At 48.6% G+C, this 70,360-nt stretch overlaps 3 long non-coding RNA genes across 4 annotated transcripts in view; all 3 read left to right on the forward strand.

The window, feature by feature from the left end:
- The first annotated feature begins 29,257 nt into the window (after positions 1–29,257).
- On the forward strand, positions 29,258–49,014 carry LOC118171796. The gene is made up of 5 exons (XR_004753400.1): positions 29,258–29,393; positions 29,589–29,749; positions 30,058–30,282; positions 47,587–47,762; positions 48,316–49,014. It is a non-coding gene; the product is annotated as an uncharacterized LOC118171796 (long non-coding RNA).
- A 3,060-nt stretch (positions 49,015–52,074) lies between these two features.
- Positions 52,075–58,632, forward strand: LOC118171797. 2 transcript variants are annotated; one of them, XR_004753401.1, is made up of 3 exons: positions 52,075–54,047; positions 55,348–55,391; positions 58,526–58,632. It is a non-coding gene; the product is annotated as an uncharacterized LOC118171797 (long non-coding RNA). The 2 variants fall into 2 exon arrangements; XR_004753402.1 differs by lacking the exon at positions 58,526–58,632 and adding an exon at positions 57,129–57,204.
- A 10,882-nt stretch (positions 58,633–69,514) lies between these two features.
- Positions 69,515–70,360, forward strand: part of LOC118171661 — a 4,939-nt gene continuing 4,093 nt past the window's right edge. The window contains exon 1 of the long non-coding RNA XR_004753310.1: positions 69,515–69,674. This is a non-coding gene — a long non-coding RNA (uncharacterized LOC118171661). The remainder of the gene's footprint in view (positions 69,675–70,360) is intronic.

The following is a 70,360-nucleotide window of genomic DNA, read 5'->3' on the forward strand; positions in this document are numbered from 1 at the left end:
ATGGAGTTTGCTGAACTACCAGTAATGGGGCTCTGTAAACCTCGGTGTGGTCTCTGAATGCTGGTGACAGGTATCGAGGCTTAGTTTTCAGCCCCAGCACAGGTCTATAGCTGTGGGTTTTCTTGTGTGGTTGACTTTGGAGTTAAGGCCAGAGGTTTTGAGGAAAACCAGCAGAACTAAATGAATTCTGTGTTACTGTTCCAAGGGCTTCTAGTCCCAGCCTTCCTGGGAAAGACAAATCCTAGGAGTTACAGCAGGGAGTTGCAGTATTTCTACCATATGTTCTGTGGACTGACCTGTGGAGAACAGGAACTCACAGGTTGCTGCCTCCCTGCTGCCAGAGCTCACGCCTGAGGTTCCCAGCTGCCTCTGCCTGGCTCAACCCTCTCAGACCAGAGGGAGGGAAAGCAAGTCTGCCATCTGGAAAGTCTGCCTGGGACATGGCTACTCAGGAGCTTTGCTCTCCTACAAAGGTGGGAGAGTAATATAGCTCCCAAAAGAATCTCTTAGCTTTCTTGCATTTGCAAAGTCAGAGTTGGAAGTTGGGAGCTGGGCATGGGAAGTTTTTCCTCCTTTAAAGAAAGTAGAGTGTGAGAAAGTACATGACAAGGTAGCCTTTGTTCTGCTTTGTATTCTTGCCTTGGAGTGCTCCATTCTGCTCTGCATTAATCTCTGGTTTACTGTGCAACCCTGGTGCTTAGACAGAGAATCCTCAAAGGAAAGATGTGTGGAGATATTCATGGAGGTCACTTCACCCTAGATCTTTAGGGTGCAATTCTCTTTTTGTGAGCAATAATTCATTACTGCTGTGATACCTTGATTTCCCCATCATAGCGGGTGTGTGGTATTTGGACAGCAGGAAGGAAAGCTGGGAGCTGAACTGAGCAGTGACTCCTGAAACCAGAGCAGCAGCGATGAAACAGCTTCGGCAAGGAGCTGAGGAAACGACAGCCGTGAGGATTCTGGAGCCTCCTTTTGTGATGACCTTCGTGATCCTGAGCAAAAGGTCATGGGCTGTAGCAGCAAGCAGATCCCTTCAAAAATAAGATCCTCTCTGAATCTAGCAGCTGAGAATTAGGCTTGGGGCTGAGGGAGAGCTCACCACGGGCCTCAGGCTGAGGTATGTGATGGGCATTAGCAAGCTGCCTTGTTTCCTTGGCCGTTCTTCAGAATCGCTGCGTTTGGCAGGAATTAATGGATCTGGAAAAGGATGCGGTGCTTAAAGTGGCCAGGTCAGGTAACAGCAGGCCTGGAGGTGACCGGGTTTGCTCCACCAGCTGTTTGAGAGTCCTGCCTGCTGCTGCAGCATCGTGCAATTAGAGTTTCACAGAGCATATCCCTGTGCTCTGAGCTGTGAAGCTCCTAATTTTCAGGCCCTGCTATTTGGTCCTGGGGGCGTGTTCCGCCTTATGAAAATGGCCACCTCGTGTGCCCTGGGCAATTACGCTGAGCCTGGTGTGCTGGTGAGTACATGTTTCACCAAGGCTGTTCCATCTCCCCTGCCCTGGTGTCAGGTTTTTGTGGCTGCTTTCTTAGCTTCTCCAATTCCTGCAGGACTGGGGAGAGCAGGGAATTTTTATCGTATCCCATGCAGTTAATTAGGAAGCATTCCAGCTTGTACCGTTTGGTGGGGAATGTTTCCAGGCTGTTCAGTGATGCTAACAGAGAACAGACCTTGCAGACTAAGTAGGAATTCCTAATGCTAGTACCTAATTTGGGATGAGCTTAAATTCAGCAGCCCATATTCTATAACCTTTAAGTCTCGAGACTGCTGCCCTTGCTGCACTCACTGGCACTGCTGAATGAGAGGGTGAGGGAAATAACATACTCGTCTAAGAGTGGAGAGGTCAGTCTGTCCTGGGGCCGGCTGGCTGTGCTGGGCCAAGGAAGTGGTGCAGGACTTAGCTGATAGAGGATACTTTGGGGTGAAACAAATGGATTAGTGACTCTGAGGGGTCTTCATGCCCCAGACCACCAGCAGCCCTTGCTGGATACCTGGCAGCGGTTGGCTGAACAAATCAGTTTGGTAACCGAGACAGCAAACTGCATTAGAGGAACTTTGTGATTAGATGAGGTCTGTGATGGAATCAGGCCATGCCTGAACCTCCTCAAGAAACCCTCTCCCTAGGGAAGGCATCTCCAAGCCGAGCGTGCAGCGAGGGAGCAGGTGCAGCACCCGAGCGAGCTCCTTGTTCTGCATTTTCTCACCAGCAACTGCTGGGGCTTCATGAATGAGAAAGGGACTGCCCACACGACTCAGGCTGGGCAGGGTAATCTATTTATGTGTGATTGACACCAGGAAAACATTAGTGAACCCCTGCAGTAGGGTGGCAGCTCATTGAGATGCAGGGCCGTGCTGCGCTCAGTCGCTATTCATCCTTTGAAAAACGCACCACCTGGCAGGATCACGCACCTCGGCCACCAGCTCTCCGTCACTGCTGGGGCCATGTCACTGGAAAAGACAAACTGGGGGAGAGGAGTGTGGGGTGGGGAGAGAATTGCCTGGGGAGTGTATGAAAGCCACATCTGACTGAGACGAGCTCGGGGAAAGTTGAAAGAGCGGCTGCCTTTGTGTAAGCACCTTCTCCGCCCTCTTCTGCGTAGGCTGGCAAGACCTTCGTGCCTGCGTGGGCAAGGGGCCTGCAGGTGGGAAGAGGTGGCGTGGGGAGCTGCAGCCTGACAGCAGGACCCTTTGGGACATGAGAAGTGCACTGCAGAGCCAAGCTGATGTCTTCGCCTAGCCCAGCACCCTGCCCTGCAGGCATAGCAGGTGCCCTGCAAAGAGCGTGTGGGGACCTGGCCCCTCTTGCCATCCCTTCCCCAAGTGTCTGTAGGTCATGGGAAGGTATCTCACTGCCATGTCCCTGTAGCCTCTGGGTTTTGATCTATCATTCATGAATTTTTGATCTTGTTTTGCTTCCTGGTGGCTGACTTAGTTGTCGTGCTCACTGCTGTTGTAATGTCATGTCTGTACAAGGTTTGGGGAGCCTGGCCCCTCCAGCCTGCCCCAGTGAAGGAGGTGAGTCGCCAGCACTGCAGTGGGACCTGCAGCCTCCCCACCGTGACAAGGTGAAGCTATTTTGCCATGGCCCGACAGCTCGAGGGAGCTGCTTGGTGCTCTGCCTTAGCGCTGTGTGCGAGGTGGCTGTGGCAGCCGTGTTCTGCACTGCTCCATTCCTCCTCTTGGCATGCTTACGTTTTTTGGCTTAGCTGGAAGTCAGATGTTGTGCAGTAGGGGGTAAGCATTGTTTCAGACCCGACTTGTGATCTTTGCTTTACCCACCTGAGTCGTGGGTGTCCTGCTCCCACTCAGGACTCAGTGGCTGTGCCAGTACTGTGGCTCTGCTGAGCTGCAGCTCCAGGCTGAGGGATGAGAGACGGTGTCTGCAGCGGGCTGTTAATCTGTGTTGACTTGATATGTAAGCTCAGAGTGGATCGCTCTCCTCTGGGGTGGCACTTGTTCGCAGTCATTAACCTTTATTTGGTTTGGCTTATTTACTCACCTAGCGAATTAGGTCAAATTGAAGTGGCTTACATTACACTGAGCAATGGCCACTTGAATCTGGAGTGACCATGTCCACACAGAGGTTAATGCAGTTCAGCCCAATCACTTTAAATCTACCCTTGCTGCTAACAGGAAGGATTTCCGTCGAGGTCCCTGCAGAGGTATGCCCTGCTCCCTGCATGTTCCCAGCTTGAAGAGGGGGATCCCAGCCCTGCTGCTTCGGCATCTCAGCGCAGCCTCTCTCCTTCCTTGCCTTGATCAGCGAGCCCAGCTCTTGGCAGTGTGAGCGTCTGTTTGTGTGCTGATTTAAGATTCTAGCTGAAATAAAATGAGTAACGCTAATTGCTGTAATTAGACTCCTTTTAGTCTCCATATGAATTTTACCGCTCTTATTATACACAGGACAGGAGAACAAGGTTCCCAAGAGGGGCAGAGTTAACTGGTGAAGTAATAAATCTCTTGCTTATTGGCAGGTGCTGTAGGGTTGTACTGACACTGTAACTTTGTCAGTCTTTGGCTAAGTAATAATAAATGGGACCCAGTAAGAGAACTGGAACCCCCGAACATGCTTCTCGAGGACCTGGAGGCAGTCCAGCTGCCGCAGCTGTGACCCAGGCCCATCAGTTGCAGCGGGGTTTGTCTGGCCTGCAGGGTTCATTCTCCTGGCTGGGGACTGGGAAAGCTTCCCTCCAGTTGCTGGTTCTCTGCTCCACCATGAACTGTCTGTAAGACCTCTGCAGCTCTCCAGGGCTTGTACGGTCTCTTTGTGCTTGAGTCCAGTGGAAATCCCCCTCATCTCTGTCTCAGAAGGCATTGTGTGTGCAGAGGCTGCAAGGTGTTGGCACACTTTAGCAAGGCTGAATGAAGAACTACCTGAGGTATGTGTGGGAGACGGAGGCTTCCCACTTGAGAACCTTCTGAAACCTGCTGCAAACAGGAGGTCTGTATGAAAATATTGGTCAGAGGAAATAGTTTTAGGGCCCAAATGGCTCCCCAGGCAGCAGGACTTGCTATAACCTTTGTCAAGGAAGGGCAAGGTGCCATCCCTACAATGCTTCTCATTGAGCACCATTCAAAACCCCACTGCTCTCCGATGGGTGATGGGCAGCGGTGCTGTCATGGGATCATTTAGCTAGGATCACTGGGACGCCTGCCCACATCAGTGACCGCCCCAGCGCTCAGTGGCAGCCTTAGGACTCCAGTTTGGACCTGCCTTCAGGAGCGGCTGCCTTGCGGAGCCTCGCAGGGCTGTGGCTGGGAGGAGGAGGAGGAGGAGCTCACGTTTCCATTTCCCAGAAACGGAGATTGGTGCTGTGCCCTCAGCATGATTTGGCCACCAGGAGCCGAGCCCAGTGGGATGGATGTTGCATGGCTCTGGCCCTCGGGAGGGCTCTGGCTCGCAGGAGCCAGTCTGGGTGTCGGGGACCCCTTCTGCCCTTCAAGTTTATCCCTGTTCTCTGAGCAGCTCCCCAAGGAGGAAAGGTGGCTTTAATCCTGCCTGCGAGCAGGAAGAAAAGAAAAGGGGAAGGAACCAGTGTTGCAGAGCGGTGTTGGAGATCAGCGGGAAATCACAGCTATCCCCAGCTCTGCAAAACGCCAGCTTCCCTGAGAGCGAGCGCTTGATGCAGAAGGAAACAAGGAGACAGATAACTGATATTACCCTAATGAATAAACAAATGTTTTAAAGGATGGACTCCTCATGCAATGCGTTATTTTTAACTTAGTGGCAATTTGCATGCTAGTCAATTTGCATACATTAAATACATCTCCCCTTCTGCATTGAGTCCCCCTCCCCTCCGGTATAACATCTCATTATAGTGCTGCTGGGACCGAGGAGCCCATGGCTCTGGAGGGGATATTAATTTGCCCAACACATGCTGTGGAGGTTTTTATCACTCGGCGCACATTGGACCTGGTGTCTTTGAAGTCGCTAGTGCCTCGAAGGGCCTTCTGCTTGAGGTGGCTGGCATGGAAAAGAAGGAAGGGGGGTGGGAAGATGCCTGGAGGAGAGGTGTACAGGGGAAGAAAGGAAATTGTTTAGCTCGCGTTAATTCAAGAAGAAAGAAAATGAGCAGTGCAGAAACTCTCCCCTCTGCCAGAGAGGCTGGGCACTTTGGGTGGGTAGGTGGCTGTTTGCTTTGCTCGCTGTTTGAAGTGAAATATGCTGTCTTCCTGGGAGGCACAGAATAAGATGCTCAAGAGCTAAAATCAGCCCATGAGATCCCCAGCAGCCACCACAAAGCTGGTTTCCACTGGTTCCGCGGTGCTCGGTGGCTGTGGGGTAGGGGCTGGCTTTGGAGGTGGATGTGGGGCTGGTGGGCAGGTGCCCTGCTGTCGTTCAGCATGCGGGGCTCTGCCTGGGGGCCCGGGGGGCAGCAGGTCCCTGCTAGCCCCCACTGCTTTCGCCCCGTGCTCCAGCTTTCCCACGTGAAAGGTGGCATCAGCAGTGCCGTGACTGCTCTTAGCTCTGGGACCTGCTCACAGAACGTGCTGAGGGAGAGGTGAGGGAACGCTTCTCCGTGACCTGGGTGTCGGTGTGAGAGATGTCTTGCTGAAAACGTGAAGAGGCGTCGTGACATTCCTCTGTCTTTGATAGACACAAAAGTCATTTGCAGCCCTAAGATCAACGTGCAGGCTTTCAAAACGCTGCTGACTCTGTGGAAAAAGCTTTTGCTGTTGTATAGGGGAGCCTAGGGGTTTTTCACGGTTCCAAGTACTGACCAAAAACCCTGGAAATGTTTTGAGGAAGAAATGAAAAAGAGAATTTCTTTCAATTTGTTCAGCATTTTTCAACCAGTTCTGGTTGCAATCAAGAACATTGTACTGAGCTCGAGTGTTCCTTTCAAAGAGCCTTAAAAAAAATCAGCTGGGGAAATGAATAGGGGAAGTGACCCAAGTCTAATCTAGACAGATACACTGTAGAAGACATCTCTTTACCGAGTAACAAGGTCCCTTTGCTCTTCCTATGCAACAGTAGTCTTAGCCAAGGCTCCTGCAATGTGGCAATTCAGGAATAAATGTCAGCAGCTCCTTCATGCCAAGAATATTTGGATGTCAGCAGAAAGAAGAAATGTTTCTGATAAACTGATGCAAATGTGTTGCTGGGATCAGGGGTGAGATCGGTGCTGGGTAGCTCTGATCTCATGCAATTTCCGTGCTCTGAGCATAGCAAACCACCGGGAGCAAAGGGTCTTGTGCAGGTAGCTGACACCCTGCCCCATCCTTCTCGGGGAATGTTTGGTGTAGCTGCTTCTTTTGTTCCTCATAAATACCAACAAAGGGGCATGAAGAGCATGGCATGCATGTTTTTTTAATTAGGGAGCATGCAAAAATCTGCACCGCCATGGAGCAAGCCTTGTGCTGCGTGAGATTTGAGCGCTGCAGAAGAGAGCTCCTGCCCTCTGAGCTGATGGCAGGGCAGCAGGCAGGGAAGGAAGATGGAAAAGGTGTCTCAGGGTGAAACATCTCACCCCAGAGGTAGTGGGGGCTGAAGGAATGGTAAGCAAGGTTGGCCAGAAATAGAAAAATCATGATAGTTGCTGGAGGGGGGGGGGGGGGGGGTTCAAGTTTGTCATAGGTGCATGCCGGGAGTCCACTGCAGTTCATTTGTAGGTCTTTGAATCACAGGCTCCACAGAGAGCATCGAGCTGGAAGAGCCTGCAGGAAGGCTGAGCTTTGCCCCGAATTGTGCTGAGTGGCTGCTGCCGACCGCTGGCCCTTGCGGAGGATGCCCAGCTCCAGCCCCAAGAACTCGTTCCTCTCGGTGAGCGACGGCTCACCCTGCCCTCTTCCGAGCGCTGCTTTTCAAAGGGAGTATCATAAAACGTGGCCTTTGGAGGCCACCCCGTCATGCAGGATATCGTCAGAGCTGCTGAGTGAAGTATCCGGCCTCACTCAGTCCTGGCTGGCCCCACCGATGGGATTGTTTCCACGGCGAGAGAACAATACCTCCCCTTCCATCCAAGAAACATTTATTACATGATATGTTTCAGATGTCTCTTTGGGGAGGAGGGGAAAAGCAAAGGAGAAATAGATCTTTTTTTTTTTTTTTTTTTTTCATGGCGGAGCAGCGCATGTTCCATCCCATAATGGATTAATTATCCCCGCGCACAGGCGAGGCGGGGAGGGGACGTGTGGAGCAAGTGCCAGGGTTGTGTTCCAAGCTGAGCAGACATGCGTTTCTAGCCTCCTTTTCACAAAATAAAGGGGGTAATTAATTAATAGGGAAGGCTTCATGTTCATTATAATTCCTTCTCTCTCCCTCTTTTCCTTTTCCCCTTTGATTCTGCTAAATACAGAGAAAGGTAAGGAGTTTAGGAGCCTATTGTGCTCCTCCTTCCTCAGCCCTTGTCAATCTTGCTGTTTGCTTTCATACCTTTGTCTCATTTTCTCCCTCTTTAAAGCCCTCAGAGGTCAGAAGCATTTCCTGGTTTTCTTTTGCGTGCCCTGAAGGAAACGGCCTGGGCCAGATTATCTGCTGGTGCAAATCAGCACTGATGCACAGACCTTGCTAGCTGAGTATTTCGCCGCGCTTCTGGAAACTCCCTTCCATCCATCAGATGGTGTAGGGAGGAGAACCATCCCTCTGGGGCTCCTGCTCTTCAGCTGGGGAGGAAGACACGGGATTAATACTGACAACAGCAAACGCTACCCAGGTAGAATATAGAGGCTCCAAAGCCCACGAGGTAAATGCTGTTACGATGCCATTTCCTCATTCTTTCTCGTTTTTTATTTCCACCTAGCCAAGCTGCAACTCAAGCAAGAAATATAAATCCTGCTGTCCCTGGACTCCATCTGCTCATGGAGCTAAAGAGATATAAAGCATGTAGCTGGAGCGAGCCAGTCCATTAAGGAGTATTCTGTAAAGCAGGCTGAGTCAGAGATGGAGCCAGGGATTAAAGGACATGCAGGAGCAATTGCAGCCTCTTTGAACAAAGCATGGCTTCTCTGAAGCACCTTACAAAGCCCACCTTTCCCAGGGAGAGAGGGTTGGAAAAATCCCTGCTCAGAACTGTAAGTCCAGATACTTTTAACTCTCCGAGGCCCAAAGATGGGCTGGTGGGAGGTGTTTTCAAATAGACATCCCCCTGGAAGTGTGTTTGGATCAGGAGCCCCCAGCTGAAGAGCTGGGTGTGTGCTGGCAGCATGGTGCCAGTCTGTGCCTGGCTGCCAGTCCTGCCTTCTGGAGCAGGGCTTCCAGACAGCCCAGCCTGGAGGAGCTCGGTGGCTCCTGCAGCACGGCTGCTGCTGTTCTGCCTCCCCTTGAGGCAAGGGAGGGATGTGGACCTCCAGCCACCCTGGCCGTGGAGCCATGAGTTCAAGCCACTACCACTCTCGCTCCTGACCATGCCCTGTGAACATTTGACACAGTTGGGTTGAAGGTTAAAAACCAAAACAGAACATAAGTCCCCTGCCAGAGCTGCCACCTGGGCCTTATTTTCGTTTTCCTTTGGTGAAAAAAGGTGTGCTGGTGAGCAGGGAAAGAATTCACTGCGTCTCAGCCTTTTTTACTCTTTTTGTCTGCCTGCCTGGGGTGCTCATGTGTCGTTTGCTGATCTTGGCAGTGGGTGGGGGTTTGTGGAGTGAGAATATGAAGTTTCTCCCTCTCCTGTGTCGATACGCAGCTTAGAAGGGTGGGTTGTCCTGGCTGTGTCTCCCAGAGTTGCAAAATAAATAATGGGAATATGAAGAACTGCTGTCCAGCTCAATGTTGCATTCAAAGGCTCTTGCTCAACTAAAGAGCGAGGAAGGCCGTTTCCAGTAATGGGTTGTCTGTTGTTCTTATGCCTGAAAACAGGTTTAATGAAGCATTTGTTCTTTTACTGCCCTTTTCCTAACTGCTCAGCTTTTCTCCAGAGCTGGGTGACAAAAGCAAAATTGTGTCCTGATGTGTTTGTTTGAATTCTTAAGTGAATTTGCTTGGGCGATATTCCCAACCTTTCTCTGGTACCTTTCCAAGAACATTCAGGCAATGAGGTTTTTACTGGGGGAAAAAAGTCATGAAAAGCAAATTTCAAAGTCACATTTGCAGTCATTCCACCCCCCCCCCATTGATACCTGCAGTGCTAAAATATCCTGACATGGTCTTAAAAGAGATTGGAGAAGATTTTGATGAATAATGAATTGTGATTTCTTTTTATTTGCCTTCTGGTTCTGGTTGAACTCTTAAGCACCTAACTCTTGCATTTTGCTTTGCAAGCTGAGCTTGCTGAAATGTAGACTTTGGTACTCCAGCGTTTCTTCAAACGTTGGGTTTGGTCCCATTTGGACCAAAATATTTTTTTCCCCCCACATTTTGCTATGAGCAGGCAATTCTAGAGACAAACTTTTGCCAAGGTATGGTGTTATAACCCTCAATCTCTGTTGCCACTCTGCATAACCATCATTTTTGTTAGCTTCACCTGCCACTGGAAAAAGGTTTCCTAGAGTTATAGGTGGGAAGGTGCTCAGGGGGTCTCTAGTCCCACGTATTGCTCAAGGCAGGGTTAGGTTTGAGATCAGACCAGGGGGACTGTCCTTATGGCCAGTGTGCAAGCTTTTACCTGTTGTTTCCCACCTTCCTGCTGTGTACTTAGGTGAAAAGCCTGGGCTGATCTTCTTGGTAGCCTCTGTGCAGGTAACCTCCATCCTGCTGCCAGCCCCCAGAGCCTGGCTCCCTTGGCCTCTCGTGATGGGGCAACTGCTTCAGTCTTCAACCTTCTTGGTGGCCTCAGCCAAACTTCAGCTGTGTCGCTGTGAGGGTTTTCCCTTCCTGGGGCATGATTTTGTCCTGGCTGAATTTCGTAAGGTTTTTGTCAGCCCTTTCCTCCCAGCTATTTAGGACTCCCTGAATAGCAGCGTGTCCCCAAGCATATCTGTTCCCCCCCCCCCCCCCCCAAGGTTTGGTGTCACCTGCTGGTGTCACAGACTGGATGAGAGCGTGCTCTGCCTCTTGCAGTCACTGGTAAATCTGCCAGCCGGGACAGGTCCCAGTATAAGCGTGGCAGTTACCACCTGTAACTGGCCTCCAGGCTGAGCAGAACCTGGTAACCCCAGCCCTCTGAGCACGACCCTCCAACCAGTTTTTTACCCTTCCAGTTGTCCAAGCCTTCCAGGCTGTAACATCTCCAAATCAATAGCAGGATATTGTTGGGAAACCTGTCAAAAGCCTTGCTAAAGCGAATGTAAATAAAACCTCCTCTCCCTTCACCCACAGATCCAGTCATTCTCTCCTAGAGGGAGGTCTGGTTGGTCAGACATGTCTAGCCAAGGTCCTTGGAGCAACTGAGAAGTCTTCCTTGGTGCAGGGACAAAGGTAGCCCTGAAGTGTCAGCCTGTACTTCATCAGTTAAAATCGTGGGGCAAAATCACTAGTCCCCATCATTCATTGCCTTCTTATGGATATTGAAACCTCTGCTGCATGGAAACGTCTTCCTGAGCAGGCTGGGGGATGATAAGTAGTGGGAAAAATGCCTGGTATACTGTTATTCTGGATCCTGTTTGTTTTCCTGTGCTTCTCTGTCTTCCCTTGTAAACCTGTGCCTGGCATAGGATATCCCCAGTTCAAAGAACATCGACCAGACCAAAACTTCCCAGCTTTTGGCTGCAGATGCAGAGTTAACAGGTGACTGACACAAACGCATGCCCCTAACCTGGGAAAACAGCAGGCAGGGATTTCCGAGGGCAGAACTCATAGACGCCCTTCAGCTGCTGCAAGTCATTTGACTGTGAGGAGTTTCTGATGAAATGTCTGCTTCAATGGGTTATTGCTTTCCAGCAAAATTTGATTTCATCAGAAAGACAACTGACCAGCTCCTTTCCTAATAAGCACCACCAGATCATCTGGTGTTATCAGTGAAAGAACAAAGCTGGTAAAAGCTGCATTTGAAATTCAGTCATCGTTAATACTGGGGAAAAAACCTAACTTTTCTACTGCACTAGGGAATAGCAGAATGCCAGGGGATTAACTAAACAGTACAGTTCTTACTTTAAATATTTGCTAAGTGAATGTAGAGGCAATTGTTTGGGGAAGTATTTGTCAAATAAACTCAAACAACAAATGCATTTCAGGAAATTGGATTTGTCCACCTGATATTGCAGGAACAGGAGAAGAGGCTAAATTCATCAGATAAACAATACATCTGAACTGTTTGTTCTCCTCTATCCAGCCTCCAATCATTATTTTAGGGAGACTACAAGTGTTCTAGCCACTGCAGAAAATTTATAGGAAACAGATCTCTAGCTGCTGAAGCTTGCAGTCTGGATGATGGACATGGCAGATAGGGCAAGATTTAGCATTCAGCAGTTTGCAGAAGGAGGGGAGCCTGTCTCAGTCTACAGAGTTATGAATTTTAGCCCTGCATCCCTATTAGTGATTCCCTAGGTTTATTTCCTTCCAGTTGGCTGCAGCACGGTGGTGGTGACGTGCTCGAGGGTCTCACAGCTGTGGTGGTTTAAGTCTGGGGGGGCTATGCCATGGGCTGGTGCTGCCTGTCGCTGTCTGTTAGGTAAAGGAAGCCCTTGGCCAGGGACTTGGAGCAAGGTGGGTAAATGTCACCTACTCCATTTTGCAGTTGCAGAAATCAGTTTTACTTCAGCACCAGCCTCCCAGGGTGCCAGATGTGAGTACCCCAGGGTTAACTGGGGTCTGGGGGCATTGTGACTGCAGAGCAGGAGGGGTGGCCGTGGCCTCTAAACCGCTTGCAATAGTGGCTGAGAGAAGGAAGAACAGAGGAGGGGGGTCGGTAGGTTGGGATTTGATTCCCAGAAGTGCAGATCCAGGGAATGATCTCAGATTCAGGAAAGCAAATTATACGCAATTTCTGTCGTCAGAGCACAAATGAGTTCCCAAACGGCTTGGGAAGCTGAGATCGAGACAGGAGGTGACTGCAGTTTGGAAATGCAAGATGTAGGGTCAGGAGCCAAATCTTTGAGCTGCAGAAGGCAGAAAGTTGAAACTGCATCTTAGGCTTGAAAGGAAGAGTTGGAGAAATGATGGAAGAGCTCCTGACAGCAAGGTGGAGCAGACCTCAGCAGCAGCAGGTGCAGCAGAGCAGGTAGAAGGAGAAATTGGGTGTGCAGTGTTTGTCACATCTACTCCATAGGGATCCCAGCTGAGATCCTGAGGCCTGTCTGGGTACAAGTCCTTTTCTTCAGAGACCGGGATATCCTAAGTGGAGCCAAAATAACATGTGCTAGACAGGCAGTGGGCTTCCTCTGCTCTTCCTGTGCATGGAGGATTCGCCTCTAGGGCTGTCAAGCCAGTATTTTCCAGACTTGCTGCAGGGTTGCTGAGTTAAACATAGGGACCACTTGAAACCCCCTGAAGGGGGACGTTTTCTTTATATCAGCCAGGTAAGCGATAAGAAACACAAGTTTTTGCTTGAAATAGGAACTGAACACGAATTGTTGCGGGGTATGAGAAGAGGTTAAAGGAAGACTAGGAATTATTGAAAGGAAGCCTGCACTCTGCTACTTTTCCAATTTGGCCCCGATCGAGTAGCTGGATGGATGAACTGGTGTGACACCAGCTGCTTTCCTGCCATTCCCGGCCCAGCTGCAGCCTCCAAATGCACTGAGCTTACGTGGGGACAGAAAGGGCCATCTCCTCTGTCTGTAAGCTTTGTACACATAACCAAGCATTCATCTGCATCCCCTCAAAGTAAGGGCTTTATGTGATTGCCAGGAGGGGATTTGTGCTAGAGAGCAGCTTGCATTTGCTTGTCAGCTAGAAATGAGGTGCAAAGAAGGACCCCAGCAGTGTGGGAAGGTTTGCTGTTTGAACGGGGCTGGATGCCGACGTGTCCCTGCCTCCAGGCCTCCTTGTTGCTTGAGGCTTGGCCTCCCAAAGGACAGGGATGGTGGTGGGTGGGAATGGCTTTCCCCCGTGGCAGCAGGCAGACTGGCTCCTTGTCAGCGGCGGCCAAAGCAGTGGGGGCTGCGCTCCCCGGTTCTGTGGGATCAGCATGTGGCCCAGTTAGGGGTTTGGGAAGGATTTTCTTCCCCTAGTCTGAGAATTCAGGTTAGTGGCTTTGGCTGCTTTTGCTCTGTACAGAGGGATTCAATTTCCAAGAACTTTGAATCAGCTTCAGCAGCTGAGCTTTGGATTTGGTCAGAAAATCCTGACCAGAAACTCTGAGCATGGGCTTCTTGTGCTCCAAGATCCTGTCCTGCTGTCCCAGAATGTGCCCCAAGAGGTGCAGCCGCCCCGGACCCATCAGCTCCATAGCCTTGGATGTCTCTGGGGTGCAGAATGGGACTCCTTCGCATGAAATCCTCTCCCGGCTGTCATGGTGATCCAAACCAAATCCACCTGTCGGAGCTCTGTGCTGCCCTGATGCAGAGCAGATGTGTTTGGGCAGGTGCGGTGTGGGCAGGCTGCCAGGCTCAACCACACGCCCTTCCAGGACAGAGAGACCCTCCAAAGATAAGTCTGCAGTTCCGACGTGGGGGTATTAAGTGTTTTGCTTCAGGGCAAATGCTGCCCAGTTTATAACGCAGCTGCTGATGAAATCATGTCCGTATTCTGGGGAACTCTGGAAAGAGGCAGATCCATCCTTTTCTGGCCCAGTAACCCACTGCCTGACTTGTTTTCATTCTGGGGGTTACAACCTGGCTAAGAAACTTGTCTGGGTGATACGCTGCTTGATGGCAAATACCATCTGTGCTGTGGTAGGAAGATTTACTACTTCTCGATGCTGCAGTAGGTGAAGGTGTGCTGTGTGGCTTTGCAGCCGCTTCCTTGAACGGGCCTTGTTGGTTTCTTGCCCTGTGTGTTATGCTGCCATCCTAACTTTTTAGGGCTTACCCAAAGGAAAAAGAAAAAAAGGCTGTAACTACAGAATTCTGTGCATCCAGAGACCACTGGGTCTGGAACTCAAAAGGACTTGCTGGTTCCTGAGCAGGTGTGTATGAGCTGTGACTGTCCCTGACACGTGCAGCATGGGGAGACCACAGGGCCACCCCTCTCATAGCGTGGCTGCCCTCTGCGTATGAGGGTGACAGAGGGTCAGACCTGCGTGGCTGAGCAGGAGCTGCTCCGTTTTCTGGCCGTACGACTCGTCCTCGTGCAGAACCCTCTGAGCAGGGCCCTGTGCATCGAGCAGGGGAGGAGGCCAGGAGCTGAGCTCTGTCTCCTCCAGGGGCAGGAATCATTTGTCGCCTGGTCTGTTGATGGCTTGGGGTCAGAGCCAAGAGAAGAGGCAGGAGGACGGAGCCTTGCCTCTGCCTCTGTGCTAGCAGCAGCTCCTTTGACACCTGCACTTAAATTCTGGGCCAGATGCCTCGTGCCACTTTAGTCCCTGGCCTAGCTATATTAGAAGCAACACTAATCAGCCTTTAAATGCTGGAGACATTAGGAGAATTATCTCCATATTTTATAGCTCTCTTGAGAATATTCTGGTGCAACGCAGATGCTAGGCTGTGGGCATGACTCATGGAGTGGGGACTCTGCTTTATGGCGGGCTGTATCCTGAGGTCTTTCCCAGATCGCTGCGTAACGTTGCCTAGCTCCAGAGCAGGGATATTGAGTATTCTCTAAGCCCAGATTATTGTGTATAGCCCTTGTTGTATGTGCCGCAAATGAGCGTACAGGCTGCCCATCATAATAAAAGGGCAGAGAAATTAACTTGATGGAAGAGGCTGGTGGAAGCGGCTTGTTTGTGATCTCCCCTAGGAGACGGAGCCATTCAGCGCCATTATGGAGCAGGGTCTGTTGCTTGCTTTCACACAAATCCTGTACATTGCTGACTTATTTAGAACTCATTTTATACTGAACAAAGCAAGAACAAAAAAGGCCTCTCCAACACTGCAAAGCCAACCCTCTTGGACTTAAACCTCCTGTTACACTGAAGCTTCTGGAAACCTGTGCTTAACGATAATCCTTCTAGTTGCTCTGTCAGGTTCTTTTGGTGTTTGTTTTTCCTCATTTAACTGTGTGAATGAAGTCAGGATTTGCCTTCCTGACCAGCCCCCTTGCAGCTTGTTAATGAAGCAGATCCTGTGACCTGAGCCAGCAGCCAGCACCCTCTGCACTGTGGAGCCTCTGGCAGAGCAGGCAGCGAACGGGGGGCTGTAACTCCCCTCCTTGTCCTGGGGGGCTGTGCTAGGCCTTTCCTGGAGGAAAATGATCTCCCCCTCTGCTTTAGCTGATATGTTGAGGTTGGAAGCCGATCCAAGACATGGCCCAGTGCTGGCTGTCAGTCCTGGGGTGAGCGCAGGGAGCTCCAAGCTCCCCAGCCTGCCCGGTGAGCCTGTTTAAATGGACTGCATCTCCTCCTTGGCCCTGTCCCAGGGCAAGCAGGACGCTTGGGCATAGGAGGGGTTTCCGCATGGCACTTGTCTCGATGGCTGCAGCGGGGTTTGCTGTGTGCTCAGAGCTTGGAGTGTGTTTAAACAACTTCTCCCCCTGCCCCAGCTTCCCTGCCTGCAAGAGTGAGTAGTTTTTTCCTTATTGACCTCAGCTGTGAAGATGGATGAAAAGAAATTGCTCGGAGCTCTATTTGCACTTTCTTCTGGACCTGCTGAGCAGTTTCCCAGAGAGATTCATGACACAGGGAAGACAGAGCAGGGTAGAAACCTCCCACCTTCCCCCTTTCCAGCAGCTTCAGCATTGTTTGTTTTCAATTGCATCTTTCTGAGAAATGTTTTATTTAGGAAGAAAGAGGTTAGCATTTTCCTCATGGTCAAGAAGAAAATCATTTTCTTTAAAACAAAGCAAGAAACTGAGAATTAGAATTATTTTCCTAATGTTTAGGCTTTGTCAAAACCTCATTTTCTGATGAGAGAGGAGATGAGAAGAGAGGAAGCAAGGCCAAGGAAAAGCCTCTAACTTGTGTCAGGCGATAATGTGCATGAGCATAATTTGTACAGTGTTCCCTTTGCTTCTCCTCTTCCTCCTCCTCTCCCCACATTCCCTTTGACAGGGCCTCCCTTCCAGGGCCTTCTGCCTCCATGTTCTTAAAATTGATTTCTCTATAGTGCTGGTTATTTCTTCATCATACTCCAGGCTCTGTCTCACTCAGCCGTTGGCCTCTGAACTTCCAGATGGACTCTTGCCACTGTATTTTCTTTTTATATCCTTCTTACCGTAATCATTTCTGTTCCCCTCTCGCATTCCCTCTGACCAAGTCAGCAGGTCCATCTCTGTTTGCACCTCTCCATCACCTGCTCTGCACTGAAGCCTTGGGCACGGTGCTGCGCTGGGGCCAGCTGACAGGAGCTGGCATTGCCCCCGTGCCACCCCGCAGTGCTCCCCCCTGCAGAAATCTTCGTTTGCAGGTGGATTTTCTTGGCTTCTCTCTCTCTGTTCCAGGCTCCTCTGCTCAAATCTGAGGCAGTGATTTAGCAGAATTTGTTTTGACAATAGCAAAGGATATTCCCAGCCAATTAAAAATATGGTAATGGAAAGATGGGAAAGAAATGCGGTGCTTCCTCTGCTTGAGGGGTTTGTTGTTAGCTGTCACTGTGCTTAAAGGGATTAAAAGTGCATGCTATAGGTCCGTGTCAGATTGAATGTTAAGCTCCCAAGCTACAGCCATGCTCTCAGGAGCAGGGAAACAATAATTCATTACTGGTGGGGATGGAAGGATTACTTCAGTAATTTGCTTATTGACTGGTATTCTTTCTCATGCAGGCACGCACATGCATATGCACAAGCACACGCAATTACAACACTCATTTTATTAGCATCTCATGCTGCAGATGATTGAAATCTAGGATCATTTGTGGAGTTTGGCCTCAGATACCATGTGCAAGATGCCTTGTGGTGCCAAGGATGGGCCAGGTGACAAAGGCTGGAGGTCTCGGAGGACCTGAACTCACGTCCCTCCTCCCACATGAGGGTCTGTAGTTTTGTGCATGTTTGTGTTTTGGGCTGCCATGGGTAACAGGTGGCCTGGCCTGATCCTCTTCCTCAGAGATCCTACAGCAGGTTGTAGGATCACACCTGTAGGATCACAACCTGAAGCTGTGACAGGATCCTCAGCAGGCAGCATACAGCTCGTAGTTTCCTGGGTTTTCCACCTGTGGAAGAGCTCCACGAGCAGTTCCTCCCATGGCGGTGGCTTGCGATGCACAAGTTGTCAAAGGAGGTTAGTGTGGGCACAGGGACTGTGGTGGCTGAAGCCAAGAGAGTAAAAACGGCCTCATTACAAGCACCTTGCGAAGGTTACTCTCAGCTGTACGCAGGGTGTGCCACGGCTGCTGGAAGGCCATGTCCTGGGGTTCAGAGTGGGTCAGCAGGTGCAGGTAAGGAGCCATGGAGAGTCCAGAGGTAACAGCTCAGGCTGTTCAGGAATGAGACTCACAGCAGAAATCAAGTGTATGTAATAAAAGAGGTGGAAAGAACTTGGAGATATACTTCCCTTTTCTCTGGGAGAGACAGAGGTACTTGTCTTGACAGAGGCAGGATCTTTAATCTCTCTTTTTTTCTTTTTTTCCCCACTGCCTTGTGCTGTTAGCTGCATCTACTGCTATTTGGTCATTTTCTTCATTTTCTCTTGCCTTTCTTGATGGGTTACCTGCTCTCTGGAAAGGAATGTGTGAAAGGAGCTCGGCTCTCGGGCAGTGTGTTGTGGACCCACTCTTGGCTTCTGTGATAAGGAAAACACAAAAAGGGCAGGCTTAGCAAAACCTCTCCCTCCTGAAGTGCAGAGAAAATAAGAATGTGTGGGCACACCTGGAATCACCACCTCTTTGGGCTGCAGGGAGGACGGGGTGTCAGTGGCTCCTCGGGGTGTTTTATGCCTCCTAGCCCACCTCCTCCTTGCCCACGGGTGGCAGACTGAGGCCGAGCCTCCCACAGAGGCTCCTGGAGCAGCCCACATGTTCCTCCCTCCTCTCCTGCTCGCTTGTTGTGATAGTGGCGGCATAAGGTGAGGATTCACTCCACTTGTCATTTGAGGGCTCCTGGCAGAGGACAGCTGAGGTCCCGGTGTCTCCTCTAAGACAAGTTGTGTCCTTGCTGCCTGGCCCAAGGTCACTGCAGCAAAATCTTTGAGGGTTGATGTGCAGAGCCATATGGGGTTGAGTTGCTTTCTCGCAGGGAGCTGGAGAAGCATGTAAAGGGTTACATCAGACAGCAAGAAAAGACAGACTTTATAGCAGTGCTGTTTTTTAACAGGCAGCCCAGACTTGTAATATCAGCACTTACTGAATTAATTTGCTATGTAGCACCAGTAAAGCTCAAAGTTCTTTCAGTGAATTCTAGTTTTGAGAAAAATCAAGAAAGTAATTACTTGGTTTGGTCATTAATTACTCACTACTGGACATTTTCGAAAGTGTAGTATGAAAAGCCTGAGGCAGCTATTAAGAGTAGCTCTAATGCTATTGATCTATTTGTGTTTATTGTGAAATTTCTCTGCTTTTATGACATCTTATTGAACTGGAGGATACAGGTGCGTGGGGCCAGGGAGTATGAGCTCTTCTCTTCCACGCTTGTCCTCTTGGTGGGGCAGCAGTGACTTCTCAGAGGAGGGCCTGGCCGGATGGTGGGACAGTGGGGACTCTGGCGATTACCTGGCCCCACAACTGGGGCTGGAAGGCTCCAGCATGGCTCAGGGCTCTGCTGAAGCCTGATGATCCCCTGGCACCGGCCAGGCTGCTAGTGAGACAAACCCGCCTCAGGAGGGGAGGGAGAAGTGGAGCCAAGTGAAGTGGCTTGCCTGTGGTCTTGCAGAAGACGGAGCAGTGTCCAGATCTCCTGACATCCAGATCTCAGTTCTTGAGCAGACCAGCTGGCTCTTGACTCACTTTTGCTGGCACTTCCATTACTGTGTTTGGCTGGTGACTGTTCTCCAAATCTGTCCCCTGCTGCAGACAGCCCCCAGCACCTGCTTCCTCCATTTATGGCTCCCCTCTTGCATTTCACTCCTCTGTAGCCATTCATGGACATGAAGTATTGCTTGTAATCAGATGTTATCTGGAAAAAAGTTACCTACTAAGGAATCAGGTGGCAGGCAGGGTGTGCCTAGGCAGCGGTACTTGCTGCTTTGCTTCATTCCCCTGCAACCCCTAGGATAATCTTTCCTGTTCCCTAGGCACAGCCTAGCTGCCATCTCTGAGTGCTGTAACACAGACGAGGTTAATCCTGCTGGCAAGAAGGAAAGGTGTAAGCCAACAGCAGCATGACAGCTTTCTGGTGAGCTGGAAATGCAGCAGGGAACGGTGACAGCTTCTGGAAAAGGGTAGGATTGTCATTTGGTTTCCAGGGGGTTTCTCAAGGCAGGCTCATGAGGCTGGTGTTGGTTGAATCGGGGTTTGTTCTGGCTAAGCTCCCAGTAGTGAGAGGTGCAATCTTTCCCTGTCCAAGCTTGGACAGAAAATGCCACCAAGATATTATTATTTTTTTTTTTCCTGTACCCTGAAGAACTGGAAGAAGAAACACACATTTAACAGTGCCAAAGGGATGCGGCTGTTCAGCTAGTGCCTCCTGGCCTTTCTCCTTCTCCCATCATGTTTGGTATGCAAAATTGAATCACACCCTTCTCACCCGCTTCCCACTGGGGGAAAGGTGGCCTTTAAATCATAATATGATTGCAGACGATGTTGCAGAAGGGGAAAATGAGATGAACTTTAAACTCCCCTTTGCTTTACAAATTTGTTCATGTCTTCCCTCATAGCTGCTTAGTCATGCCTATTAGATTTACCATTTTCTAGGAAGGAGAAGTGGAAGGGAATTTTATTATCCTTCAGCATCTGACTTGGTGCTTTCCTCCCCTCCTTTGTCTGGTTTAATCAGAAATTTGCAGAGGTTTTGATTGGATTCTTTTGATCCTAGTGCAGAATGCCCCCAGGTACAGGATCATTAGTTCTCATTAGGAGAAGAAACATTTTTCCGTGATGGTGCACATCCTTGTACAGCTAATTGAAGAATCATCACAGGGACTTTATGGCTTTGTTACTTTTCATGGGTGCCTTAGATGCTTACAGTGACTGACCAGGTTGAAAATGAGTAGGATAGAAAACAAAGAAGGGAAAGGACCAGTTGTTGAATTAATTAGCATCTGCTAAAGGAAACATTTTGCCTTTTTCCATGCAGACTGTGCGATACAGTGCTACTGGATGAAATTAAGAAAATGAAATCAAGAACTTGGCAAGTTTTATATGGAGGATGGGTCTATATTTGCATATCAAAAGTAGCCAAAATTTTTGGAACAGTAGCACACATTTTGAAAGGGATTTTACACTTTGTTTGAAGAGTTAAATCAGTTTTGGGTTATTAGAGACTGCGGAAGGAGACCTGATTTGCATATGTGCTGTCGGTAGGAATCTTATGCTTCAGCCTGGCACATCCCCAAATTGGACACTAGACAAGATGGCCATGGGCCTGCTCCTGCCTGTCAGTTCTCCTGGTCTTGGATTTGTGGTGATGGGATGGAGGAAATGGAAATGAATGGGCAGGAGCGAGAATATTTAATAGCGAAGAACTTCTCTGCAGCGGGCAGAGAGCCAGCAGGTCTGCACCAGCCATGTAGGAGCCTATACTCAGAGCAGGTCACAGAGCTGGATCTCAGCCCTGGCACTTCTGTAGCCATTTCAATTAATGTCATCGTTCAAGGCAGAGCTCCTGGATGGAAAATGTGCACTACTGTGAAATGTGATAGTGTTGTGCCCTGGGGTTCTTCTTTGGAAAGTGCTGAAATGCACAGTGCCATCTGAGAGGAGCTGATACCTGAGGGCTCCTTGCCAGCTGGTGCCAGAATGGGACCCACTGACTCAAGTTGAAGATGACATAGACCTATGTGTGAGCAATATATATTTTCTTCTTCTTTGTGTATTCCTTCTCTTTCTTTTCCTTTGCAGAAAAAGTATTTGGGTATTGGAGCAGATCATGAGGAGAACTGCAATCAGTTCTCCCTCACTGGAAATCATTCTCAGGCAGTGTTGGATACCAGTGTAGAAGATATCTTGTAGTTCCACCAGGAGACACTGGTTTCTATGGAGGATATTTTTCAGGAATTGTTTAATAGCCAGACATCATAGTAACACCAGGCCTTCCTGGCCTTAAAATCTAGAGCTGGCCCCAGCAGTGTGATCCCACCTCATGTCTTTTCCCAGATCCTGTTTAGGTCAACACTTGTGACTGGATTTTCAAGCCCCTTATGCATGGTTGTGCCCCTGTGTTGGTGGACAGGTTGTATATAAACAGTCAACATATTGTGGCCCGTTCCAGCATAAAGGGTTTCAAGGAATCATTTATATTGGAAAAGACCTCTAAAATCATCTGGTCCCTAAGATCATCTTCACCCTTAACCTAGCATTGCCAATTCCACCATTAAACCATGTCACTAAGCACCACATCTACACATTTTTTGAAGACCTCCAGGGATTGGGAATCAGCTGCTTCCCTGGGAAGCCTGTTCCAATACTTTACAGCCCTTTGATGAAGAAATGTTTTCCTAATATCAACCTAAACCACCCCTGGTGCAACCTGAGGCCATTTTCTCTCATCTTATCACTTGGTGCTTGGGAGAAGAGATTGATCCCCACCTTGATATATAGTCTCCTTTAAGGTAATTGTAGAGCATGATAAGGTCTCCCCTGAGCCTCCTTTTCTCCAGGCTACACAACCCCAGCTGCTCCTCATAAGACTTGTTCTCTAGACCCTTCACCAGCTTTGTTGCCCTGCTTTGGACACGCTCCAGCACCTCGATGTCCTTGCAGTGAGGGGCCCACAGCTGAACACAGTATTTGATGTGTGGCTTCACCCGAGCTGAGTACAGGACGACAATCACTTCCCTGGACCTGCTGGCCACACAATTTCTGATACGAGCCAGGCTGCTCTTGACTCTCTTGGTCACCTGAGCACACTGCTTGCTTAGAGTAAAGTGGGGAAAGAAAATTCTTTGTAAAGCTGTTAAAGGAGGGAAGGTATTTCTTGCAGAGCATTAACCCATCACACCTTACTCTGTATGTCCGGACAGATGCTTGAGTACTTTGCCTGGGAGGTGCGGGGACCAGAATGGCACCACGGCCGTGTGCCCCTGCCTGGCCTGAAGGACAGAGGTTCACCCTGCAAGCTCCTGGGGGCAGGCCAGAGAGAAGGATGCTGCACTGATCGGTGGGACCTATGCTGCACAGCTGGTGGGAAGCGAACCCTGGGGATGCGTGGCAGGGATGAAGCTCTCGCTGTTTCAAACCTTCGTGCCTGGGAGAACTCCCCTGTGGAGTTCTGCTCTTCGGGAGCTGGTGCAGGAACATGTGGTGCAGGAACCTGTGGGATTGTCTGAGAGCGGTGACCTGGTCCAGCTCTATGGCACAGCCAGGGGATTACACCTGGTGGGAAGGGACTTATCCCTAAGGGACTGAGGACAAGGAGATAATTCTGGCACAGCTTCCTGTATGTGCTTGTTCACAGCCTGAAAAAAGCCATGGGAAGAGCTGTTTGTGCTTGCCTCATTCAGTATGTCTTTTCTCTGTGCAACTGGTGGGGGAAATGGGGCACAAGAGACCCCAGCCCAGCATGGCCTGGCCCTTCCTGTTGTGTTCTCCCATCCCCGGCCTGCGGGCGTGTGATCTGCCTGCAGCACCAAGCATAGGTGGCTTTTGAGAGCAGAAGGGTGCTGAGTACATACTCCCTGCTATTTATCATCCCATTTGCTATGTCTGAGGGGGGCATGTGGGCAGTGGGAGAGCAGGGTGTGAAGGAATGAAGGGCACTTCTGAGCTGTGGCTGTTTATCACCATTGCAGAGATCCTCCGGTACAGCAGCCAGACAGGCACGCACACTCCCCCAGCCTCCTGATCACGTTATTATATTACACCTGACATTCTTTTTTTTTTTTTTTTTCTTTTCACTAATATGTTATTTTTGGCCTGACAGCTTTATGAAGGAGAAAAGAGAAATAGAGAGTGAGCCACGCACCCGGACAGACACAGGCAGTATTCATTCCTTATCAGCGAGGAAGGGGTCTGACTCAGACACACAGGACTTGCTGATTGAAACATCTTGCTGTCTCCAGCAGCTCCCTCTGCCACCAAAGGGAGGTCCCCAGTCTGCAGAGGTGAGGGGAAGGGGTAGGGGAGGATCAGGTCTGCAGAACTGGTCCTCCAGCACTCTCACTTTCCTGGCCTGAGGAGTACCCTGAACTCTGCTGGGATATCTAGTTAGTCGGAGAAATCGTGCTGCTGTCTGTCTTGGGCTGTGGCTGACCTGGTGAGAGTACGGCGGTGTGGCTGACCACATCACCTTTAGTGCCTGGTTCTTGTGTTGGGTAGACCAGGCTCTACAGACAGTTACATCTTGTGGAGAGATGTCCTGCCTGGGTAAGAGTTCAAGGAAGAGCAGTGACCCCAATGTGTTCGGAATCTTAATGCGTGTTTCATTTTGCAGAGAGGAAGAAGAGAAATGAAAAAGTGTGTGTGTGGGAAATGCCATGTCAGATGCGGCCACTAGTTATTGTGTTGTATTCAAAGGCCACCGGGCAGAAGGAAGTGTGTGTGGGAAGTGGGAGAGGCAGGAACGAAACCTAAAAGGCTGAGCGTTGTGATTGTGAAAGTGGAAAAAAGGAGTGCAGAATGAGCAGGAGTTCATTTGAGCTGGATATTGGCTGGCAAAGTGTAAAAAGGAAAAGAAAAAAAAAAAAAAAAGAAAGCTGGGGATGAAACCACTGGGGACAGGGCTCCAATATGAAAATAATGCTGAGCTCTTCTGTCTTGTGTTCTGTGACTCATCAGGTCACACAGAAAATTCACTGAAGAGGAGGGTACAGGCCATGCACAGGCCACTGGCTGGTAAAAGAGCAAGCCTTGACAGCAGATCCCCTTGGCCATACTGATCCCAGGAGTGTTGGCTGGGCACAAGACCTTGCAGGATCATCTTTGGGCTCTTTGGCCAGGTTGTTCCTCTGCCCACCCTGCTGCAGCAGCGGCAAACACCCTCTCTCTGCTGTGCTTCCTTGCAATGAGAAAGAGCGAGCTGGCAAAATTTGTACATCTGTGTTGTTCCCCTTGGATCGTCTTATGGTATTTATTTAATTTTTTCTTGCTCTGATTTGGGGTCATCACATGGGCATTGACCTTTGGAACATGTGGGAAGGCAGATGAAAGGGTGCAGGGGCAGGACTGTTGCTCTGCTGTGTGACCAGTCACAGTCCTGTCCAGGTGCAGCAGGGGAGAGACTCCAGTCATGTTTGACTGCCAGGTTAATGATCACAGCCACAAATCGAGCCCAGTGGAGTTTTCTAAAATGCAGTTGTCAGCTGGAAAAAGAAGCAAAAGTCCAGATCAATATGCTACTTATGCATATGCTTCTCTGGCTTTGGCCCATTTGCTTTCCCAAGACGCCTAACTTCACTGAATACATTCTTTGCCATAATATTTGCATTGGGCAGCTCACGTGCTGTCCCCACCATAGCCCTTTTTGCTAACTGCATACCAGTCTGTGTTCATTTTCCAAGGAGAAACAAGCTTCAGCCTTCTCCATTCCCACATTTCAGCAAAAATGTCTCATTCCCAAGCATTATGGGAGAAAGACTGATCAAACAGAGCAATTAATTCAACAAACAATACAATTAAGCCATGATCCCAGTGTAGTTTCCACCCAGAAACAGAATAAACAGCCTTCCCAGCATGGATAAATAAACTCACAGATGGAGGCTTTTGTGAGTGGCGAAGTTTTCCCTCCACAGCTTTCTTGAGAGCACATAAAATTGTGGAGTACATAAATCTCTGGCTCTCCATCCTCATGGATCGCAAGGAAGGAACTGTGCGCCTGCTGTGGGGCAGATGTGTGTTGGCTTGAGACTCGGGGAAGGGACCTGGGGACTGCGCAGAGGCGTGCGCAGAGAGGCTGCATGCAAACAAAGGCTGCTACAGCTGGCTCCTCCAACCTCCCCTGAGGCCAGCTCTTGTCACGGTCTTGACACAAAACACATGGCGTGAAAAGCTGTGAAGGAGAGGAGTGACCTGCTTCACACTTGGCTGGACTCACTTGTTACTTCAGGAACTGATAGAAATCCCCTTTTTGAACTGGGTAGCAAAACCGCCTGAGCTGATGGTGGGGAAAAAATGCTTCTGCAGAGTCCTTGGGCAGTATAGGTATGTATATATACCATGGTATATAGGTATGTATGTGGTATACATGCAGAAAGCAGATCAGAGTGAGCCCTTTACCCAAAGAAATGGGAGGTAAATCTTTCCAAGGATGATGCTGGCTGTATGGAGGTGTAGGGATCGGGGCTGGCTGCTTTGACCCCCTCTAAAATCAGCTGGAGACCACTCTGGAAAATGCTTTTCTGTTACCAGTCAGCACTGGCCTCTGTCCTGAGCTGTTGGAGTCAGTAAAATGTTACCTCCCTTGAGGGCTAATAGACAGCAGGATCATCAGGGCAGCGTGGGGAAGGAGGTTATGAGAGCTTGGGCTGGAGACCTACAGGAAGAGCAGTCCCTCTGGGGAGCGCTGGAGCGGCGGTGCTCTGTGGGGTCAGGAGAGACAGCTGAATGGAAAGGAGCAAAGGGCAGGCTCAGGTTATGTTGCAGCTTGCATGGTATCTGGGGTAATTTCTTTCAGAAGCAGTCAAGTCGGAAGCAGGAGGGAATTGTGCCATTTCTAAGAGGTGTGAAAAGCCTGAGTGATGTAACCAAGCCTGCAGTGAGCAGTCGTGGCAGTCTTGGGTGCAGATGTTCTGAAAAGAGAAAGGAGAGCCTTGTTTTTCTGAGAAGAGCCTCCATGGTGCTGTACCCCATTATTCGGCTGGGAAAGGCTGGCTGGAGGCCACTGAGACTGGGGGAGAGATGGGTCCTGCAGGGAGCTTCAGCTTGTGGAGTGCCCCTTGCTCGGCAGCCAGGGATTTGGCAGCAGCAGGGCTGAGGGAAGCTGGTGGAAGTCACTTCCCAGCTAAACCCTTCCCCAGAAAGAGTTGAAGCGGAGTTCTCTCCTTTTTTCCTGCAGGATGTTTCTGTTGTTCTTTACCTCCTTTCCTGCACCCTGATTGCTGGACACGTTGCTCAGAATCCAGGAAATTGTTGTACACCCAAATGGCTCGATCTTAGTATCCAGGGTCTCTGAGCAGGGACTTGAGGCAGTGAACCTGGCACCGGCCCCTGCTGCTGCTGTTTGAACCTTGGCAGGCTGTTGTGCTAATGACGAAATTAGCTGGGGAAACAATTTGCAGCCTCAAACTGGGTAAATCTGTAGAGTAGGAAGAGCAGTGCCGAGGTGTTCTGGGCTGAGGAGCGTGCTGTACGTGATGCACGGAGCTCAGGGCCGGTGCAGGAGCACCCTGGGTCAGCAGGCAGCTCGTGAGCGCCGGGAGAGCTGCACGAGCCTCGTGCACGGGCCAGTGGGTGGGCAGGGACACGCTGTTCCAGCTCGAAGCCAGCCTCAAATACAGCTGGTGGTCTCTCAATGGAAAAACTTTCAGATACATGCATTAAACCCAAGTCCGTTGATACGGGCATGCATACCATGACCTAGCCGTGGTTTTCTCACACTGTGAGAGATGTTTGCTTGGGCTGATGTTATATTTTCTGGGACCTACCCTGCTGTGGCTTCATATTTGTTGTTGCCTGTTAAGCAGCGGTTTTGATCATGGCTGAGCAGAATTTCAGGGCTTACATCTACTGCTTGTCGCACCCGAGGTAGGGTTTTGACTTGAAAGAATGGGGAAAACATTCCTTTCATCCTGACTACTGACTCGCACAGGCTGAGATCAGAGCCCTTCTGCTTCCAGATAGGAAACAGCTGCCATTATGTTCATTCTCTAAAAGCTTCTAGAACTGGCCGTCCTCCAGCTTCCCTTAGCAAAACCCTTTGGTGAGCTGGGAGGCTACAGGTGGGCCAGCTGCTGCGACGCTGCCGTGCCTGAGCCCTGCCGTAGCTGCTGACACAGCCGGATCCTGGGGTGGAGGGAACAGTGAGGATGAGAAACTCGAGGCTTTCAAGCAAGGGTGTAAACCACTAGTGGCTTGAGAGACTTTGGAAGGGGAATACCTGGAGAAGATTTGGAAGGCAGATGCGTGCCTGTGCTCTGAGCTGACCAGAAAGAAATCACGCGGCTGCAGTTCTGTGGTGCTGAGCTAAGGAGTTTCACTGGAAGGTAAAATACTCGGCTTGGGCTTGGCACCATTCTTGTTTGACTGCGTGACTTTTGGCCATCTCCAAGTGAGCTCACACCTGCCAGTAAAATGTCATGTGGCTGTCCTGTGTCATGGGAAAGGCCGAGAGACTTGCTCTTCATCACCATAACGGCTGCTAAACTCTATCTAGCTCAGCACTTCTCAATGAGAAAGCTCCCTTACCCTAAACCACTTTTTTTTCAGAGCTAATGATTTCCAGGGCAAGGGTCTTGTTCAGTGGGAAGGCTCTCCAAGCGGAGGAGATCTCACCATCTACACACAAACAGGCTCAAAATCTCCTCTTCTTCCCAGAATTTGGTTCATTTCTTGCACTGTACAGAAACCCTGGGACACAACTGGTGATGCTGACCCACGTCTGTCCTGTTGGCAGTGGAACTGAGGTGGGAACCCGTCTTCCAGAGGTGGGCAGTGGTCTGGCTGAGAAATGACCTGCTACAGCCACTCTGGGCTTGGTTTGGCTGGTACTTCTGCAGCCTCTGCCCAGAGCAACAGGCTCTCCAGGAAGTCTTAAGGATTGTACTTGTGCTTTCCTAGCAGCATGTTAGCAATGAGTTGTTGGGTGCTGAGCTCTGTATCCTGGATGGTACCTGGTCAGAAGGTCATCACCATCCTGGGTGATGGAGCACGGTCTGCACAGGGGCATCAACTCCTTCCCCTGAGGAGGCTTCATCTGGGCAGATATTCTGTGTCTCCTCGATGTGTGCTTGAGCTGTACCGGATCAGAGACAGAGCACGGAGGGGATCATAAGAAGACAACGTACTTTCTCTTCCTCTCCCACAACCAGAAATTTTGGCTCTCTTTGCAGGTGCACTCTGCTCCCAGCCTGCTCTGGCGCAGTCTGCAGGCCAGTCTGCCACAGGGTTTGCCCAGCAGAAATCTGAGCGGCGTTGGTTTGTCCGTGTTTGACAGGTAAGCAGTGGTGGAGCTGTGTCACCCTGACCCTTAGCTCTTGCTGTTACCTTTCTGTTGTCATTTACAAATTTCAGGGCCCCTTTCAGCAAATACTGTCGCTACTCCATGACAAAGTGTGCTTCCCTTGTTGGCATCACTTTTCAGATACCTGTTGGACAGGCTGTTTGTACTCGTTGACATGAAACAAGCTCAACTGAAATGAAATCATTTATAAAAGTCAGGAGAGGCTTTGGATACTGTGGTTCATTTCCTGCCACATTCACCAAGTGGCAATTAACATGGACCTGAAAGATTACGCAGTGCTACTTGACTTCTCTCTCCTCTTTCATCCTCTCACTTCCTTTTGCCTTCCTCATTTCCTTCTCTTCTGAGCTGGCCATATCGTATGTCTCCATTTTTACTGTTCTTTTTTTTTCCTCTTCCTCTGCTCATTCTCCACTTCACCCTTTTCCGTTCTCTTTGTGCCTTTTTTTTTTTTTGCCTCTTTTCTTTCCTTATCTCTTGTATTCTTTTTTTTTTTTTTCCCTCTTGCTTTCTTTATTCTCCCTCTATATTTAAACCCAAGCAGAAACAAATTATTTATGAAGGGCTGTAATTTATGATGCGTTCTTAATGCCTTGGAAGACACAGATAATTTATTTAATGAGTAAAGACATGATAATTCACACATGCTGATTCCAGTCAGAAAATTAGTTTCATTAATTTGCTGTAAATTCTCTGCCTTGATTTAGTGCAGGAGGAGTTCCTGAAACCAATGCAAATCTTCACTATGGTATTTCACTTTTTCACTGTGCACATGGCTGGGAGGCTGGAGTGGAGCGGGAATCGAGGTGGTATGCCAGTTCAGTGTATTTTGTAAAACCACATGCTGTTCTGCAAGATTTTGCCCAATAAGCTCAGCTCTAAGAGAATAAAAAAGTGAGTTTCCCTTTTTAATAGAGTATAGAAGGTACTTTTTCAAATAAATTTCAAAGCAGACAATTTTACGGTAGAATGTTGCTGATAACTGCAGTATATATAAATATTATAGGAAACCTATAGAAGTGATTCATGGTGTACTATTGATCTAATCAGATTTAACTAAGTGTTTGCATCATTCCTTATTAATCACAGATAATAGGGCCCCAAGGACACCTTGCAGAATCAGGACTTTTCTTTTCACAAGTGAAAAATGTTCACTTTCATTATGGATGGACAGGGTCCACAAATTCTGGCCTTATCTTGATGGGATCGCTATAATGCATGGAGCTTCCCCAGGAGTGAACTTTCCTACAGTATGTTACTTTTTTTTTTTTTTTTTTTCCTTTCATAAAACAGATCTATTGATCATGCTCTAAACCACCTTACTGGGGGTACTGCTCTGCTATCTAATTGATGTCAGCTTACAAATGTTTTTTACTGGAAAAAAAGGATTACAACATGAACCAGTGTTCTGTGAATTGTAGAGTTGGATGGGGGAGATGTGTATTACCACCGGGACTCTTTCCTCTTGTTGCTCATGCCTGTCCTCCCCAGTCCTTCCTCTTTGGTTTATAAATTCTGTGCTGAGTTCCAGCTGTTAACTTCTACTTGTCTGTTCCAGGATGAGCTTTGTAATTCTGCTTTTCATGGGTTACCCTAATCCCTGGAGTCCCCTTTGTATCAACACTGCAAGAGAAGCCCCATCTCAATGGTCACATACAGAGGAGTTTGATAAAGAGCAGTGATAGGCTGGAGGATAACACTATTAGCAGATATTATCAGCACTGCTGTTCCTACGTGTGACAGAAAATTGAGCACAGGGTGGGATCCTCTTTGCTGCTTACAGGTTTGGATTTAGCTGGTTCTGGGACTGATGTTTTGAGTATCTAATCTCTGTTGCCTGTAATATGCAATTCCACAGACAAAGCTGCTTCACGAGTCTGTTGTTCACGCTCACTGGCTGCCTAGCTCTTGAAAGTCAGGTGCATTTCTCCTTGGTTTTGCCCTATGGATCGTGTATTTTGATTACCACAGTTGAGTTGATACAAGCAGTTCTTGAGGTGCTGCTCTAGAAACTTGTGCACATACATCAGACTGGGCAATCCAGCCCCCTGCTCACTACCTACGAAATCCCATACGAAGGGCTGTTCAGGGCCGTGGTGGGGCAGGGGGAGGTGAAGGATTACCCTTCTGCTGAGGTACCCTGAAGTGAAAGCCTCCAGGAATTTCAGAAAATGCTTGAAAAGGAGGGGTCAGACATCTGATTAAATGCCCAAACCCTTTTCAGAGGTAAGTGATGTTCGTGAGATTTGATTGTGCAACTCTCTCAGGGTCCTCTGGTCAGCTCAATCAGGAGGGGCAGTCACTAGGGGCTAATGATGAAGTGTGGAGAATGAGGCCTTTCAGTGCGAGGTCCTGGAGGTCTTTTATTTGGTGCTTTATAGAAGCTCCAGGAGTAGAAAACAGCCCATGGAACAGAGGCTGAATGGCTGTGTGGGTCTCTGGGTCTGTGTGGAGGCAGGCAGGTGGTCGACAGGGTTGCAGGGCTGGGGCTGAGCTTGTATGCAAATGGATCAGCCCTTTGGCACCTGGCTGCTGCCCCGGTGTCCCCATGCACTGCCTGTCCTAGTGCTTCTTGAGCTTGGGCTCACTTTCCTTTTGCTGATATTGCATGAGCCATGGGCACCTGTAGCTGCCCCCAGCTTGCTTCTGGAGATCTGAGAGACATCTTCATGTCCTCACCAAAACTGCTTCCTTTGGAAAGAGGGGATGGGGGCTTCCCTGTGCCAGAGTAGGGGTGTTCAAGGACCTTTGCATGGCTAGGCTGTGTGCTCTGGGACCTGTGTGCTGAACACCAGATGCGGGTGGGATGCAAGACACAGGTCTACATTCCTGTTGCCTAACTCTTGAACCCAACTCTTTCTTCTCTTTGTGTAAGGGGCCTGTGCACTGGGTTTGAGTTTTGCTTGAAATTCAGGTTGTGATGAGCTGGCACAGTGGGGGCTCAGCCCCTGAGTGAACTTTCTGGATAAAGGTTACCGTAGACTGCTGCAGGCTGAGGGTTCAAAGCCTACTCATAGCCTGGGATAGCATGATTTTACTGCACTTGGCTCTGCTGCTGGCCATAGCTCACTCCTCCTCCTTTACTAGCAGTTATCACAATGTGACTTGATTGCATTGTTCTTTACGAGGAGCCAGAGTTAGATCTTGGCAGAATTTGTCTTCCCTCCCCCACGTATGGGATGAGGCCTCCCCAGGTGCTGTCTCAAGTGTATACTCGAGCGTTTGAAACCCCTGCTTGAAGCTAGACAGATGAGGAATGAATATCCCACGTGAAAATGTCCCGCCTTGCCCCGTGGCGGCGGTTTCGCGGTGTGCTGGAGCCAGCTGCACAAACACAGGAGCGCGGCGCAGCCATCGGCGCCTGCCTTGCAGCCTCCTCCCTGCCACGCTGCCTCCAGCACTGGCCCTCTGGAGGCCGTGCCAGCTTTGGCCTCAGGTCCTCAGGTGGCCTCAGGTCCTCAGGTGGACATCGCCTCTGCCTCCAGCCTCCCTGGCGGGGGGTGAGCAGCTGGTGGGACTGTCCCTCCCAGGGGCAGCTGCGGCCCCATCCTGCTGCAGGACTGGGAGCAGCCAAACATAGTGGTTTGACTTCTCGGGCCTCTTCCCTCTAAATAGCTTTAGAAAGGATTTGATGTATGACTTGGGTACTTGGGTTTGGTAACAGGCCAGCTACTCTGCCTCAGACTCTTGCTCCTGAGCTCGCAGCACAGCCTGGCTTTGGCCTGCCAGGACGGAGATGGGAGAAGAGTGCTTGCCCTTCAGCGTATTTTGTGCTGCTCTTGGCCTCCTGTGGACTCTGAAATAACTCCCCATTTTCATAAAGCCAGCACAGAGCACCACCCTGCTGCTCCCCCGAGCAGGTCCTCAGGCGTCTGCCCTGAGCACCCCTTGTCCCCCACCCCGTGTGCCAGGCCGGTGTCTCAGCAGTTGTTCCTGCTGTGCGCGGGGCACAGGCTGCCATGGGCAGTCACTGGAGGGTAGCAATGAATCTGTTTTTCTCAGCTGTTTTGAAATCTCCTTTCTGAAGGTGATGTGAGGTAGGCTCTGGCTGTTGTGCTGGGGTGCTCGGCAGTTTCCTGGAGCTCTTACCTCCGTAGAGAGCTCCTCTCTGCCCCACGGAGCCTGCTGCACCTGCCTGCTGCCCCCAGGAATGTCCTGTGCCACCAGTCAGGTACAGTTTCTTGTTCCTTGTTTCTTCTGTGTGGCTAATGCTTTTCCAGCTGGTGTGGCAGAAACTGCCAAGAGGGCACAGAAGTTGCTTTCCCTGCCCTGTAACTGGAGATAAATAACCCCCTGGCACTCCTGCCCTGACGGATTCTCTTGGCTGAAAGTGGGGTTGGTGAGTTGTAGGAGGGTGAAGATGTCAGGCTGTGCTGGGAGGTTGAAACACAAAGCCCCCAGGCTGTCACGGCCCCAGATTGAGCAGATGATTAGAGAGGCTCCCTGGGAAGGACCGTGGCTTGCTGGGATCCCAGGTGAAGAAGAAATTAGGGGTCTTGCAGAGCGGCTCGGGCTGCCTGCTAAATGCAAGTTCATGTCCTGAGACCCTTTTCAAAGCACGTAGAGGAATATCTGCCTGGGGAAGTCTGTAAGTAGTGAGTCCACAAAGCAGTCTGTTTGTGCTAATCTCATATGGAACGTAATAATAGTGCTGAGCACTGGCTAAGTGCTGGGCAAATATTAGTGTATTATTTTACTTGTTGCAGAACCTGAAACTATCTCTCTCAGTAAGCTACACTGTCTGCTCCTGTAAGCTTGCTGCCCAGAGCCTGGCTTTCTTCTGTGACCACCTTTAAGGGTCTTGGGACAGGATGTTTCAGCAGGGTAGCTGGGAAAGCCCATTCTTATTTTTGTGTTGCACTTTTTTTTCCCCTCCCCTCCCCTCTTACTCAACTCCAGTTTTAAAGGCTGTCCTGTTTAGTTGCTTCCCACACCTACTACTCATAAAAATCCCCTGCTGAGACTCACCAGGAGGTAAGCTAGTGACAGCAGCTACACCAGGGTGCAGCATACTGTATTTGCGTCTGCTCTGGTGTTGGCTGCCCTCTTTCTGCAAGTGACAGGCTCTGGCAAATACAGGGCTGTTCATTACCATTGCACTGCTCTATACATAATGAGGTAAAATGAAAACAACTCCTCTCACTACAGCTATGTGATCTGGGAACTCATAAAGGCTAAAGTGCTTTTAATTATGAGCTTGTTCCGATTATGCCCAGGCTTTCTGTTTCCTCCCATAGAGCAGGCCAGCCCTCTGAGGTCAAGATGAACTTCAGTTAGAGAATTTCTGGCACACAGAGTTAGGAAAACTGGAGAGCTCCTTCCGGCGCGGCCCCCCCCCCCCCTTAAATCTAGACACCTGCAATGTGTGATCTATTGTTCCCCAGAGGCCCATTCTCTTGGCTATAATCTTGCTGAAAGCAGAACAAACATTTATTTCTGGACACGAAAGAGCCTCTCCTTTTTCTCTGGCTCTGCGGTATACCAGGAGCCCCGTGTTATTCTCCCAGCTGGGAGGCTGCAGGCCTGGTGAAGCAAGGGGCCTGAGCCAGTCAGCTCAAGCTTCCCACTCCTGGGCTCGGAACTGAGATTTCTTAAGCTGGACCTGCTCCCTTCATCCTGAACTTCAGCTGATGTGAAAATGAAATACCACCCCTCTCCAAGGGACTGGACAATCTGTAAGCAGAGTCAGGCTGGAAGGGCCCCCTTTCAGTTCCCTGCTCATGCTGACTTGGGTTGAATCCCTGCCTGTACCCCTGGGGGTAAAAGGATGGCTCAGGTGCTAGCAGCCTCGTAAAGGATGTGACTGGGTGAGGAAGGGAGGCTGGCTGTGCCCCTTGTCTTGGGAACTGAGGCCAGGTACAAGGCTTTGGGGCTGGAAGCCCAAATCTCTGCCACACGGCAGGGAGCCCTATGGCTCGCAGCACTGGCTAGTCGTGTAGCAGCAGAAGGAACGAAGAAGGTGCTCCTGTGCCAGAGTCCCTAATAAATTTTGGTACATGTGCATTCAGCTTCTTAAGAAGCTGTGGGAACTAGTAGCAGTGATTTCCTATGAATTTTTCTTGAAGTTCATCTGTAGGACCTTTTCTCCAGTCTAACTATATTGAAAGCATCATATGAGCTAAAACATTCCAGCTCAAATCAGGACAGATACCTTAGGCCTTTCTTTAGGAAAGAAGGATACATGAGGGGATAACGCATGGAAGTTAATGTGCTTGTGACTACTTCTCTACCAGCACTGAGGGCAAAAGGTTCATTTTTGTCAGGGAAACTCAGTGGTGTTGCATCTCTGTCTAAGAACTGTTGCCTTATCTTTTGCTGGATGCCAGTACAGCTGTAATGGTTATGGCCAATTAATTAGAACCGCTTCCCCTCGTTTTCCCCTTATAAATCACTTCCTCTTTAGCCAGTCCACAGAGAAAACAAGGGAAGAGTGAAATAAGTCTGAAGTAAAATATGAACCTCCCTTTTATTCCATATTTCAGACAATAGCAGTCTGCAGGACACCCAGGGAATAGGTTTTCTGAGCCAACGCTCTGTGAATTCACACTCTCTTTATGAGCCTCTTCAGTGTATAAAGTGAAGTTTTTAATGGCTGTTGCTGTTCCTTTTGAATGGCTGTGAAGTCTGGGTCATCGCAGATCAGAGTAAATTCCCCTCCTCTCCACTGCCATCAGAATTAGCTTTTCCAAACTACAAAGCCTGATGAGGGCGGGTCAGCCCGGAGCTCTTCCATGATGAGGATCTTAATCAGGGTTCCAGCCAGTGTGCTTGCCCTGATTGGGAAGGAAGAGCAGGGTGATTTTTTTCTTGTGTGTTTTGCGTTGTGTAAAGATTTTTCACTAAATGACCTTTGTTCAGCTCTACAAGTAGAGAACTCTGCCACTGCGCGGAGGTGGGCCACCTCCGTTTGCCGGAAGGGAGGGAGCCTGCAGTGGATCTGAGATTTGCATGAAGCCTTGGCTTTACACGGGCCCAATTTCCATGTATTTCAGCATTATGGCCCAAACACATTTCTCTGTCGCTCCCTGGTCAGAGGCAATGCTGGCTGGACCTTGCTTCACGCTGCGCTGTGACCTGGTATGTCCCAGGAGCAGTCCCGTGCCCTGGAGGGATGCTGGCGGGGTCTCTGGCATTGTGGTGAGGGAGAACATGAACAAAAATGGACCAGACTTGCTGTGTGTAGCTGAACTCAGGCAAGATGAATTTGGGCTTCCGTACTTACAGGTTAGAAGGCTTCATGATCTTGGCTTGGTCTTATCCCAGCTGAGGACTCTGACACCTCCCTGTACAAGGTCACAGCTATGGATGTGATTTGCCCAGAAAGCAGCAAGTGTGCGATGGGTGCTGGCATCCTGCATGGGCCATGTGATGGATGGGCCTGATGTGCGGTGCTCTTTGAACAAGTGGGTGACAGGGAAAGAAATAACCCAGCTCTGCTTTCCAAATGTCTTTGGTGAGGTCCCTCCCCAGAGGGAGATTTATGGTGGCAAGGTGAGGATGAGCAGTACGTTACTGTTAGCTATAGATCAAAAACTGGCTGAGAGAAGCGAGCAGTAATGGTGAATGACTGCAAAGCTCCTGCCAAGCTGAACTCTGCCAGTGTCTGTCTGCTCCCCGTGTTGTTCCCATGTGGGCTCATCCTTAACAAGTTCTGTGGCACCGGACACAGGTGATGTTTATTGGGTCTAGAAGGAGGATAAGAGCTGCAGGATTGTGAGTATACCCGAAGAACAGGTACCTCCTGGGTGCTGCACCCAGCCCGGGGACACTCAGTGGCACGTCTGGGGTCTTTCTGTACAAGCCTCCATCATTTTGCAGACTGCAGCCAAATAAACCCCATCTAGCTGACCTGGGTGGCTGTGCTAGCGACAGATTCCTGCATCAGGCTGGAGCAGGTTGTTAGGAAGGATATTCAGGATCAGACTTGGTCCCTGGGAGGTGGATGATGTATTGGTATGTATGGGAGAGCATCCGTCTGCGTGATGGGCAGGTCGGGGAGCATGGTCATCAGCACCACTGTCCTCGCGTCCGAGATGCTCGTGCAGTCCCCTGATCACAACCCCTCACTGCTGATACATAGGTCTTGGTTGCTTATGCTAAGCCAAATGGGGTGACTTACCCTCCCCTGCTCTGTTATTCAGCAGCTATGCTGCCTTTTGTTTTCTGTGAGCTATTGTTTCCAGCTCTCTGGTGCCTTCCCAGAAGCCTATGCATGCCACCTCCAGCTAATGACGATCCGTGAAGCCACACATCCTTCCTAAAGTTTCCATGAAAGGAGAAGTCCAGGCACTATGTGAACTATGCTAAGGTTTCTCTCTTATCCAAAAATGAGAAAGCTTAAACAAAATAGCCCCTTGGCATTGTTCCTAGGAAACCACTCACCAGGCAGTCTGAAATAATCATACAGATAATTTACTTGAACGCTGCCGATATGCACATTTTAGACTTCTCTTTCCATTTCAAAAGAAATTGGAAAGAGGGGCAGTGTTACTCTCTTTTGAGAAATAATGGAGGCAGAGGGTTACACAGGCAGCAATTCTTCAATTTCTTTTGTGGTATTAAGGAAAAATTGCGGAAACTGCAAGTAGCAGTAAGCAAGTAAATTTTGTTTCTTTTTTTTTTTTTTTTTTAAATACATAAGAACAAAGTTAATTGATGTTGTTTTCTCTGTGAAAGTGTCCAAAGGGTATTTGGAGTTGAAATGAGAAATCCTGTTAGGCTCTTGTTCTGTAGAGGGATTAACGGAGAAGTTTAGGTGAGAAGCAGATTTTGGCTGACATGGTTGCATTGTTGCAGTCTTTGCCCCCCTACAATTCCAAAGTTTTCATCTTCCAAAACTACAGATTTTAATTAAAAAAAAAAAAAAAAAAAAGTTTTTTGGGGGGGGGAATTCTCGGCCTTTCAGCTCGGCAGCACATACAGACAAATAAATTAAAAAGTGGGAGAAGTGGAACTAACCCAATAATCTGTGAAAACCTAATTTCCCTCACAAGCGTCGCTGACGCAAGCATCTCCCCTCTCCCTTCCCATTCTCCAGTTCAGGGGCAGTGATTGGAGAAATTGGCTAACAAGATCAGAAAATTTAATTACCGTTCTGCCTCCCCTTCCCAAGAAATTGGATGTCACACTTCCTTGTCGCCTGTTTTTAAGATCCGCTATAGCTGATTTTCATGGCTTGAACCTGACTCCCTACCCTTTATCCTCACCTTCCTCCCCCTGTTCCCCAGGGGAATGTCCATCCCGTAGCACAGCTAATCCTCGGTCCTGAAGCGGAGTTAGAGCCCATGGCCCTAAAAGCCGTGCTAATGCTCTACCTGCTCTAACCGAGCCAGCCTTCGTTCCTGGTGCTGGAAGGAGCATCGAGGGGAAAGGGGAGGCTTTAGGTCGCTTCGCACCACAGAGCACCAGCCTCAGGTTCTCCTGGTCCCTCTGCTTCTTGCCGCTATGCAGCAGTGTTGTGTTATCGTTGTTATTCTGTCTGTCTGGTCTGGGGGTCTCTCTCAAGCCTGAGGCTCAGTTGTGCTCCAGCCTGTGAAAGGAGAAGGGACTGCTGCCTGCAATGGCTTAAAGTTGTATCTGACTGATGCTGCCTGCTGAAAGGAGTTCAGGAGTCCCAGACCCAGCTTATGTGGACTTTGCTCGGCAGATCTTGGCGCTAACAGAGAGAGGGAAGAGAGACTGGAAGGTCCCCAGCAGTGCCATGTCCCCAAACCTGGTCTGAGCGTGCCAGCTGGCAGTCGTGGAGTGTCTGTGCTGCCCTGAATGCTCCTTCTCAGCTGCCGTGCACCTCCCGGGGGTCTGTCCCCCATGCCCGGCCTCGGGTGCTCTGCTCGTTTGCTCTTCCTTTGGCTCTTTGATTGGTACAGCTGTATCAAGGCAAAAGGAGATGACAGGGCCAGGGAGGGCTTTGGATTAGCATTATTCTTGCTCCTCTGGTTTTATGCCTGGGCCACAGACTTGCACATGGAAGAGTTTTCCTGCCTATTCAAAATGCAGGTCTCAGACCTAAGCTCCTTCTTTTTCCTCCTCGCTCCCAGGCTTTTGTAGGAGCCCTGTGGATACAGAAGAGCTGAGGCTGTTACTGCTTGGCTGTTGCAAGGGTCCGGGCAGGGCAGAGATGAATGGAGCGCAGAGGAGAAGAAACATGGCTTGCTTTGTAATGTCACTTCTATCATCGGAAGGGATCTCAGACACGTAATTAACTAAAAAGGAGGCTGTTCTGCATAACACAAGCCCGTTGTATCCAGCTCAGCAGGCCTGGTGACCCAGGCTTTGGTCTCATGGCTGGCGATGTCACCAGAATCCCCTGGTAGCAGAGCAGCCTCACTGGAGACAGCTGCTCTATTTATTTTTCGATTTGTATTCCCAGCATGTCCTGTTCTGTGCGAACTGTAAGCTGGCTTAGAAATTCAGTGCAAGCGCCTTATCAGATAATGAATAATGATTTATTGAACATATGGGTAAACAGCATAGATAAGGTATAAATACACTTCAGAAATGCAGTTGCATTTGTAAGAACGTATACCGAACCAGCCCCGTGGCTCTTGGTGCTCGTTGCAGCTGCCACAAAGGTGTCTCCTGCATGGGCTGCCATGCGTCACTGCGGGGCCCCGTCTGTGCTGGCGTCTGCACCAGGAGGCACCTCGGGATGCTGCGTGAGGGCAAAGTCACCTGCAGTGAGCCCAGGCACGAGGTTGGATGGGATGTGAATAAAACTGAAGATGTTCATGCTCTGTAAATGAGCCAACGCTGTGGAAGCAGTGGGGTTTATGTTGGCTGGGTCCAGGCTAAGCTATGGAGCACGGTGCAGGGACCCCAAAGTTAGCATCTGGGGACAGTGTAAGGGCTGGTGCTGCCTTGTGACCAACAGCCTCATGTCACACAGCCCGTTCACGTGCACCAACCAGCTCGCTGGGGTACGTGGCCACGCTGTTCCTCAGGTGCCATTGCATGGCACAGCCCCCAGCAGCAAGCTTAGCTCTCCGAGCATGATGCGTGGGTACCCAATTTTTGCTGGTAGCGCTGCAACTGCCTCTGGAGAAGGACAGAAGGCAGGATTCAGTTGTTAAACACAGGGTTATGTTTATGAACGTGGTGACTAGTTCTTGTTTGCGATGCCCTGTGTGTGCAATGGCTAACTTTCCCTTTGAAGTACTCCTCAGCAAATAGCAGCTTGCAGGCCCTGTTCCCTCTAAGCTAACAGCTGTCTGTGCTGCCTGTAGTCTGCTGCATGCTTGCTGCTGAACTGGCAGCACCTGTTGGTGAAAAAACCTGCTGGAGATCCAGCAAGCTCCTAGTGCTTCAGGAATGGTCTGAGAGTTGTTGTGATGCTCTGGCACCGCTCCTCTGCCATCCTCAGGTACGTGCCATCCTCCCCTGTGTGCCTTCTCCTGCGTCTTAGCGGCAACCCCTGCCTGTGGCCGAAAGCCCAGTCATGCTGAGACACCTCCAGCCCCAGGAGGCGGTCAGGCTGCCCCCCTTAGTTATTCTCACTGCAGCCCTTCAGAGCTGCTCTGCCACTTTCTGGCCAGGCGCTCTGCTGTAAACGAGCCCGCATTATTTGCAGGCCCCTGCCATGAGGTCCTGGATAAGCGATAGCCATGCCTTCCCCCTCTGCTCTAATCAGCGGTCACCAAAGGCCGTGTCACTGGAATACGTTGAGAGGAAAGTCAAACCTCACGGAGCTGGTTGTTAGGTGTCTGAACCACAAGCAGCAGGGGTGTAAAAGACATGGCTAACCTGGGGGTATTGCAGAGCAGGGCCCGGCGTTTTGATAGTTGTGATACCAGCTTTCAGAGTTGGGGGAGATAGAGGTGACACAGGTATTTTGAAGTTAATACATGATAATCCTTTAAGACATAGAGGGGACACAGTTCAAGGCTCCTCTGAGATCATCTTTTGCATGCAGGAGGGCTGTGTGGTGAACGGGTCTGAGCACACAGCTGGGGTGGGTTCTCCAGCTTCGGTGGAAAAATGTTTTGCATGTGCTGCGTAGTGGTGACTGTGGTGTTGCTTTCCCTGAGGCTCTTGTGGAGAATTGGGGAATTGCTTCTTTTTTAACCTTAAGATTTTTCAGCGTCTTACAGCGTGAATGTGCTCCTCTCACTTTCCCTGCTTTGTGCTCATCATCCCCTTGTTTTTCCCCAGCAGGCCTGGTTCACTGTCGTGTGACTTCTGGGCTAAAAAGTAAATTTCAAAAGCACAGGGACTGAGAGCTTGATAAAGCTTTGTGATCCAATCTGTTGGTGAATATAGCCACAGAGAGAATTCGATTTGCATACATTTACTACCCTGAATTCCTCCGGTGCTATTAGGAGTCACCATAGCTAACACAATCTCTGAACTGTGGGGCTTATGTGCGTGCCGAAGTACACCTATTTGCCTTCTTGGAAAGAGATTTACTGAAGCGTTTTTCATGTTATTGTCCACCCCTCCACCCCCCTTTCTTCCCATCAGAGGATTTTATGCCGCTGTAGAGATTCTTTGATCTGGGTTAATTCTTTGATGAAACTCCACAAGACAATGGAGGAGCTGAGCACGCTCTGGGGAGGATGCTTCCCTCTCAGAAGGAGTGGGACTGATAGCTGGGCAAGGTGGTGTGGCCCCAGGGCAAAGAGCCTCTCTGCTGCTATTTCACGGCCAGACACCAAGCTGTGAGTACTGCTCTGGGCAGGGGGAAGACGGGGAAAGAGCCCTTGTCTGAGGGCTGGTGGCGTCAGCGTGGCAGGGAAGTGGGGCGTGTGGTTATCTAAGTGATGGTGGGGAGCTGCCGGGGCTGAGAGATGGGGGCCGTGTGTGCCGTCCTTGCTGGAAAGGCTTGAGAGCTCCTGGTGGTCTGAGGGCCGGGAGGACAGCCCTGATGTCTCTGGTAGGTTTGGGGGAGACCCCTTCTATTTCAGCTGACCCAGGCACGTCTGGAAGTTTCCAAGCCGAGCTCTTCTTTTCCCAGGTCTGTGTGTGAGAGCAGGGCGCAGGGTGAGAGGGAGAGCTCTAGGCTTTCACATACAAATCAGAGTGGATGCAGTCATGGATTCGGGTCCTGCCACATCAGACTCCTCCTAGCTGATCTTTGCCTTGGTGAAGCTTCCACAAAATAAAGCTATGTGTCGGCGCGTGAGTCGTGTGCACTGTGGGATCAGCTCCCGTGGGAAAGTTACCAAGCTGTGTCTTGTTGGCCGTGGTCGTTCCTCCTTCCCCTGCTTGTCTGGCTGCCCTGTTAATTGATTACTCCACTGTTCTGCTGTTGCTTCTGGAGCTGAATGTGTTGAGTTAAACTGCGAGAGCAGAGAAAGGGAACAGTGATTGTGAGTGCCAGGCTTGCATCTGAAAGATTACGGCACAATCTAATGAGCTCATTAATTTCATTTCATTAACCAAACAGTGCTTGTGGAGAATGGCAAATATTTAAAGAAGCCCAGCAGGGTCAGAAACACATTTAATTAATGTTGTCACATGATACTGAGAACAGGAGGGGGGAATAAATCCTGATGCTATATATTAACATCCATGGTGACTTCTCTTTTACGTTTTATGTGCTTCTTAGGTGAAAGTCCTCCCTCTCTTGTCTGGCTCTTATTATGGCAGTGCCTGAGCACCTCCCAGACTTGAATGCATTTCCCCTTTCTCCAGGCTCCCCGTGGGAGTGAGGCAGTGCTGTTATCCCCTGTTTATAGGTAAACACTCGAGGCGAGAGCAGGAGAGACGACTCCTTCACAGTTGTGCCAAGGGTCAGTAGCAGACAATTCTGTTTTCCCCGTACTTCCTCTCTTTGGTGGGCCCTGCTCCTCCCTTGGGACTGAGACTCAGATGTTGAACGAGCTCACCACAGAGATGACCTCCTGTGCTGGGCAGGTATTGGTACCTTCTGAAATGCACCCTTTGCCTTGCAGAAGAAGAACACCCCTAGCTCCAAGTACCATGGCAGCACTTGAAGCCCCCGTCTAGACAAGGGCTTGGTAATGCTGGGTGACTACACTGTGCGATTATCCCAGTAAATTAGTCTGAGCTCATCAGCTTCTTGTTTGTCCAGCTGGGTGCCCTAGATGCCTCAGCATAAGCGAAATCTGAAATGCACACAAACAGGGAAGAGAGGGTCAACCTCTTTTTCAAACCCTTCCAAGTCTGGTGGGTTTGGTTTGGCTATTTGTAGAGGCTGGTGTGTGTCACAGCAACGTGGGATCTCATCTGATTCTCCCCCATGTCGGAGGCGATTTGGACTGGGGATTTTGTAATGAATGAGCTGTGAAATTATTAATCTCTATTGTTGAGGTGGGCTTTACTAACAGTTTGTTTTGATTTGGGGGAGGCTATATTCCTTTGTAGTTCAGGAGCCGGATCTGCTGTGAGGCATGTTGCTTTCAGGTTGTCCTGGTACACTCTGCTTTGTGAAAATTGAGTCCTGATGGGTACCTGTAACACACCTGAAGGTCTGGCTTTCTCATGGGCAAATCATTTCTGTGGTTTCTGGATCAAGAAAAATAATACCAGGGGAGTGGAACTGTTTTTTTTTTTTTTTTTTTTCTTTTTTCTTTTTTACCCCAAGGTCTCCTGGTGCTCCTGTGTTTGTGTATGTATGACTCTGTGGCATATTAGTATATTTGTAGCTGTGGTGAGGCACCCTGCTGTTGAGAGGACGAGAAGGCAGCTCAGATTTAGGGTAAATGGTCACCTGAGTCTGCCCGGAACATTGCTAGGGCCAAGCCTGCAGTACCATGCAAACGAGCTTGTCCAAGGCACTGCAAAACCAAGTCAGCTTTTCTGCTAATGGCAGGTTTGCAGCATGCTAGGAAGAAGTCCCGGCCTCCTGGGGCAAAGCTGGCAGACGGGGGGCTGTGCCTGCACAAATGGGGAACGCTTTTTCCATCAGCATTTGCTTCTTATGGCAAATGTGCTGTACGTGGCAATATTCCTGAGCGGTGATTATAGCAGTGTTAAAGAAGTGTCCGCTGTTAATGCGGTATTGATAGTGTGAGGGGTTCAGAGGAGCCGTGCCTGCTGGCTGAGCAGGTAGAGAGGTGGGGGGGGGTGAGGGGGCTGCTGTCATTAATTGCCGCAGCTCGAGGAAGCAACCGGCTGGAAGGCCGAGCGTAAATCGTGAAGTGCCTATGAATTAGTCCTCTGGTGACAGCTCTCGGTGTGGTCTGGCACTTCCGCAGGCGCTGCAAGCGGCTGGGGAGTGGCGGAGGGCACCGGGCAGGAGGAGAGGCTCTTCCTTCACCCTGCTCTGTGGCACTTTGCCCATTACCCTGTCACTCACCCCTCAGTTTCTCACGGTGCTTTACTTTATTGCAATAAAATGAAGCTGCACTCGGGGCTGGTGAGTTCGTCCTCCATCACGGAGCTCTAGCTCTGTGCTCTCAGCCAGAGGGAGCCTTGCAGGGCAAAGCCTGCTGCTACTGCAGGGGATGCCCCTGGGGAGAGGGGCCGGGCGCTGAGGGGTCTCGGCACTGCTCTGGAAGCACTCAGCACACCCCAGCAGGGGGCTGTGCTGGCAGCAGGAGGGATTTGTCCCCTGCACCAGGGGCTTAGAGGTGCTGATGGCCTGGGTGAAGTCCCTCGGGATGCCAAGGGACCTAGCAGAGAGGAGGGCGCAGTGCTCACAGTCGCATTGAGACTGGATTGTAGGAGAAACATCTGATGTCAGTACTTGCTGGTTGTCTGGTGGTGACCTGAGTGTCCCTTTTGGTTGGCCTAGATGGAAAGTCACTGAAACGAAGCAGTGGGGCCTGTGTCCTTGGCAGGCAGGCATTGTCCACAGGGAGCCCTGGGGCTTGTGCCGGATGTGTTGGATTAGTGTCCGAGAGGCAGATCGCAATGATTTCCACGGTGAGTTGGTTGGCTTGTCCTTCACGTTTCTGCCATATGGGCCTTGGGCAGGTCCATCTCCTGCCTTGTGCTTGGGTGGATGGTCCTGGTATCGGCACAGCGTGGGAGGAGGCAAAATCCCTCCCTGCTGTGATGACCTGACCGTGCATCGGGACGAGCAATAGCGCAGCGGGACCTGGGGAGAGGCCCTGCAGGTCCGGCCCAGCCATGGGGCAGGAGAGGTCCTTGTCGGGGCTGAAGCTGTGTCCCAGAGCAGGAGGTGTGAGCAGCAGGAGATCTGGCAGGGCTGAGCCTGGCCTGGGGGCTCTTGCCAAGCACTTGCGGTGCTGAGAGGCTGGTAGCATTTCTGTTGTCTCGGTGACATACGCTGCCCTTTCTCAGGAGGCTCCGTTTTTGTCCTCTTGTTCGCCAGCTCCAAAGTCTATGCGTGGGCTTTCTCTCCCACCCTGCGGAGCGGCCGCCCACAGCATCCTGTTGAACCACTTCTTGTGCATGGGAAAAAGAAAACCACGTCCTTGTGCATGAAATCACAGGGACAAAATCTCTGGTGGCTGAGGAAACAGCTGCGCCTCTAGTCGCTTCTTTGCAGCCCCGCTGCCTCCAGGATCGCAGTTTGCTTTATTGCAGTCGCACGTATTAAAGCAGCGCTTCCCTGTCACTTCCCCGCTCCCTGAGAGCCAGGTCACACCAGGGATGTGACAGATTGGCTGGTGACCTGGAAGGACATCAAATGGAAGGATTTAGCTTCTGGAGGGGGCTTGTCCAGGGAACTCGTGGGTGGAAAAACTAAAAGCTTTCCAATTCCAATGCTGTCTGTTCTGCTGTTTCTCAGAGGAAGAAACTGAAGTGAAAGGAGCACCTGACAACAAAATGCTCCCTGAACTGCAGCCATTTCACACAATTCCCGTTCCCGGCCTCTTTGAGTAAGTGTTTGGCCATCTTTGAAGTTGTTTTCTAGTTCACTGGTGTCATCCTTGAATAGATTTTCTGGCCCTACTCTCTGAAATTTGGACCATGACCGGAAAATTGCTTATCCCTTTTACACTCAAGGTGTTTGAATCCCTGTCAATCGACCAGCTTGTGAAAGTGGAACAAACTTTTCTTCTAAACCTTTCCAGCTATACTGCAAAAACAGAATATTATAGGATCAGGAAAACCCAGTGTTGCCAGTAGAAATCTGAAAGGTAGAACATAAAAACAAAATTGTGGGTTTCAACAGAACTTAAAACAGTACTGTTACATTTTTATTATTGTTGTTTTTTTTTTTTTTAGAGAGATGGAGATTCCCTTCTCACGAGCTGAAAGGCAAAGATTTTTTTTTCCCAGCTCTAGTAGTGGCACCTTCTGCTGTCAGAATTGATAGCTTAGATTCTCAAGATACTTCAGGCTTCAATAGTTATGCTCCCTTAACTGAGGTATTACAGATACTATGGATTTTTTGAGCACATCCTTTACTATTTGTTGCTTTCTACGTTTCAATGGTTGCCTCTGTGGGTGAACTTGGAGCACGATCCAGAAGGTAAACAGAAATCCTTAAAATAAATTAATAAATAGGAGAAAGTGAGTCTAAATATAAGTCTGTCAAAATCAGGCTCTTCTCTGCAGCAGCATTAAAGGAGACCAATTGATTGCTGGTGTCTGTGTCCGAAGCGCTGAGTGAGCGAGCCAGGGGAATATCCTCCTGGTGGCTGTCAGCATCGCACTTGGCAGCCGTGGTGCCGGGTATCCGTCGTGGGCCAGGAGACAGATCAATGAGCTGCACGTAGGATCTGCGCGAGTGAGGTCCTGGCTCTGCTGAACTCTGGGGCAAAAAATCCCACAGGCTTCCACAGTTTTCCTGCTTGGGGGAAGAAAAAAAAAAAACAGGCATATACTTTATCTCAAAGTTTGACCTAAGCATTTATCTTCCAGCTCAAGCCATTGGTTGTCAGCAGTTTTCACTTCTAGAAGATGCTCTGTACCTTCCTCCAGGAAACCCAGCTGCTTTACTCCTTGGAGATGTGCACCCAAAGGCACTAACAGCTCAGGTTTTGAAAGTGTTGACCTTGCAGGAACCCACAGGAACAGGTAACTTTTGTTAACCTGACTCTGCTTCGCTGCTTTGACTCTCCCATTGCAGTTGTGCTTAGGCACTCCGGCAGTCATCTGAATTCACGGTATGTTGGGTTGTGGCTGAAATATTTTAGTTTCCACTTTTTTTTTTTTTTTTTTTTTCTCTGGGGAAGAAAATCTTTCTTATGGAAAAGTTTAGACAAAAAGGTGTTTTCTGTTAGAAATACTCAAGGGAAAGGACTAGGAGACAAATCCTGTTTTCTGAATAACTCTTCTTTCAAATACGAAGGCAAAATCTTTTATAAGCCCTTTTAGAGGAGTGATTGTAAACAGAATTGTCCATGAAAATGGAATATGTCTTGCACATCCTGAAAAGCACTGGGACATTGTTGTATAGGGGCTGCTACTGCTCCATCTCCTTCTGGTTAAGGTGGAGGCAGCAACACGCTGCATTTAAGCACAGCCTTCAGGCAAGCTTTCCATATTCATAAGACAATGGCTTTATCAGAAAGGGAGGCATTTTGGGGAAATGTCAATATAAGTATTACAGTCTCTTTATATTGTCCCCTAAATTGTCAAAGTGAGGTTGTAGGAGAGAATGTGCAATTATGCTGTCACTAGAGTTTGTGGATCCATACAGGAGCTTTTGAGAGAAATCCTTCCAGGCATGGAGGGGCTGCGTGCTCCAGTCTTCGTCTTCTCTCTGCTGTGTTTCAAAATGGGCTGAAAACTGTGTTTGAATGCATGTGGGAGACTAGCTGGTATTTGAGAGTGAGGTGTTCCCACTGTCCTCTTCAGTGATGACAGTGCGAGTGGCACTGGGATTAGGGGATTCCAGAGGACCAGTGGTGGCTGCAGATGAGGAGATGCTGATATCTCATGTGCCCACCTTCAGGAATGTCCTCGAGTCTTGGGTGTCCTAGCAGTCCCAGCCTCCCATGCCATCTGAAGGCCATAGTAACAAAGCTCTTGCTCCCTTAGCTGGTGTGTGCTGTCTTTATGTGGACAGAAATCTGGGCATCCCAACTTGCCAGCTCCTCCTTGTACAGGCACCAGATCTGGGAGAGCTTGGAGGGGACAAGCTTGGGGAAAGGAGCTTCAGAACTCAGGAAGGAGGGATAAAATCACCCTGGAAGACAAATTTTGGGCACCTTGATGCATTTCTGATGGAAGTCTTTCTCTCATCACATTCTGTGTTCCTTGTTTTAAGTTTCCGACAGGTTCTGTGGAGCATTACCCCTGCTGGGTGGAGGAACTGAAGGCACGAGGCAGAATTTTGGCTGCAGTGACTCACCAGCTCCCAGAGGCAATTCTCTGAGTGGTGAGATGGGGCCATGCCTGCCAGCACCTCGCAGCAGGACGGCACTGCATGCTCGGGGACAGGAGGTAAGGCCGGTACCTTGTGCTGTGGAGTGTTACAGCCCTGGGGACAGGCTCCTCTCACCTCTCCTTTCTGCAAGTGATGTCTCCAGTTAGTGATATATTTTATTTTTCATTGTATATATTATTCATTTCCCCCTTTTAATATTTAAACACGCACAATCTGTAAATCACGTATCCTGTAATGATAGGAGCTAGGAAAGCTGGAGAGCTTGAGGTGGCGTTGATACAACACAAACATAGCCAGAGGGTGTGGGAGAGCACTTGAGGGATTGGGTTTAACTGCCCTGTTGCTGATGGGATGGGCTGACCTCTTCTTTCTTACTTGGATAAGCCAGAGTCTGTCCTGACGAGTATTCCCTGGGCCTGGTTCCAGCAGAGGCCTGTGAGGTGCTGAGGGCATGGTGCAGCCAGCAGGGCAGCGTTTGGTTTGTGTCCATGTGGAATTGCACAAGGCATTGCTTGTTGCAGCAAGGACCTGATTTTGCTGACCCAGGAGGTCTCTCCCACCTCTTCATTTACCCCCTCTGAGAAGGCAAAATCCATTTATGCTTGACAGGCCCATTTGTACAGCAGCATGGAGCCCAGCTAATGCGTAGTGGGGATCGTTCAGGTCTGAGATGAAGTGTCTCCAGGGCTGTGCAGTCCCCCAGGGCCTGGGAGACTTTGCATCAAGGAGCTTGTCTACCTTGTGTGGGGCTTGAAAGCTCCTGGCTGGCGTGCTGGGGCTGTGTTGAAGTGTCCAAGGTGATCTGCTCATGAACCTGGTGCATGGGACAGGGGCTGCAGGTACTGCCTCCTGGTAGCCAAGATGAAGCTGCTGTGCCTGAGCGAGAGAAAGTAAAGGAGCTCAGAGGAGCAGTGGGTAAGAAAAGCCTTCTGCTGCCAAGTGGAGGAGTTTTATTGCACGTCTTAATGGTATTTACTGTGTTTTCCTAGAGCCCCAGAGCCAGATTTCATGCAGTTCAGCTGTCACTAAAAAGCAAATGTACATTTCTAGCCCTCCTGGCCTTGTTGACATGCTGGAAAATACGATTCCTGCATGTGGAAAAGCCAGCAGGCAAATACCTGCTCCCTGAAGCATACTGTCCTCAGATCCCATAGCAAAGCCTCGCAGGTTGGGAGGCACGCTGCAATACGCTTGGGTTCATCAATACTGAACATCTGTCCAAATTCTCCCTGGCTTGTTCAGGCTGTCTCCAAGACCCACAAGGCCTGGCCTGAAAATGTATTATTCAATAAAATTGATCTGGGTGGTAGTGAGCTGTTTTATTTAATTGCTCTCTCTTTGTTTCCTTGGGCGTTTTCGTTCATTCTTTGAAATGCAAGTCTGTCCTTGCCGGTTTAACCTTACAGCGAGGAACCCAGGGGGATTCTCCTTGCTGGGACGTGGCCAGAGAGCGTGGCTGGGGCTGTGTGATGGGGACAGTTTGTGCCCCGCAGCCCTCCCAGCATCCCAGGACTGGGGGGCTGCTGCTGGCTTGCAGGGCCTGGAGGAGGTTGGGGAGCAGGGGCTGGCCAGGGCGGGCAGCGTGGGTGCAGGCAGGCAGCTCAGCTGAGAAAAGCATCTGCTCTCCCTGCTGCCTCTTCTGTTGTTTCCCCCAGCTCCCCCCCCCATTCCCATTAAGATAATTAAATCAGAGGTTATGATTGCGGGTGGGGGAAGTAGTGTGAGACCACCCTCCCTGGGTGGGGTCCCTGTACCTTCCTTCCTCCCACAGTGCCACCTTTGAACAGGCGTCCGGTCTTTTTTCCTTTTTTTTTTTTTTTCTTTATTTATGAATAAATAACTGCCTCGGCGCAGAATAAATCAAACGTCTCTCACTGCGCTGTGCTTTCCGCGAGCTGGTTCCTCTCCCTTTATCCAGCTCCGGGTGATGTCTGGCAGAGCCCGCAGCCGCCGCGCGCTCCCCGCCGCTCGCCCTTGTCCTCCCGGCCCCATGCCCCCTGGGGCAGGTGCTGCCCCCGGCCACACAAGTGGCAAGGTTTCCGAGGCTGAGCAGCAATTCCCGAGGCGAGGCGGGTGGTAGAAGCAGCACAGAGGAGCCATTTGTTGTTCCTTACGGAGCTGGTCACTTGGCGCCGTTTGGGGAATTTGCTCCGGGATGGTTTTGTAGTGTTTTTTTTTTTTTTGTGTGTGTGTATTTTCCTTGCGGTGCGTGGAGCAGGTTGAAATGTGTGGGGTGCACAAAGTGGGACCATGGTGGGGGGGGAGCTTTGTAACATGTGGTGGGGCTTCAGGAAAAGCAGGTGTAGATGGGTTGTGAAGAGGTCAACATGCTCCGTACTTGTTCCCCAAAAGCTAGCAGGTATTTGCAGGAAAAGATTCCCTGCTATTTTTTATCAGTTAAAAATAAAACTAGATAAAATAAGAGCTGTTGTGCTGGGCACATGCTAGTCTGAGGAAGCTTTTGTCGATGTAAACGTGCCTTCTGACAGCACTTGTGCAAACAGCGAGGAGCAAAACTTCTTTCTGACCTGTGTCTGCACGGAGGTGAACAGATAGGTATGGGGATGGCAGGACGGACCAGCACAGCGGAGACCCGGCTGGGGACTTTCTGTGTCTCTCAGCCTGCCTGTTTGTCTGGATCTTGCTTTGGGCAGAGCTTTTTGGTGCCCTGTGTCCACAGCACCACCTGCCCTGCAAATCGCTGAGCAGGCTTCTCCCAAGGCCCAGCACCAACACCTCTCCTTTGTATATTTGCTTTTTTCACCACAGGGGACTGGTGGCAGGGTGTCCCTTAGGCAGCAGAGGTTTTACGGTGGAAGGATTTTGTGTCTTGTAGCCTTCCTTCGGGCCACCTCTCCCTTCAGCCCATGGTATTGCGTAGGACCAACAAGCAATGCTGTGAGACCCAGGAGCTGAGAGGGGCCTGCTCGGCTCCAGCATGCTGCATGAGGGCCACCTCGTGCCAATCCAGGCACATGCTGCTGGCTGCCCTTCCCGGGGCAGCATCCCAAATGGGCTAGCCATCAGCCATCAGCTGCTAAATGAAGTGTAGGTGCATAAACCTCCATGTTCGTGGGTACTCAGCAGCCGACCCCAACAAGGAACAGGTCTCTCTGAAACCTGGGCAAGCTCCTACAGTTGCCACACAGCCACCTGCCAGGCTGGAGCATCCGGCTGTGGATTATGTGGAGCTTGAGTCATCAGTGGCTTGTGGGTCAAGCCAAATCTGGGCCCTAGCATTCTACCCTGTTGCATGTTTCCACGGGGTGGTGGTGGTGGTGTGAGATTCTTGTCTCAAATCTCTATTTTGCTCAAGGGCTTTGCATCTAATTTTGCAGTTCTGTGTAAACTTTGATATCACATGATGGGTTCTCAGGGAGTTGCATCTAAATCTAGAAACAATCTGTTTTTTGTTTTAAACACTGCTCCAATCATTTTTGGGTTAAGTTCTTTGCTGTGTTAGTCTTCAGCTTCAGGAAGCATGACAAACATATGATGTCATCAGTTGTGTACTATCACATGCTTCTAAAATGCCGTCAGACTTGCTAAATATTCAGTGTATATTTTCTGTCTCAGCAGACTGTGTTGGCTGAAACTGCTTATGCAAATGAAAAGCTGTACCTCTTCAATAGGTTATTATGAGCTGATCCTGAATAATTGGTGTTGAACTGAGCAGTAGGTGGGAGAAGTCAGCAGAGGCAATAATTAATCAAGTGGCTTCATGTCTAGCCTGGATGCGGATCCTAGAAAACCTTCTCTGAAGACAGGACGGGCTCCTTGGAGCCTTGTGTTTGTGCCTAACCATTGCAAACTCCTTGCAATAACATCTCTCCCATGTGCAGCTCGAGTTCTGTGAAAAATTCGTTTAGGTTTTGCCCAGCGACTCCCAAGGGAAGCCTGTCAAAAAGTCTTTCTGCTCTGAGCCTCTTAGCATGTATTTCTAAATTCCAGCTTATATTAATTCACAGCTGCTTTGTTCCCATTTGTTCTTTGACTGAAATGGCTTTTTTTCCACCCTTGTTTCCTCTCTCCCTTTTCTCCCTCCAGTTCTCCATATATTTCTAGACCACAGCCATGTTTCTTCTTGGCTTTTGTTTTGCTACACTAAGTGAGCGGAGCTCTTTTCATCTCCTCTCAAAAGGCAAAGCTTTCTGTTTCCTGTATTACCCTTTATTTTGCAGCTTTTTCCAATCTGAATTGGACCCAGCCGCCTAAATCACAGCTCTGAAAGACAACAGGGCCCTTTCCATTGAGCCTGAGCAAGTGAGAGCTAGGAGCCCACTTTCTGGCCATGAAGAGCAAGCCCCAGAGGGAGGTAGTAGCACTAGCAAAAAAAAAAAAAAAAAAAAAAAAGGAAAGAAAGAAAAACCCAAAAGCAAGGAGTTCATACGCAGGCAAGTTCACTGCTAAAGGAAGATTTTTTCCTGTTGTAAAACAAGATCTATGCAAAAAAACGTGGAATTGATTTATCTTGGTGGCCTGTTAAGAGTTAATCGATAAAATAACAGTTGCTACCTTATTACGAGAAACTAGCTGATTAGAAACTTGATTAATGGGATGATTTTTCATCACTATAATTAAAGCACTGCATGGCTTCTCTTATAATTGATATTTAATGTTTACAGGGAAGGCTGGTTGCCTATAAGACACAGATTTTTTTTTTTTTTTTCTCCAATTGTTCACCTGTGGGTCAGGCAGAGGAAGCCAAGCAGCTCTTCTAGCAGTGGGGAAGAAGGGAGAAGAAGATGGGATGCAGCTGGTCAGGATCAAAAAGCAGCCTTTCCATTGCGAGAGAAATGGAAGATCAGTGTTTCATAGGCTAAGATACAGCTGGATTACAGTCTATGAGTAGGAGAGAGTTGTTGGTTTGTTTATTTGTTTGTTTTTCTGACAGCAGAGGTCTTGGTAGTCCAAGTTGCAAAGACCCAATAGAAAATCCAAACCAGAAATAAGATCCCACCTTCTGTGGTGCTTCTCTTCATGTCCTGTTCCAGCTCTGGCATCAACATCAGAGAGGCTTCCTCAGCCAGAGGTGGTACCTCTGCATTTAATTGTCCTGGAGGAAATTTCTTCATTGACTTTGTCCACAAAATTTTGGGCCACTTCCCAAGAGAGGCAGTGGACCCTGCCACATTGGATGCTTTTTCTGAAAGATCTGCTCCAGTCCCTCCAGCCTGTGTTCCCTGGGTATCAGTCTGTAATGTCAGTCATCTTCCCTGGCCTTGATGTCTGTTAGCTCTTCAGCTAAAACTAATGCATTGGATTGAAAGGATGGAAGTCCTTTTGCCTAGAAAATCCTTCAGCAGTGCTCATGCCCAGTGTGATAAAGGCCTGACCCAAAGCCTGTGTCAGATTCTGCACCAACTTTAGCTGCTTTGGGGCAGGCCTGCAGGACGCAGATGTATGATGGAGATACAGAGCTATGCCAAGTGTTTGCATACAAGTGTTAAGACCATAGTTCATGCTATGTTACCTGATCTAAATTAGATTACTGGGACATACTATATGCATTTTCTCCACTGAAGAGTGGCTGTTAAGTCCTAACCACCACATTCTGTCTCTTTTAATTACCAGCATTCATCCATTTTTTAGTCTCTAACAGAAGACTGCAGCCCTCACTAGAAAGAAACTGTCAGCGATCATGCCAGAATACAAGCAAGAGGCTTGCTCCTGTGTAAAAGCAAGTCTCCAAGTCTCCGTGCATCCCAGGTCCTGTCTTTGTGTCGGCCAGCATGGGTGGCAGCTGTGATGGCAGATTGGGGATGGGCCAAGGTTAAGCAGCGAGGCCGCCGGCACTGTTCCAGCTCTCAGTCTGGCATCCTTCGTGCGGGGAGGTCGCGCTCGCTCCTGTCCCCTGTTGAGTGCTGGGCTCCTCTCTTCCGCATCAATCCGTCCGTCTCTGTCAGGATGGTGTCTTGCTGGGGGTGGGTATGTATGCAACGAACGTCACACCACCCCGAGCGAATCTGCAAATCTAATAATCAAAACCATCGCTGATGCATTATTAAAATTGTTTTGTTTTTCTTTCCTGCAAGCAAGAACCGGAGTATTTGGAGGTGGGTAGATAGTGCTAAATTGTGTTTATTGCACGTCTGTTGAATATATAACACGTCTGTGCGACCTCCCTGAAGACTTATACAAGCCTTTGCACAACATAATAATTCTTAAACACTTAGAAATGCATACAAATACCCTGGTGCGACGACAGGAATCTTAGACCTCACATGCTGGGTGACGGATGCTGCTGGGGGGCCACAGCTGCCCAGATCCACAGAAGACCTCTCTTGCTGTCCAGGAGCAAATTGTTAATGCATTCTCCAGGAGCAGCAGAGAAATCAGCGGTAGGTTTTAAAGCTGATAGCCACGATTACTTTTGAGAGAGATGCTCTGGAAACTCTTGATGGCACCAGCCAGTCTGCAGACTTTTACCTTGTAATCAGCCAAACAGTAAGAAATCTTCATCACAGAAAGTTTTCTTGTCAGTTTTATTTTGAAAGTAACGTAATGGAATGTGTGGGCTATGCCAGATCTGATTTGTTAGGATTCCATTAAAAATTCATTTTTTAAAGCTGGGAGTGCATACAAATTTTTATTTTTTAAGTTTAAAACACAAATGCTTTTACTCTGGCTTCGGATGACATTTTTTCTTTAAACAAATTAACTGAACCCCACCAAACAACATTTTATCCTGAAGTATTGGCTCAGAGTGCTGACTTTTTATTTTGGTGGAAAATATTTCATTGTCTCACTGCGAGTTAGGAGATGGCAGAATTTTTCAGGGTTATGATGATTGATCCCGATTCAGAAAGGAGGCTAAATCCAACACGTGTGTTTCTGGGAAGGGATGAAGCCTGGGGCAGAATTCTCTTCTCTTAATAGCTCCTGCAACTCTTTTCATGGACAAACTGGGGTGTGAAGCTTTACTATACTGTAATGGTATATAGCATGCACTTAACCCTGATGTTAAACTGTGTTAAACCCCAGGGAGAGTTAGACCCCTTGGACCGAAATCAGTAGGAGTTAGCGATACAACTTTTGGCAAATTGAGTTTGCATATACCTGCGGTTATTTGGTTACATTCATCATCTCTCTCTGGCTGGCAGCTCGTGTTTACTGAAGTTGGCTGACTGAGAGTCCACTTCCATATCATGGAGTTTGCTCCTTGGCTAATCTTATTTGGATAGCTGGCAGATAGATATGCTGCAGGCTGTCATTGCCTCTGTTTGCTTTGCTAATATCAGAACAGTTTCAATATTACTTGCTCTGGAATGTGTGTTTTGACAAGATCAGAGTGCAGCTTGCTGTTGAAATGGGTCAGATTCCCACATCTCCCAAAGTTTGGCTTGGGAATGCTGTTTCACAAAATAACTTGGCTGAAATAGCCATGAATATAAACCCAGTTGTGTATATATGTGTCGCCTGTAAAACAAGCCACCAGCATGCATTGCCATGTATAATGGGTACAGATCTCTCTCCTGGGGTGTTGGCTGGGGTCTACCCGCCAGAGCTCTGACTGGAGAAACCCATGCAATGGAAAACTTTACTGGTCCGAGCCTTCTGCCAACTATCAAGTAATTAGTGATGAGAAACAGGTTTGGAAGTCTCCCTGAAATACTTACCATGGGCTTGTGTCTCCCACAGAAACCTGGGATGCTGCAGGTGGACTGTATCTCAGCAGAATTCTGGTGAGTAGGCTAAACTGGTTGTCTAGGCTCCTGGTTGCCATATTTACTGATGTGGTCTTCTTGAGAATGTGCTTGCTGCTGGAAGAAAGGGAGTTGTTAAAGTCCTCTGATGGAAAGCAGAAAAACCAGAGAGCTTAGGAGGTTTGTATAAAGCAAGACTTGGAATCTGTCTCCAAGATGTGGTTTATGGCTCTTGCAATGAGATTCCCTGTGGCTGTTGCTTACCTTGACCATATTTGCCTGGCATTTCCCCCTCATTTTTGGCTTCAGCATATGGACACGAGTGCACTCTGACTTGGCTGGGAGGGCTCGTCCAGGTACTTGCATTACTGCATTACAATAAATTACCACGAAGCACTCAGTGCATCCCCTCATATTTCCATGGCAAACGGGAGGTTTTTCAGCACAGTTGGATGGCCTGTGGTTGTGGCCAAACTGCTCCTGTGTGCCCATAGTCCAGGAAAGTATGTGTGCATTAACAGTGAGAGCACTTTGTGGGGCCAGCTCGGAATGGCTCGGGCACGCGTTCAGTTGTCCTTCCATGGGCTGTGGCAGCCAGGGGAGCGTGGCAGGGACAGGACACCCTGCTGCAGCCTGCCTGGTTCTGCCCTTCCAGCACAGCCACGTTCTCCCTCTTTGGCAGTGCGAGAGAAATTTCTGGCTGATCACAAAGGGGCGGGAGGGAAGAATAAATTAATTTAAAAAAATTAGAAAAAAAAAAATCCAGCTACTTTTCATTTTCCAAAGAACCCATTTTCTTAACTATTCCTCCAAATTATCATCTCATTAGATTTATTCTGTTTCCTTGATGTTGTTGTTATTCTGTTTATCCCACGTCACTCAGCAAATGTCTCCCGTCTCCTTCCAGCCAACTTGCACAATACATTACAATTACATAATTACGCCATTGTAATCAAATAATTAAGTTGCACATTAAACACGCATTAGAGCTCACAAAGGAAGGAGCTTCAGACATGGGCATGGAATAGGAGGGAGTGAGCCAGTCAGTGTTGGCACTAATTGCATCTTGCTTTTAATGACTCAAGGACTCCTGTTTTTTGGTCTCAGGTGGCAAAATGGGAGTGTGTTGAGGCTGCTGAGTTTTAAATAAGCAAGCAGGTTTAGTGAGCAGACTCCCCTGTGGAGAGAAACAAGGCTCAGTGACCAAACACACACAGAAAGAAAAAGGGAATAATTGTGAAGCCTACTGCCTTCAGGTCTATTGAAATCTGCTTTAATTGAGGCTTCGAATCAGCTCTCCCAGAAGAAAAAGAAAACCTGTCTGTTGCTGTCATGGGACACAACCTGTCTATCAGGAGAAGGACGTGGTTTCTTTGGGATGTGGTTATTTTAGCAGCGGTAGGGGTAGAGTGAATGAGTCTGGGGGTAAGTTGTGTTTTTTTCCCTTCTTGTGTTTGTTGATTTGGGCAAAATAGCGCCAAGCAGATCCAGAGCTGTTGTTTGGCCTCATCCTTACTCATTTGCTCACCACAGAGACACAAGGAGGAAGCGTTTGGGATTCGCTGTTTGGTGTAGGTCCTAGAGGCAAAACTGTGGGGTCACTGCTCTTCGTTCAGACCCTGTGGGCTGAGCGCTGGGAGAAAAGATGGCCCCGGTCTAGTCATCTCACAACCAAAAAGCTGCAATCTGCTCTTTGAAACAATTTGGGGTCATCCTTTTGAAGGCTCCTGTGTGAGTTTGGGGCAATAAAACTCCCCTGAATCCTCTGTCTCACAGGTGATGCCTATCAAAGCTGGGTAGTGAGCAGCACAGGATGCTGAGGTGACATGGCTGCTGCTCACCAGGGTTCAGAGGCGGGTTGGAGAACAACATGAAGTCTTTGCCTACATCTCTACACCTCTGGTTCTGGGCTAGGGATATTAGAGGTTAAATTCAAATAGAAATTGCAGACATGGAGGAAGGAACCTCTGGAGAATGACAGCAAATGTGTGGCCAGTTTGATACACAGAGCTAAAAGGGTTTATCTGGTAGGCCTTTGCAAGTAGGCTCAGAGTCCTCTCCTAAAACCTCTGGTTAATAAGTCTCTAAGATATATTTGTAATGATATCTTTAAACTTGTTTTAAAAGCCTTAAAATTAGCCAAGGTTTTTGCTCTGTGTCCTCTTGGGAAGTCAAATTGGCTGAATGCTGCAGAAGCCAGCTGAGAAGTGAGGAGCAGTGAAGTACTCTTCAGAGGTCCACCGTGCTGCCTGCCATTGCTCTGGTACCATGCTCACCACACTGCAGTAACTGTTCGGGTGCTGGGAGACATGCAGAGCTCTTCTGGGTTTCTCGCTGTGCCACACACAGCTGACTTACACACCTCTTCTAGAGAATTGGACTGCACTGTGGTCCCTCTTCTCGTTCAGAGGTGCCCATGTGGCATCAGATAAGCCATGCCTATCCCAGGCAGCCTCTTCCCTCCGGGAGGAGAAAGGTTGCAGCAGGATCTCCACTCCATGTGTCGTGGAGAAGGAGACATGGTGGCAAAAACAGAGAATTTCAGACTCCACCCACTCCACAACTTAGCACCATGTTTTTCCCTAAATCTCAAGGAAAATATTGTGATTCAAAACAATTTTCACATATCTCAACTTTAAGCACAAATACGCACGCTTAAGTAAAGGATTGTTGAGCTTTAGATAAGAGCTCTTTGCTCTATTACATCTGATTTACTTGGTTCCTGTACCACGTACAGACTTGACAAAATGCAAATTGTGCAGATTAGATAAAATGGTGTTTAAAAGGGGGGAAAAAAAGTCTGGCTATTGAAAGAAGATGTGATTCGATTAGCAGAACCAAGGCTGTAAGAGAAGATCGAATGGGCTATAAACAATTTAAGGCTTGGGAGGAGGCCAGTGCTGGCTGGGTATTCATTTATGGTCCAATGTGCTGGCTCTCTAATGTTCTAGGAGAAAGCAAGCCAGAATGGGAAAAAATATCTGGGTAGAGTGATCTTTCATATTGAGAGCCCATCATGTCACCTTCAAAGATTTCTGAGCATGTCCATCTAATATTGTATACGTACTTAAAATACTAGAGCTGTATATTTCTTCGGCCCTTCTACACCTATTGGCCCTGTGTGTGTATCTGTCTTGTTTAAATCTCATTCTTTCTATTGCACCCACACCTAGGTGAACTGTTGGAGATACCTGGGTGAGCTATCAGTGTGCCTCGCAGTTTTATGGTTTAAATATGGCTTTAGAAGCAATGCTTCCATCATCTGCTTGCTTATTTCATTGACCTGCTCCTGGAATGCTATTTTGCATGCAGTGACAGAGTTTACTTTAAAAAAAGTTTGAAAATGTGCTACTTGAGATTTTTTCTGGGTGCGCGAATACACTGCATTGCTCCTTTGAGCTTCCTGTGCTGCTGACCGGAGAGGCATGCTAGGGGCTCTTATGAGAATTAATATTTTCTTACAGCTCTGTTTCTGGGAATTGACTGTTTATATAGCTTGTGCTAAAGGAAGAAAGGCTGCTGAGAAAAAAAGCCTGGGAGGTGAAAGTTGGATGTACTCAGGCTGGGAAATTAGGCCAACGCCCCACCCCCAGTCTTTTTGGATATCAAGCAGTGGGACTGGATTCCCCCCCGAGTGACTCACCTTGGGGAATAAATACTGATGTTGTCTGCAGGACCATCATGCTAAATATCACTTATGTTGTTCCTCCTTTCCTCTATTTTCTGGACAAACAAGCAAGCAAAAAAGGGGTTTACACATGGCTCTTTGAAGGTTAGATTTGACATGAGCTGGTCAGTGATATTTTGTTTTCAGAAATTTTCCTTTGGAAAATTTCTTTTGGAATAGAAATGTGGCTGAAATTTTGTTCTGAAGGGAGCATTCTGACAATATTGAAATACCCTCTTTTGATATTTTTCAGAGTGGAATATGTTATGTGTATCCTTTCATAGTGACTGCCTTTTAAAATGTTTTAATTGTGTTGAAGTCAAAATGAATGCTGTTTCCTCTGGCACTTTATTATGGGGAAAGTTTTGAGTTTTGCTTAACAGCACCTACAAATTTGAAATACCAAAATCCTTTGCAGAGCAGAATTTCTGGTTGCTTGAATGCTTTTGATCCACTCTATAAATCTGTCTGGACAGACGTTTTTCTCCCCTGTTCTTTATTTTCCACCCTGATTTCTAACCTGTCTTCTAATTTGTTTTATGTTCCTGTCCTTCCCTGGTGATTGCAACACCTCCTAATATAGCTTGGTCTGCCAATTCTATTATTTGCTCTTTACTTCTTTTTCCAGCTCGTTAATGTAGAGGTGACAAAAGATGGGTCTAACAGTGATCTCTGCCAAACCCCACCAGGTACATCTCCCCATCTTGACAAGTTGCTGTTTATCATTTTCCTTGGTTTATGGTTCCTTACCCACTTTCTGAAGCACACAACATCGCTCATGTCCAAGCAGATTTGAATGGCTTCTCAGAGTGATCTTTCATGGGTTGCTGGATCAAATGTCTTTCCAAAGTTGAAATACAGTTTTCTACTCTGGCTCTGGGATGGAGTGGCGAGAAGATGCTGACGGGGTAGGCGCTGAAAAATCAGTGGCGTTATTTAAAGCAGCATAAGTATTGATAAGGGTAAGAAGTGCTTCTCCACAATGTCCCGATAGCAGGGAATGGGCCGTCCAGGTGGAGTGGTAGTGATAGACCTGAGGCACAATGTGGAGGAGTTGAAGGCCTTTGAGAAAAAGAATTGAGGAGGTGAGGTTATAACACAGTGCTACCCACCCATCATATCCCAACTGAGAGCTTCCTTTCGTGAGGGAACTGGTCTCTGGACACCTCACTCCTTGATAGGCCCTTTCAGGGTGTGGTTGCCATCAGTGGGGTGAGAGAAAGGCAATAAATCCCATACAACAGGTTTCAACAAGAAGTGTGTGTTGACTTTCCTTGATTTTCCTCCCCTCCCTTGCCTGGGACAAGGCTCAGGCACTGTGAGGAGGTCTTGGCCTGGCCCTCCTCAGACCCATTGGGATATCCCTGCCTGACTGTGCTCCAGAATGGCCTCTGCTCATAGGCTGGCACAGCCAGGACTTACCTTATGGCGTCTGGTTATTTTTCCCTCCTCCCTAATTGGTTCTGTTAATTTATTGCGGACAGGAGCTTGCTCTGCCAAGTACTAATTGCAAAGGTTATTGTTTCTGCCCTTTTTAAAGCGCAGCAGGAAAACCTACAATTCCATCACATGAAAAACAAGACAAAAAAGGCAAAAAATTTTTGGACTGGATGTAACACCTCCCCTTCCCCCCAGCATGTGCTGCTTGGCCACTGCCTTCCAGTCACAGAAGAAAGCCTCCTGTCTCTGGGACACAGGCTTGGGGTCGTCACCCTTGTCCGTGCTGTAAAGCCCCATCAGCTTGAAACATGCCCTTGAGCAGAGGTACCCTTCATCCTCAGAGCTGTTCAGCTCTGGATTTCAGAGGCAGGATGGGTACATTTGAAAGCTGGCCACTGGTGAAGTGGTGCAGTGGCTGATGTGGCTGCCCTTCCAGTCCCTGTGCACACTGCAGCCTCTGGCCAAGGAAGAAGCCTGGGCTCACACAGGGTAGTGGCAGCCTGTCCTCAGCTGCTGTTCGGCGTGCTGTCTGACATTGCCTTCTCTGCTGTTAATGATGCTCATGTTGTTCTTAGGCTGGCTGAGCTGGCTGTAGTCCATCCCTTTCCTGGTGAAGGGAACTAGAAATGCTTTGCCCCGTGGAGCCACTCAGGAAGAGTTTTCCTCTTTTCCTGGCTGGAGAAGTTGGGTGCCTTGGGCAAAGTGGGATTTCTGCAAAGCCAGGCTTTTGCCTAGCACGTGAGAGGAGGAACAGTTACTTCTTGGCTGGCTTTTCTGGAGCCGCCATTTGCTGACAGAGCTGCAGCATCTGCCCAGATTAACCTGGATTTTATCATCGGCAGAAACCATCTAGCCCAAGGGCCAGGCTTGCAGTTCTATTGTATTTTTAAGGTGACAATGCCCTTTGGAAAAGCCTGGATTCCTTCTAGGGCATTGCTATGTTGCTCTAAAATGTGGTTTGGTTCTCCACATTGACAAACCTGGCGTTGCAGCCCTCAAGGCTGCAGCTGAGTTCTAACCTTTGCTTGACAGTAGGTGTTCACACCATGCATGAGAGTGTGCTTTGCTCATGTTTTGTGTTGTATCTGTCCCTTGTGGCTCTGTATTTGCTATCCCAGGCTTTGTTCCCACTGCAGTATTTACTCTGGCTTGTTTCCTGTTTATCACATTTCATGGCTGGAGTTTGTTTTTGTTCAGCAGCTCAGAAGCCTTTGGAAATGAGTGTTTATAAACAGAGGGATGTTTGGGACCACAGTTACATCCACAGTAAATCAGCAAACTGCAGCGTTGTTTTATAGTGATTATGAATATGACTTTGTACTGTTTCTTTTCTACTTCACCCTCTGGCGCAATATCCTTCTCATGCAGTCTTTTTTATAATACTCAACCCCCCTCACTGGGCAGATATGTACCAGAGTAAGTACTGGAGTATCAGATAAATGAAACATACGGGCAGTGCTTAGTTTCCTCTGGGTGGCAAGTCTGGATGGCATCTGTTGGCAGTACTTTCATGTGAAGGAAGCAAAGTTAAAATCTAGATTCTAAGGGAAGAAGAGTGTATATCATATTTAAAAGAGCTTTTGAGCTTACCATATGAAGGAGAGTTATGTTTTATACTGTAATTTTAATAGTTGAGAAGCTGTATCTCATAGTGCTTTACGAAGCAATGAGGTAGATAGTGATAGTTCAAGCAATGTGTAGGAAAATGTGCCAGCCATATGTGTAGCCATATCTCACATGCAGCCTTGGAAATCATTTATTTTTATTGAAGGGATGAATTTGCCAGAATGTCAAGGCTGTCTTCTGCACTTTTGAAGAAGTGCCATGTTCTCTTTAATCTACAAAGGCTGGAGATGGGAGGGGAGCAAGCATTGCCTCACCAGGTATCTCCTTTTTCCAAAATGTTCCTGCATGTTGGTGAACAGAGACCAGGCTCAGCTTCAGCACATGGCCTTTCTGCTCTTTAATAAAGATTCCCCCTTTTTTTTTCCTGTCAGGCTTCTTTCTTTCTGTCCATCCTTCCTTCCATCTGTCCTTCTGCCGAGCCATCCTTCCATCCTTCCTCACAAACACACATATCTCTTTTCCTCTTCTATCCCAAATCTTGGCTTTTCACTGCATCCTGTGATGTGTGTTCTCGTAAGGCTTAATAACACCTGGCCGGGACAAAAGCTTGACCATGTGCAGCTGCCTGTGAGAGCCAAAGTGTGCAGCAATTTCACCATGTTGTCCAGAAGACACATCCGTGTGTAGATCTTCCAGGTGTCCCAGGACTTGTCCTAGGACTCTTAATATATTTGCCAAAAGCCAATTGTAAAAGAAAGGCAGCTCCATGTGGTGCATTAAATGTTTCGTTTTATGTGCCTCAAATTGAGCAAAAATTTGGAAGTCAAAAATTCTATCACAAAGAAATCTTTCTTAGTTATCCAATTTGTGCAATATCATATTATAGGGAAAAACAACTGCTATCTGCCTCATAAAGGTTAATATAATAATAAGCAGATACTGACTTCTATTGAGATGAACATGATGATTTATTGACCCAAGAGGTAAATATTCAGTGAAGCAAGCCAGGGTCAATATTTACCATGAGGAGAATAAATTCTTATATTTCCTGTGGTATGGAGACCATACAAACCAGTCACCAGTAAAATGTCAGCTGCTTTTATGGTGATCGTTGCCTTTTGCAAGGAGACAGCTAAGTATGGTAGACTACTGCCAGGTGCTTCACCTCATAGTTTTGTAGCAAAAGTCAATTTAAAAGTATTTTCTTTCCATACTTTTAAATACTTAAGAAAGTATTATTAAGAATAAAAATACTTTCCTAAAATCAAACAACCAAAAATGCAGCTCTCAAGGGTTATAGTGGTTTGGAAAAGCTGGGTGTATTTCTTGAATAACTGTTATAATTTTATTGTGTTTTATTTTACTTTATTAGAGAAACATTCAGCTTCCAATTTATAAGCCTGGCAACTTTCAGCCAAATTGGAGATTTTCTGCACACGTATTCATTTTGATTGCAAAGCCATTTTTCATTTAAGAAATGCTTCAACACATAAATGTCAAGCATCTCTTGTAGTTACCATGGATAAAGACAAGCTCTGAATGTTGGCACCTGCTCCAGTGTTCTGTTCCCTGGGCAGGATTATCTTTTTCAGACATCAAAATCAAGGGGAAAGGGTATACCACCATTGTCATTGTCACCACACCAAGGGCACTAAATCATCCCATAAGGAGAGATGGGAAGAGTTTGGGCCACTGAGGAATGTGGGACAGATTTGGTAGCATGAGGGATCCTCTGGCAAGAGAGCTGTGATGTGTCCTTGAAGAGCAACACATTCATGTAGGCTTTTTCTCTTTGTTCCCAGGGCTGTCAGAGCAGCCCATGGCTGGTGGGTGCGGGCTGTGTCCTTTACACCCTTGCCCTGTCCAGTTCTCTGCTGGTGCTATGTGGTGAGGAGCGATCTTCTGCAGAGTCTGGCCTGGGGTAAGGCATCAAGGTTTGTTCCTGCCTCCAGCTTTACAGTCTGGGTCAATTACACCGTTTTGCAAGACTGTTATTCTAGGAGAAAGTGCATGTTCACCTGTGTGAAACCTGCAGCCTGTCTGGCTAATGCAGTCCTTCCCCTCCGCGTGATCGGTCTCTGAGAGCAAAAATGGCAGAAGGGCAGTGGCTTCAGCTGGTGGCATCCTGGTTTTGTTGCCGCAGTATGCTCTGTTGGTTCTGGGTGGGTTTTGTGAACAGAGAGATGTAACAGGCCTGTGTGCAGACAACTCGTGTTTGTCTGGGCCATGGCGGTAGCACCCTTCTGCAAGAAGCCTCAGGCATGTTCTTCAGTCTGCCAGGCAATGTGCTTGGGATCACAACCGTTTCCTCACGGCTGCCCACAAAACGTCATCATTCGAGATGATATCTGTCAGCTGCTCTCACCTGGGCGAGAAATGTGAATTATTGTGTACTCTGCCTGCCTTGTAACATATCAAGGTCTTGTTTCACCAGTGATGTGAATGGTAGAAACCATAAATACACTTCGTGGGGGGGGAGAGGGAGGAATTGCACCATCTATTATCCAACTTGAGCAAAGTGACATGAACAAGGATATTATTTTAGAAAGTTTATCTCTTTTGTATCTATGGTGACAAGATCCTTATCGGAGCAAGACAGACTCACAGGCTTTCTGCTCCTTGTTATCTCAGTGTAGGATGACAGTATAAGTATCATGGCTAGAAATGTTATCTATCCTTTATTATTTCACTTGTGAGGGGCTAACAAGAGTGTTATCAGGGTGTTTACAATCAAAACACGTGCAGCTCAAGTGATAAAAGGGAGAACAGACATCTGATCTCCAAGGATATGAAGACAATACAGCCTTGAGCAGGAGGAGATGGATCTTATTATTGAAAATGGTTTGGCAGGCTGGGAATGGACAAACAAGCCCAGGCAACTGCTCACATCATAAGTTTGAGAGACAGGGTAGGGAGAGAAGCACACATACGCACACACATACTCTTGCAGAAAATGAAAAGGCGATCGTATCAACAGCACTCTCAGCTGAAAGAGAAATATTTTCCAATAATTTTGTTATGATTTTTTTTTCTGTACTCTCCTCTCACTTGGAGCGGTAATGTGGCAAGCTGTCAGGACCAGCAAGTGCAGTGGAGTTGCTTCAAATGAGTCAGAATCTGAGAAAGCTTACCCAGGCTCGGAGGGTGGAGAACAGACAGCTGCCAAGATTACTTGTCATGGGTTTCATTCAGATTAGCACAGCACTGACCCGAGTTTCTGCAAGGTAAGGAATTAATTTAGGGGTGCACAGACACAGGGTTAGTGGTGACCGTAACCATTATCCTAGATCTCCTCAGGGTCAGAGAGGCTAAATCCCTAACGGACAGAAGTCTGACCCTGGGATGCTTGTATTACGGATCACTGAAAGGAGTTCAAAGATGTCCTAGAGAGCAGATTCTCATTAGTCTACAGTGCGAGCAAACCAGGTGCAAGATGGTGTCAAATTCTGATTTTCTTATTTGACAGGAATTACCCTCAGCTGCTAAGGATGGGGCTGGGCAGTGCAGCACTCCATCCAAATCCAGGCCTTGATCCTGGAGGTGGCTGTGTTCTCAGGTCGAGTTCATTGGCTGTTTTTTCTCTTCTGTTGGAGAGGCTATGGCACGGGATGATTCCTGTCTTTGTTCCCCTTTTGGTATTAAAATTTTCTTAAGCCAAGCAGAGGGTTTTTGTCCTGCAAAATTAATGTTGTTCCATTATCATTTCTCACTTGCTTATCTGTCCCATGGCACACTAGGAAACAGAAGCTTATGCCCTGGGAAATAGCTGGATCTGTAGGCAGGAGAGGACCCAAGCTGAGGGCACAAACACCAGTGCCAGGTTTCTCCCTCTCCCATTGGGAAGGAGATGGGGAAGGTGGCATGTTTCTCTGTGGGATGTAGATGGCATCAGGCATTGGGAGGGACAAAGGAGGGGGCAATTTGTGGGCTGCTAGTGACAGCCCCATCTCTGAACATCTCAGTTTGACAGTATGGCTGGCTGAAAATGGAAAGTAGGTGGCTTTTTTGGATAATGGGTATGGAATGAGCATGAACATCTTACAAGCAGCATTATTCTGCATTAGCCTGTCTGCTTAACTCCATATTCATCTTGATTTGGGTATCAGATAAAGCGCGCTGCTTGCGACCTGTCTAAATGACTCTCACATCACTCTCTAATGGCTGTCAACTCCAGGTAACCCTTCTTCACCCATGGGTACTGGCAGCAACACCTCTGCCTTGTTTATGAGAAATAATCTCTGGTTGTAATACACGTAATGTTTTTATTTGAACCCCTAGCTTTTGGAGGGCCAGTGGGGCCATTTTGTATGGTAATGTATGACCCATCACTCCTCTCCTGCCCTTCATCTCTCACACCTTTAATTGCACTTGTGTTTCTGAAGCATATGGAATTCATTATTCAGCAAACAGCGCCCTTTGCAATATCAGCCTTAATTAACTGTTCCCCTCTGCATTTTCGTGCTCTTATCCTCTCCAGATCTACACACTGAGACAGGCTGATGGCCCCCCACATGCATCAGTGCCAGCCACTGAGCCATGACCAGATAAGAAGAAATGGAATTCCTTATCTCTTTTTTCTTTTTAAAATACATACACACACAAACACGCAAACCTGGAAAAGGTCAAGGTTGCTGGGAAGGGAGAAGGCCCTTCAAGACAACAAAACCCCCTTCTCTTTTAAGTCTCCATAGCAACTCGATGGAGCATCATGGGATGTCAGGATGAGAGAGGCCTATTCTTTCTGTGCAACACTCTTTCCACTTCATTAGACTCTTTATCAAGTATCTCTGCACTGGGCTGAGTATATTTTTTTGTGTCAGGGAGCAGCGCGGATGACTCAAAAGCATGCTGACCTTTTCAGTGGGACCTGGGAGTTCCTTGTGGGAGTCGTATCCTCTTCCCTCGCCTTCCTCCCCCACAGCCCCCTTGTCTCCAGTTCACATGACCCCGGTCTGCATGGCCTTCTAATCAAAACCCTGTGGCTGGTGAGGTATGAAGGGTTTCTTTATAAAGAGAAAGGAAGAAAAAAGCAAAAAGAAGAGTATGAGAATGTCCTTCACTGGCACTGGAGGTGTCAAGACCCTAGCTGTCAGAGCTGTGCGTCTATGGGGAAGATTAATGACTCTGCTCAGAGAAAATCCAAATAAAATGGAAGAGAATAAATACCAAGCGACTGTGTGGAGGATGAAGGGAAGGGTGAGGAAGGAGTAAGGGATTGTGACGGGGCAGAGGTATTCCTCAGTCTCGGAAGTCTTTTAATTCCTCAGGGAGGAACAAGTTAGCATAGGAAAGCTCTTTGGATTTAGTCCTGTAGTCTTGAAGGGATGTTTCCGTCTGAGGGTATTGATCATTTAGCGTGCTTCCAGAGCGCTGGTTGTGGTAAGGCACAAATGCAATATTTTTCTTATCTTCCCTGGAAAAGTACCGACTGTAGAGAAGCCTTTTATTTTAAGCTTCTCACCACACTAGCCTGTTTTGTCCTCAAGGTACCATGAATTGCTTTGCAAATCAATGCACTGGTCGGTCTTTGGAAGCAAAGTGCTGGTTTTATTCCGGGCAGTAGCGCAAAGTGCAGCCCGGGGAGCTTCAGGCCTGGCTCTGCGGGGGGTGTCAACTGACTGGGACTTTGCCATGGGTGATGACATTGTAGTAGCTTGCACCACAGATGCAGGAGGACCTCGGAACCAGCCTCATTGGGCTTACCAATACACCATAACTACATTTAGTTTTTAAGATGATTCTTTGGATTTTCACTTCTTCCAGGGAGCCATTGCATGACAGTTTGCAGCTTAATTTGAACAGACTTCACACTACGAGAACCCAGCTGAGCTTCTTACCACAACAGCTCACGGTGTGAAACGCCGTATGGTTGGAACCGTATGAATTGGGCAAGGAGAGGGGCTTGTTAGCATGGATGACTGACAAGGCCAAAGTCATTTAAGCAACTGTTTGTAAAGAGCCTTGAACCTGGGCATGCTTACACCATGTGCTCATGAGCTAGATGATTTACACGGGTGTTTTTAGGGGGAAAAAGATAAAATAAAATGCTCTGCATTTACAGAAGGAGTCAGGGTTATGAATATCCCAGTCCAACTTCTTCAATCCTCAAAGGAGTAATTTTGAAGTGGGAAATCCCATTAATTCATAATAGGACTCTTAAGTAGTTCCCTCTGATGAATTTGTGGCACTCTCTAACTCCCATAATTCCCAATATACAGATGAGGAAACTGAGGTTAAGTGACTTAGCCAAGGTCACGTAGGAAATCAATAACCACTCCAGCCCGGGTAGGCAGCACCTCTCACTGACTTCACGCAACTCCGACTCCCGTGAGCGAGCTGTCAGCGTTGACCAAGTGGGAATAGCATCCCCACCGTCCTTCCAGTCCCGGTGAAGGAAAAAAGGGATGAACGCTGTGTGATGTTACTAACCAGGTACACCGCTGTTCCAGCACAGCTGGGCTGTGGGAGCATGGTCACAGTGTTTATTCGAGCTTTTCAGCTCTAATGAACATCCCCAGGCCTCAGATGAGGTCTAGCCATGCAGACCGGGGTGGTTGGTGATCTCCAACCCCAACCAGAGCAATGCTGCTTAACTGTCACTGACAGATGGGTGTCGTCTTGCTCGCAGGATCCTCAAATATGGAGACTCTGCAGTCTCCTGGTCCCCTGCTGTCCCAGTTTATCCCAGTGCCCTCCGCCATCTGTCAGAGCACCGTTGCTTTCCCGTGGCACGGCAGGCAGGAGCCCGAATCCCATACGCTCCATCTGTGTAAGGTGCTCTGGCTGTGCTTCACAGTGTGTTTCTTGTCATCTGCAGCTTGCGTCTGAAAATGCAGCAAGGGCGTCTCTCCTGCAGGTGGTGTGATCCTGGGGCAGGATTGTCTTCTGGCAGGAGAGGGCCTCATGTGGGACCTGCCTGTGATGATGAGTGCCTCTGCCAGCATCTGTGGGAGGCCTGTCAGCCGGTGCTCCGTCCTTCCTCCCTGTTGACTGAGTCTCTTTGCTCCTGTTTCACCTTCCTCTGCTTGCCGCTTTTGTCTTGGGCTCATGGTGGGGATTGTCCTGATTTAGGGGTGTTTCAGGAGTGGGGATGTGTGTGTTCAATCTAACTTCTTCCCACATGTGGCTGGTCTTGCAGAAAGGGTCTGTTTGTCCCACGTCAGGCAGGCAGGCTGTAATCCTGTGATCCCTAGCTTGCTCATTGTGGCACCACTGACGATCACCTATGTCATCTTTATCTCTTGCCCTCTTACCAGCACTGCTAGCTGGAATCACATGGGAGCGAGAGGTGCCAGACTGGATGCAGACTTCTAGCATGGCTCAAGTCTCCAGAAGGAGTCCTTCTCTGTCCAGCAGTGGCTTGGTGCCCTGTTCTTTTTTTCTGCAGCTTTTCTTTAGCTAATTCATAGCTATTTGAATTGCTGATTCTGCTCTTGCTGTTACTGTAGCCCAGTGCTAATGATCTGGCTCTATTTCCTTCCCAGGTAAATGGTACAAAAGCACAGCAAGCAACCTGGAGCCTGCTGTCTGAACAAGCATGTGTTGGGATTAACCTGTTGCCAAACGGCTTCACTGTATTTTCTGTAGTGCTTCCTGCAGCTGCACCTGACAGTTCTCCAGAAGGCTGACGAGAAGCAGTTAATGTTAAGGTGTTGTTCTTGATGCCAGGCTCCTTCCTACTTTGCACTAAGGTCTCTTGAGGATGGTGTGCACTTCACATTCGCCTCTTTTCTGATCAGCATTTCTACACTCATTTGTCACTTTCCAGACCTCTGACATCCTCTCTCCTCTTTAACGTAACCTGCAGAAAAGGAGAAACTCTCAGGAAGGGTGCAGGTGGACTTGGTGGTCTCTGGATGAAGGCTGAAATGCTCATCTGGGCAGGAAGGTGGGTGGGAGCCCCTGCAGAGGAAAACTTGACCTCGTGTAGCTCTTGGAGGCTGTCCAAGCCTGGCATTGAAGCTGGCTAGCTTGTTTGACAGTTTTCTTGTCTTTGAGCAGTTTTCTGAACTCCTGTTGGGGTTGGGATCACAGCAGCCCCTGCTGATGCAGGGAGAATGCTCAGGGAGAGATGCAGCCTTGAGGACATTCCCCCATTCTGCAGTGTGTGGCAAAGCACTGGTGTTTCGTATTCAGTGGGTGGCAAAGGAAATATTTTGGACTGCAGACTGTAGCTTTAAAAAAAACCACTCTGCATTTGTTTGAGGTTTCCTTCCTGAAGCCTTACTGATTCTGAGAATATACATATATTTATATATATATAGCTTCCTTTTTTACATGCAGGTTTTAAGGCAAGACGGACTTACTCCATCTATTATTACGACTGCAGGTATTA

This window comes from Oxyura jamaicensis, chromosome 9 (genome assembly GCF_011077185.1).
Source record: "Oxyura jamaicensis isolate SHBP4307 breed ruddy duck chromosome 9, BPBGC_Ojam_1.0, whole genome shotgun sequence".
In the NCBI taxonomy this organism is placed as follows: domain Eukaryota; kingdom Metazoa; phylum Chordata; class Aves; order Anseriformes; family Anatidae; genus Oxyura; species Oxyura jamaicensis.